We start from the raw sequence: 72089 nt of genomic DNA on the forward strand, positions 1-72089 counted from the left end.
TCCCTTTAGACAGGCAGTGATCATTCATGGGTTCTACTGATTTCAACTCAGCTACCAGGATAATCTGGGTTCATAATCTAAATCAATAAAGGGTAGTTTTCAAAATAAACCAATTACTTTCATTGATACCCTGTACTACAGATGTTTTTATCTTAACAACCCAGTACTTCTAAACCTTTTAAAATTATTCTGATGTAGTTTAAAGGACTAATCTCTTTTTTCTTATAAAGATTTAAATTTTAAATCCTGCAAGTTATTAATCATATAAATGCAACGTACAGTCATCATAAAGAACAATCTTAAAATCAAGTTATCTAGGTTGAAACTAAAAAAATTTCTCAGAGCAGCAAGATTGACTCTGCCAGTCAACCTGGGAGAAGCCTGCAGATCATGGTGGGTAGATTTCAGGTCATGTTACAAAGTCACCATTGCTAGAATTAAAATGAGAGTTTATACATAAGTGGAAGAGGCAAAAGCATCTGAAGCCAAAGATTTTCCTTTAGTTTTAAATAAATTTCTGGTAGGGGGACTATGAATTTTTTTGTGTGTTGGACCATTGCTTTATATGAAACAACAGCTATGCTGACTTCCACAATGTGTGACCAGTTTATATCAGTAGAAAACCTGGTCTTTTATGTATTTCCTTACGGTTAAAGTGGTGTATTTTTCATATTGATAATTGCATCTTGAAGTGAGCTTTTCTGCAGCCTTAGTAAGTAGCCTTTCAGTGTTTTATTTGACACTAAATAACTATTTAACAGATTTAAATGAGGTATCTGTTAACAATATGAAATATCCTTCTAATTATTTTCCATGGAGCAGCTACAAGAATAAGTTCTTTACTACTTCAGAATTTATAACAGATTTTAACTGCTACCCTAATGAGCAGGACTTTAAAAGATGTAGTTAATTTAACCTGTTGGGAACACCATAGTTGTAGAATATTCATAAGCAGAATAACAGAAAAAAAAAATATATATATATATATATAGTGCTGTCTAGACCTATCAGTGCTGCAGCTTGCCATCATCAGATGCTGATACATGGTGAATTGAAATGAAAACTACTAGCAGTCATATTGCAAACATAAACTTACCACAAAATTCTTCTGCCATGATCTTTAAAGGAGTTATATGGTTTTCCTCAGTAGGTACCATAATTTTTTCTCTTTTTATATTATGGGTTAAAAATTGTAAATTTTCCCTATCTCTAACTTGCCAGAACTTGTAAATTAGAAAAAAATAAAGAAGAAAAACAAACAAACAAATACGGAAAAAATAAAAAAGAGGTAAAATAAACACCAACAAGTCACCATGCTGCACTGCCAAAGCAACTTTTTAGTAAAGCTCTGTTTTCTTAAATGTAAGGGTGCATTAATTTATTATTTTTTTTAATATAAATGTTACTGTAAAATGGTTTTAAGTAAAACTAAACCCAGTAGTTTTCTGAGTCTCACAGTGGGTGTTATCCAAAATTTGCTTGACATGAGGTAGAAAAAAGATTAAAATAAGGATAACGACAAAGGTGGAACAGAAACTTTCTAAATGGTACTTTTGGTTATGTTACAATAGCACAAATACACTGATCTTTGGGCATTTGGCAAGGACTCACACCCTGTGGTGATAACTTGGCCATCTGCCAGACACCTCTCTCACTCCTGTTCCTCAAGAAGGCAGGGGAAAAAGTCTGAAGGAAAAGCTTGTGGGATACAGACAGGGAGATCACTCAGCAAAATATCTCGACTTGGAGGAACTTACTTTAATTTATTGCCTATTAAAACAAATGTGGGTAGTAAGAAACAACAACAAAAAATAAAATACCTTCTCCCACATGTTCTTTTTTTTATTTTCCCAGGCTCAAATTCATAACTTTATTGCCAACTTTTCTACCTCCCCACCCCAAGAACTGCAGAGGGATGGGGAATAGGGAGGTTGCAATTAGTCCATAAAAGTTCACCTCTGCCACTCCTTGCTCCTCACACTTTTCACCTGCTACATGTGGCATCTTCCATTGGCTGCAGTGTGAATACCTGCTCTGATGTGGTCCTGGTCTCTCCAACGGCTGCAGGGAAGTCTCTGCTATGGAGCCTGGAGAACCTCCTTAACCTCCTTCCTCGGTCCTTTGTGTTCACAGTTGTGTTATTTTTTCTCACATTTTTTTCCTCACCGCAGTTCAACATTTTCCCTTTTTGTAAATAGTTTTCCACTGAGGTGCCCTCATCTTGGCTGCTGAGCTCAACCACGCCCAGTTGGAGCTGGCCAGAACTGGCTATGTCTGGCACCTGGCTGCCCCAACTTCTCCTTACAGAGGCCACCTCTACAGCCCCACCACTGCCAACACTTTGACATATACATCCAATACACACCCGGATCTCTCAGTCGTGGTCTCTTACCACTTTAATCTCATGGTTTATACACTTTTGGACACTGACTATGCTTAAGACATAATGAGCATAATCTATCAGATATGGAGCCATAACAAAAAGAGGTGCTTAAGTTATTTTTCCCACCTCCCCCATTTCTTATCTGTTAACAGACACAACCAAGATCTCTGATTCACATGACAGGAACGATTTCCAAAAAAAATCTATTCCTCATAGTTTCCAAAAAAAACCCTATTCCTTGGCAAAGCATACAGATGAAGAGCTATGATTGAGTTATACTTGAGATAAATATTTTTAATATCACACATTTTGATGCTAAAACTAAAAACCTAGACAGCAAAACCATGATTTATTAGCCTCTCTTTTGATATCATTATGAACTTTGTAAGATACTATTTTTTAGAACGGCCAAAAGAGAAAAAAAATTCACTCCCTTTAAATAAACCAGAAAGCAATTAGAGATGTAGCAAATGAAACAGTACCTAAGCAGTAGGAACCATGATCTAATTAAGGCTTATAATTAGAAATAAATTGAGATTGAAAATGGGAAAAACATCAGGATGCTTAATGTCTGAAGGAAATAGTTGTCAGATTGGTTAATATATGTTTAGGGGTTAACATGCTACCAAGCAATGAAAATAAGGTAATATATAGACAATGTAAATTAATGTAAAATTGAAACAAAGGGGTAGAAGAAAGGACTGCCTTGCAGTTGTATAATATCACATATGAAAATAAATAATTATAGCAAAAGAAATAAAGACCATACAAAATAATGAGTGAAAAAGAAAGAGTGAAGGAAAATGAATCAGAAACTAGCAGTTGAGGAGAAAAACAGAAATTTCATAGAATCATAGAATGGCTTGAGTTGGAAGAGACCATGCAGTTACAACATAGGCAGGGGCACCACCCACTAAATTAGGATGTTCAGGGCCTCATTCAACCTGGTCTTGAACACCTCCAGGGATGGGGCATTCTCAGCCTCTCTGGACAGCCTGTTCCAGTGCCTCACCACTCTCTGAGTGAAGAATTTCTCCTTGAACTCTATCTAAATCTCCCCTCTTTTAGTTTAAAACCACTCCGCCTTGTCCTGCTATTATCTGATTGAGCAGATTGTCACTCTCCATCTTTTTATAAGTCCCCTTTTATGTACTGAACAGCTGCAGTGAGGCCATCCCGGAACCTTCTCTTCTGTAGGCTGAATATCCCCAGCTTTCTCAGCCTTTCTTCATAGGAGAGGTACTCCAGCCCTTTGATCATTTTTGTGGTCTTCCTCTGGACCCATTCTATCAACATCCTTCTTGTGCTGAGAACCCCAGACCTTGATGCAGGACTCCTCATAAGGGCAGAGTAGAGGGGAACAATCCCCTCCCTCACCCTCTGTTGATGCAGCCCAGGATGCAGTTGGTCTTCTGGGCTGCAAGTGCACACTGCTTGCCTGTGTAAAGTTCAGTATAACACAAGACACATAATGAAGAAATTCTAGTGATGAGTAACAGTAGAAAATCCAAACAACTTTCTCTAAGAACTTTGCTGCATTCAATGATCAGTTTTTATACTAAATTCATACATTTGTCCTAATATACTAGAGTTTTATCTAATACTTATATTCAGGTAATGCTGAAGACAAGAATGTTCTTCTAAATTTTTAAACTTTTTATTTTGCTTTAGAGTAAATTTCCCATACTGTAATCTCTTTTAAACTTTATCTTGACATTTAAAGTATTTACCAATGAAAAGGATTTAAAGAAAAATACAGTACAAAAAGCCTACTGTGCACACACTGCTACTTAAGGCTGGATGAGGTTTTTAAAAACACGTTTTTGCCTTCTGAATTGCCAAATGCTGAGAATCAATGTTCTGTGGAAATGTAGCAATTTCACTGAAATGATCAGGAAACCAAACAGGTAGGCAGGTTGAGCATTTTGACCAGTCTTGTTCTTTGTAGACCCATGGGGACTTACTTTCCTATCCTGCAGAATTCTATTTCCTGCACATGTAGCTTTGTTTATATTTCTTTATTATTTGTTTATCTAGTACGCCTGTGATCCACCTATGGATCAGAAAAAAATGTGGATAGTTATAAGAGAAACAAGTTATGTTTTGTAGTGATTGCAATGAAAGACAAAACTGATAACTCAATGGGAACTGCCTGAGAAAGACAACAAACACGATTGTAACAAGATCTATGAAGGCACAATACGTTTGGAAGAACATATTTCAAGTGGCTAATACTAGACAACAGTGAATACAAAATTTGACCCTAAATGTAAATGTGAAAAGTGTACTGCAGAAATGCCCTGTAAGACAGCAGACAAGGCAATAATTAAGTGGTCTGGGACACAAGGCTCAAGGTAAGATCTTAAAATTCTGCAAGAGGAGTAAATGTTTAAAATTTTTATGAGTTTGTGAATGGTTAGTCTCTTAGCCTCTTGTAGAAAAGTGACCAAAAATAATAGCTGAAAGTATTTTTAGCAGTTCTTCTGTACTGTATTAAAAATGTATATCTTTCCTTTGATTTCTTTTGCACATACTATTCTATATGCGGAAGTTGCAGTTGAAGGACTAAACTTCTAGTTATCACAAACTGAGTGGAAGTTCAGAAAACAGACAACCTGAGCAACGTTCACGGTCATCTTATCTAATAGGAGTGGTATTTGGAGTTTGACCAAGACCCTGAAACTATGGCTGAGACATATTCTTAGGAATAGTGTTGCTGTCATTGCTTAACCTCTTATCTCTCATATCTCTTAAGGAAATCAAATCCTGTGTAAAGTTTTCCTTAAAGTGGTATTATATTGCAGGTTTAATTCATGACTTGGAAATTCTCCAGAGAGATATCTTCATAAACACAGAATTTAAGACAAGGCAAGATCATGTTAATAATTTAATTTGACCTTCTGTGTACCCCAAGCCATAAACTCTCCATGAAGCCTATAACAAGCATTATTTCTGGTCACCTTAGAGTATATGTGTTTAAAACATCAAAATTTGATTTGAAAATGTAAGCAAATGCAAGCAAATCTTTAAAAAGCTAGGTACAAAAATATGCATCTTATTCCAGATTTTTTTTTTCTTTCTTCTTCCAGTTTCTGTCTCCTGGTTTTCATTATGTTTTTTCTCCATTTAACTGTCTCTGTGGACAGAAATCTTGTCCTCATGCAGATTCCTTTAAACAGTCTTTTTATATAAAGAGTGCTGGGAATGCCTCTTATTATTAAGGCAATTTGATCCTCTCACTCAAAAGAGTCTGGTTATGCTTACATCTGTCTTTGCCAAGTTACTCTCTTTCAGAGCATAAGTCTGACACAGGCTCAGAAGTTTAAGGAAATGTTCAGGCTTTTCTGAAAAGGAACATAGATAAGAAAACGAATGATAATTCACTGTGTAAATAGTTTATCTTCTTGCTTCACACTTTAGGAGCTCAGTCAAGCTGTATCGCTGGACGATGTAAGGCTTTAAGGAATAGAAGAAACTCATGGCTGAGACGAATAGTATCACTAAATAGTTAGGGTTGACAAGGACCTCTGGGGATCAGCTAGTCCAACCTCCCTTCTCAAGTCATCTACAGCAGGTTGGCAGGGCCCGTGTCCATTATTCAAAGGTGCATTTTTTTCAATGTGTTTACTAATTTTATAGTTCTGAACCTCTGAGGCCCAAATGCAGAAATGTTCAATACTTCCAAATTCAGCCTAAGACAGTGAATTCACAGAATCACAGAATTTTCTGCATTGGAAGAGACCTCCAAGATCACCTAGTTCAACCTCTGACCTAACACTAACTACTCCTCCACTAAACCTTATCACTAAGTTCTACATCTAAATGTCTTTTAAAGACCTCCAGGGATGGTGACTCAAACACTTCCCTGGGCAGCCCATTCCAATGCCTAACAACCCTTTCGGTAAAGAAGTTTTTCCTAATATCCAACCTAAACCTCCCTTGGCGCAACTTTAGCCCATTCCCCCTCATCCTGTTGCCAAGCACATGAGAGAATAGACCAATCCCCACCTCTCTACAGCTTCCTTTAATGTACCTATAGAGAGCAATAAGGTTGCCCTGAGCCTCCTTTTCTCCAGGCTGAACAACCCCAGCTCATATTATTCAAATAATAAACAGCAACATCCTAAAAATATGAGGAAAATGTGCAACTTGAATCACTATATTTCTTTGGAGCTTCATTCATGTCTTTAAAATGTATCATTCACTTATTTTTTTACAGGATTTTTGAATTAAAATAATTTTTAAGCACTTATGCACTACTGTGATGAGTTACATGGAAGCGCCTCGCATTAATGATTATTAATTTTACTTGGAGTGTAGGGTTTGAATAGTATGCAATAATCAGTTTGTTAAGCCACAATGTGAAAAAAAGAAAAAAAAAAAGAAAAAAAAAAAGAAAAATATTTCTGTGTGCATGGAGTAAGTATTAATTAGCCTTTGCAACAAACCAGGCAATTCTGATGGGGAAAAAATGGCATGTAATTGTCCAATTTAAACCATGACTGAATGAGTCTGTAGATAGGGACTGATCTAAATTAGCACAGATGGAAAAAAAAAAAAAAATCTTTATGTCTGTATTTCCCATTAACTGCTTTTGTGGAAGGGGTTGCAAGTTTCTCTGAGTTTTAATGTTAGGCAGCTTTATAGAAGACAAATATTTCTTCTACATATTTTCTAAAAAGTTTTCAATTTTGCAACAGCTTTTTGAAGTCTGGACACTAGAACTCAACAAAACATTATATAAATATGGTTCTTCTAAATCTGTACTATTTTCTATGCTATTTTCTCTGTATGAGTAATAAAATAATTTCCAAGAAAAGTTTACTTTCTAAGTTCTGTGTTAAAACACAAGTACCCTGACATTCAGTTCATTCATTGTAACTTTTTCTGTTTATAAATCATAAAAGGCAAGTTCAACAAACAAAACATCAAACACATCATTAAATACGTCTGCTTAATAAAAAGCTTAAGTAATAGAATCTCTAAAGGAAGCTTTTTAGTAATATCTATGGCTTTTGGGAATACAGTAAATTATTCTTTCATATTACATTGAAGAAATGAAGAATTTCAGGTGAGAGACTCAGGCTTTCAAGGTTTGTTTTGCTTTGTTTTGTTTTAAATTTCAGAAGCTATAGAGCAATTAAGGGGGAAAGTTCATGAAAAAAAAAAAAGACATTTTCCTAAAATGTCAGCTCTTTCTGGGAACCCTAATGAGTCCTAAAATGACTTCTGTGTTTTATATTTGCACAGAGGATATTTTCCCTTCCTCTGCATTAGCCCTCTAGAATATTTAATTTCAATAAAATCTGTTATTTTTCAATCTTTTTTCTGCCCTCTTCAGTGATGACCTTAGAAGAAGGTGAAAGAGGTGGTCACCATCAGCTAGGAGAAATGACTGAGTTTATAAACATGAAAAAATAATTATTCACCAAAGATAAATTTCATCAACAGGGATGAGTCTCAGATTTTAATGAAGAGGTAAGAAGTTAATAGAAGAGCCTCTCTATCTTTTCATGACTTCTTTTCCAATCTCATCTATTCTTTATATGAATCTTAACATATTTTCTCTCTTATAAAGATTCTTATTCTTACTTGGCTCTTCCCACCTCATAACCATGTATTCATCTTTTACCAGTTTCTTTCACAGTTCTGTTCATAAAAGTTCCACTGTATTTACTTACACATTTTATCTCTCTGTAAGAAAAAAACAGATCTGACCAACATCTTAGTTTTTGACCCTTTTCATAGGTATCTCATTGAGAATTTGCTCAGAATGCATGCTCGTCCTGGTAGTAAATAAAATAAATAATGAGCCACAACCCCAGCAGGGTCAATCCCATCCAATCCCATCCTGGTCACAGACATTTCTAGTGAAGGACCTCAGAATAGGAGCTGAGTCACCAGAAGTAGGTGTTGAAGCAAAAGCTTCCTGATGATATAACTCCTGGATGGGAGATGCTGCACTGTGATTTAATGAAACACTATGTTAACATGTCTGAGTGATAAGCTTTTACTGGCAGAAGTACATAAAAAGAGATTCTCATCAAGACTGTATAAACAAGTAGTCTACACTAGAGTACTGAATTCATCAGATCAATTTTTTAATACTTGAGAACACTTCCATGGTACAAAAGATATGTAGGATATTTGGCTAATCTGCCTGTCTGGAAATATATATATATTTCCCAGACAAATTTTGATTCCTTCACTGTATCTGAATATAATCCAGATTGGTGGTAAACTAAGGGAAAAAAAAAAAAAAAAAAAAAAAAAAAAAAAAAAGAGAGAGAGAGAGAAAAAAAAAACTTTATCCAGCCGTGTTCATTTTATTGTAGGATGGTCTTGTGTGATGCATCTAAAATATTTAAATTTTTCAAAAAATTGAGCTAATTGTAAGCCTAGATTTTTTTATTCGCATAGCATATCACATTGCTCCCATTTATGGATTTATTGGACTACCCTAAATGGTTCTTTTTTATCTTTGATTCTTACACTCTTCAATAGCCCCAAATGATTGTTATAGTGCCTCTTAGATGCTCTTAGGCAAAGTGAGAACATAAGATGTGTTCAGAATATTGTGTTCCATCAAGCATCAGTGAAATAAATCATTAATAACATATGTAATGGCTTGGTTTCTTTCCATGAATTTTATCTAGCAGTGTTATTTTAATCATAGACTGAGTGACAAATCAATAGACTTTGAAGATCATTTTCCTGCATCCTTTTTTTTTTTTTTTTTTCTCATAAAGCTTAATAGGGAACTAATAGCAGCTTTCAAATACTTGTGAGGAGGTTACCGAGAAGACATAGACAGGACCTTCGCAGTGATGCCTGGTAGGAGGAACAAGTTGAAACAAGAGTTTTTGGCTAGATATCAGTAAAAACTGTTTCCCCATGAGGACAGTCTAGCCTATTATCAAATCCTGTTCCAGGAGTTGCAGTAACTGGCTATCAGCGTAAGTCTCCATTTTGCATGAACTTATTATTTTTAAGAATGCAGCATATATTTCTGGCTATGAGTTGAGCATTTTAAGCTAGTCTATGCTTGATCAGCTATTTAAATAATAATAATCATGACAGGAATTCAAGGAATGACACTTTCTTTCTGAAAAAGAACTGTTTTATTTCCTTCCAGATACATTTCACGTTTCTCTTATATTCCAGTGACAAACATGTTAGAGAAAATCCATAAAATCTTTAAAGATATAGACATTTATCTTACAGAAAGGTCCAATGTTTCACCAACAATATTTAAACTGAATAAAAATAAAGACAAATTATAAAATGTGCTATCATACTGTTTTAAACTTTAAAATTACTTGTAAGCCTAAAAAATGTATATATAAAAAATAGCCTTATATGATACTACACTCCATGTGAGTAGTGATAACAAAGATCAAACTGTTTTTTCTTTCTTATTCTGCTTTCAGACAGTCATATGAGAACCAGATTATTTTGGACTCTACTGTCTTGACAACATGGTTGAAACTGGGCTGTTACTTCTGTGATACAGGAGAAAGGACAGAATCTCCCAGTCCAGGCTCTGGGTCATAGCCAGGGAATACTAAGAACTGATTTTTTCACTAGTTAAATGTGACTCTGAATAAACCTATGCAGTAGACTCATGGATCAAGTATCTCTAGAGGGTAGAAGATGTGCTTTCTGCAAATACATGCATGCCTATAAAGTTCAACAATAGTTCTTCTGAGAACTCCTGGTTCAATAGTTTCCAAGAGGCCTTGCCTGTCAAATGTATTAACTGATCTCACAGAAAAAAAAAAATATACAATATAGTACATCTTTCATTATAGCACATACTTCCTTAGTTCACTAATAAACTGAGAGTCAAACTGAGAAACAGTCACACTGATTGATGGCTCACTTAAAGCTGTCTGCCGCTAATCAGTCTGCCATGGCACCAAAAGAGTGAATGCCAGGAATGTGCAAGAACTTTTGCCAGTGTCATATTGTGTTATGAAAATGCTTCTTAAGGAAGTTGATCCTTGCAAGGTGCAGAGGAAAACATTCTGGAGCGCCCGCTTTCTACAACTTGCATTCACTCATAAGGGAATTAAGGGCACTATGTCCTCAGAAGGCAAGCTTCCACTCACTGATATTGAAGCTTTAGGACCTAATGTGTTCATGAAATGTATTGCTTCTAACCTGTTATGAATTAATGAATTCATAATTTTATGAATTAATATTTAATAAATGTTTTTACCTTGGAACTGATGTTATGATTATTTTTAAGGCAAAGAATAGACATTGAGATTATGTTATACTTCTAAAAACATTAATTCACCAGGGGAAAAATGTTGGTGTTCTCCTCCAATTTGAAACTAAAAATATATTGTTAAAAAGAGGTATAAAATTTTTTTACTATCTTCAGTAGGGAGTCTTCTACTTTTCTCTCATGAAAAGATGTATACGCTTTGATGGTGCAATTATCCACTATGAAGGATCTGTGCTAGTATTTGTTCCATTTGCTGTTTGGGTTTGGACTTGAGACATAAATATGGTAAAGTCCAAGGATCTCTCCACTAAGCTTCCCCAGTCCTCTTGACAGTGTCATAAACCTATACATTTCATCTCATTTATTACAAATTTATGATTTGCTGCCATGAATACCAATGAGTGTAGTGCAAAAATGTTTGATTGCTGAACTGCAATTTAATAACCATGTTATAAAAGCTATTATAGAATATGACCTACTGGCCATACCCACATAAATATTTAATTAGGAGTCAAGGCTTCCTTACACTTGCTCTTAACAGAACAGCTTCTTAAAGCAAGGGAAATGGAGATTTTCAAAATGTGCATTATAAAATACCTCTTATGTGCAGTTCCCCTAAATAATTGATTTATTTTTTTATTTTATTTTAAAATATTTGTGCATGTACACATATATATTATTATATATAATAATATATTATATGCAAACCTAAAACAATGTTTCAAATAATTTGAAAAAACTCCATTTAGATTTAAACTGTAAAGTTAATCATCTCATTAAATAATAAATATGTTGTAGTAAGGGAACTAGAAGTACATCAGCCAATACTTTCATTATATTTCTTTAAGAAAAAGTCAGTGTAATCCTAGAGATAGTGTGTTGTCTCATGCTCTCTATACCCTGCTGTTAAGCAATATAAATGCTCAGCTCCGAGGTTCCTTGGGGACATGGAGTTATAAAACTGGAACAGTTTTCATGCTGTCACAGACTGCAAAAGAGAAATCACCTCTCTAATTTACTTTCAGTAAATAGGAATTGAAAATTTATAAGAAAAGGGTAAAAAATGGAACCTCAGTAAAATGTTTTTTGAAGGAAAATATACAGACTTTGTCACAGCCTCTGATTTTGTTTAGTGACATTTGTTTTTTTGTTCTTAACTGAAGTGCTATACCAACCTCAGGACACACCAGGCAGAAAGAACTAGCTTTGGTCTTTCAACACCCCTTTCTTTTTATTATGGAATGTGAGTTAGAGTAGTTAGGCAGTAGAAACAAGCTCTAAATCTCATTAATCTTGCTGCCTTTTCTGTTCCCAGTTGTTCAGTCTTCAATATGGAAATCATATTTTGTATTTAGGCAGCCACCATTTACTCAGAAAGAAGAGTGCTGTCTAATTTAAAGAACATTCACTGAAACAGTACCAAGCACATTACTGTCTTTACCTTTCTAGGATCTATAAATTACCATCGTTAGGCTTATGCTTCCTTTCTTTCTCTCTCTCTCTCTCTTTTTTTTTTCCACATACATTTCTCTTTTCCTGGGTAGGACAGAATAATGAAGGGGTGGAGGTGGAGTGGGGGGGAATATATGGTAAACCATTTTTTTCTTTTTCTAGAGATCATGTACATTTTCAATTAGTTTCATTTAACCTGTTAGAGATGGGACTAATTGAACCTCCCACCTAACTGTTCCAAATGCCAGCAAGGGGCTGTTGAGCTCACGTTTCCATGTGACTTTGACTGGAAGGAATATGTGTTTTCCTTCTTTAAGCATGACAGCAATCATGTAAGAATCACTCTAACAGGATTTCATACCAAACAGTCAGTCATTTCATAAGAAAAACTAATTTCAAGAGATTTCCCACCATTTATGGCCAAGAAACAGTGAGAAATGTTTACAAGCTTCTAGCTAGCATCTGTAAGTCTAAATCTGAACCCTGACCTGAGTAAGAGCACTTCCTTGTCCAGTTTCCATGGGTACAAACAAATCTCATGGCTGTTTCCTGGCACCAAGAAGATAATAAAGCAAAACACAGAGAAGTAATAAAAACTCCACTGAAGGTTAAAACAATCCATATTAGTTATGTTTGGCACTTCAGAACAGTTTCTAACATTATTATGGAAAATTGATATTGAATAAATAAGTAACAGTATGTGCTAAAACATTGAAAAAGAATGAATATATCAATTATATAGTATGTCTGAAAATACTGTCTGTCTTTAATATACTTTTAGGTAAGTTGAACATTAATAATAAATTGTTTTTTAATTCTTCTTAAATAGTTATCTTTTAAATTCATGTCATCTGCAATTTGTGCAGTGATGTACAGTCAAAGAAATAGCACACATTCTTACTTTCAGAAAGCAAATTATCATGAATTATGGGATAGAGATATGTGGCTAAGAATCATAATTACAATCTGGCTTAATTCCACAAAAGTAGAGAAAAATAAGAGGAAATTTGTTCCTAGGAAAGGTCTTTTGTTCTCCAGGCTCAGATTTCCAAGGTAGCTGTCACAGGTGTCCTGATCTTTCTTGCCATGTACACTGATCTTGAGTCTGTCAGGTCTTAAGTACAGTCTTTCTCCTCTGTAATCCTTGAGCTTTTTCTGTTTGACTTGCCTAATAGTCAGTATCAAGTGGGTTAAAGGTTTTATTTTGTTTTAAAGAAGAAACAACAAAGAAGAGCAACCAACAGCATATGAAGGGTTATCTGAGTACTATTTGACCTAATTGGGTCCTCTTCATTTTCCAAGATGGTTATGGGAAATCAAGCTTAACTGATGTTCAAATGACTTCTAGCTTAGGTGTGATACAAAACCCACTAAGAGTGTTTATTCCCAAGCAGTAGGTCAACAGAGAAGTTATTTTTTTCTCTGGAAAAGTACGTTTGAGAGGAATGACACTATGGATATTGTAAAGTTAAGCATTTGCCAGAAGAAATGACTGGATCATTTTTCCATGTTTTGAAAGAAGTGGATGCATACACTCAGATTGCAAAAACACAACTGCAGTAACGTTGGTTGGGCACCATCCAGATACTGCATCATTGACAGCTGCTCCATAATTTTTCTTCTCCACCAGGTAATTATAAAAATTCAATATCAGTATTGTTAAACTTACATAGACTGAATGACTGAGCTTGACTGAGCTGTCTGGCTCTGTCCAGACTGTTTTTTTTTTGGTTTGTTTGTTTGTTTGTTTGTTTTTGGGTTTTTTGGCTTTTTTTTTTTTTCCTGATGCACAAATTAATTTCCAATATGTAAAATTAGGTCTATTAAATTAGGTGTACTAAGACATTTGTACAGGTTTCAGCAGTTAATAATCATTTGAATTATATCATCCCTTGCTTCTTAACCTCCCCCTTCTATGCAATTAATGCCACAGTTACAAACAGGAGATGTGGTCTCATCAGCAGAGGATTGTGAGAAACAATCTGTTGTGACACTGGTGCAACAAGCAGAGAAGTGACTAAACTGTGAGGAGAGTATTGGCTCAATTAGCCATTGACTCTCTAGTAATATAAAAAGAGCACAGGAAAAAAGAAAAAAGAAAAAAAAAACTACTATCTGTGTTTTTATTTCTTATAGTTACTTTGTTGGTGTGGGGGAGGTGGAGAGGGGAGAAATACAAACTTCTTTGGGAAAAAAAATGTGAATCGTTCAAGATAATCCTTTCATAATTTCCTTCATCAAGGAAACTTTATAATTTGTAACAAAAGTATGGCAAAACCAGATAGTAATTCTGAAGTAACAACTTATTTTGCTGTGCTGCAGCAAGAGAATTTCAGATGTACACTCAGCAGCTACAGTAGTATATATATGGTATACACCTGAGTTTCAGAAAAATGAACATGTAGAGCCCGTTGCACATCAACTATCTAAAAAGCATAAAGCAGCCAAAAGCAGTTGTTTTTCTTAGTGTATATAAAGATAAGAATTATAGTCTTCTACAATTTCTAGAAGATTTCTACAATTTTCTTGAAGCTCACAATTGCTCCAACATATAATCTCTGCCTCATTATAAAAAAAAGGCACCCATTAGACTGATAATGTTGCCATTTTCCAGTTCTAGTACTACCTTTAACTATCTACATTTAAGCTGATTTTTTTTTTCCCAACAGTTGTCAAAGGAATCATTGTCTGCTTCATATTCAAAGAGATCTGGTAGAGTATTTAAAATGCACAATATCTAATACTATATACCTTGCAATAAAGCATTAACCATAATTTTCCAGATCCCATATACATCACAGATAAATATTTGGACAGTTTAGAGAGTGAGATAAGATTTGGGTCTTCTCAAAACAAACAAAAAAACTACCAACACTCTCAATAGGGAACGCTTTTAGTCACTTAGGCCCATAGAACATCCTGAGAGAGAAGGGACCAATATGAATCAGCAAGTCCAACTCCTGGTTCTGCAGAGAACCAACCAAAAGGATACAGTAGGCCCCCCTGGCTGCCAGGGCAATCTGTTGACTCATATTTAACTTTACATCAACCAGAATTTAAGCATTTGCTCTTATTAAATTTCATATGGTTGGCGATTGTCCAGCCTTCTAGTTTGTGAAGGCATCTCTGCAAGGCTTCTCCACCCTCGAGGGAGTCAACAGCACCTCTTAATTTAGTATGGTCTGCAAACTTACTTAGTATGCATTTGAGTCCTTCATCCAGACCATTTATAAAAACTTTGAAGGGAGCTGGGCCTAAAATGTAGTTATGTAAATTACACAGATGCCAAAAACTAATAGATGAATGAGGAAAATGAGGTTAATGACTTAACATTATGTCCCAGGTACCTTCTGGTCTAAAGATCAGCATCTGCGTTTTCCAAAGGACATCATGCAGTCCTGATCTTCCAATTGACCAATGCAAGCAACCTGCTAGAATACCTTCTTGTCATTTCTGAATCACTTCCTTGTGTTCTTTCCCTTGAAACCAGGACCCAGTACACACAGAGCATGCTTGAGTCTTTTGCTAACTCACAGTCATGATAAAAACAGGGGCTTTTGTGTTCATGGTGCTCACACTTCCATTGCCTGCTGATCTGTCTGTAAACAATTGTGCTCCTATAAGGTTTCAATGTCTGGATCTCACCCTTAATGAAAAAAAAATTTTCCAGGTTTGTACCCTTACTGTCAAAACAGAGGTGTTAATGAACATGCATGTAAAGAAAACTTTATGGTTGAACCTGCAGCTCTATAAAGAAAAAAAACTACAGAATCTAGGAGACCTGGGCAATCCCAGCATTAGGTGACAGCAGAGAAGAGGCTTCCAGAAAAACAAGCTTGGTCTTCAGCATCTAACAGTTGCCTGCATATCCTTCTGCATTTGTTCCATAGGTTTGTCAAGGAAACTCATATAGTCTTGACTGGAGTTTTTATTTGAAGAAAATCCTGGGAGGCACCTCAAGTTCTTAAGTAAATTCTAACCTTTTCCTGTGTAAGCAAAAGTGACTCATTCTTAAACATGTGTTTCTGTACATTTGCTGTGTGAATCTCTTACTGCAGAGTATTAATGTCAACAAAAGGTTAATAAAAAATAAGTTTTCCAGGCTTTTTTTCATACTCTTCAGCTCCCACTTGATTTATTTTATTACTGAAGCTGATGGTTTTCAATAGCGCTTACAGAAGCAGCGGCAGCAGAGTTTAACTCTCACTTCTTATTGAAATAACCCAAATTAAGAGCTAAGTAATGTCTGTTACTTATATTTTCTTTTAAAAATAAAAAAGTGAAAGTTAAAAGCTGACAGGGTCATGGGTAAGTGTTATTGGAAGTCACAGCCAGCAAGAAGTTTGCAGCTGGGAGGAAGAAAAAAAAAAAAAAAAAAAAAGTTCTTTCCCTTCCTTTTCTATAGTCAGTCATGCCTTTGCTATTCAGTGTTTCTTCTTTTCTTCTCATGCTCTTTAACCAGCACTGATGGCCTATCTTGAAATAAAGTTTGCTTCTCTTATTTTTAGGAGAAAGGAACCACAATGCAATATGTGTTCTTAGACCAAAGAATTCTGCATCTGGATGCTAATCCTCATATTTCTACCGAATTGGAGTGCCACTCATTTTCTTTTTAATTTCTCTTTAAGTTCCTAGTTTTAGAACCTGAAATAATGGGTAACAAATCTACGGTAAAGTTTTTAGAGAACTACAAAGAGAAAGGGTTAAATATTATTTCTTCAAGGAATATACTAGCACAGTCCATAGGGAAGGAGAAGACAAGCTGTGTGGAACATTTGGGAGTTCAGAGATAATTAAAAAATTGTACCTTCCTTCATAATAAGGAAAATCTGCCAAATATAAAACATGAAAGAAGAGCTCTGAGGAAGATGCCCTCCCTCTCTCTTACTCTTAGTGGTTTGTCAATGATAACACACCTAGACATCACATTATATATATCTAGTAAAGTACTGATGGTTGTTTTCACAAATGAAATAAATAAATTGGAATCTTCCAAAAAGGGGGTGGGGGGGGGGAGGAGGGGCGGGGGGGAGGAAATCCAAATACGAAGAAAACAATATGAATATTTTCTTTTTACTAAATTTGAATGTTTTATTGAAACACTGTGCTAATGATGTATTGTGACAGTAAATAAATTTTTGACTACTACATAAAATTTTGTTTCCAATCTTTATTTTTAGCTAATCTCCAAAGGTCATTGGTGAAAAATCTATAAACTGAATATTGTACAAGATTCTAAATTTTAGACCTGTACACAACTTTGACAAACCAATACTGCATTGGTAAATGTCAGTTCACCATGTCCAATGTTTTATATGGAAATACATACTTCAGGGAAAAAAGAAAAGAAAAGAACGAAACAAACAAACAAACAAAAATGTGCCTGGGAAAAAATCAGGTTCCTAATGACATGTATGTTCAAAATGAAAAGTGACCTCCAAATAGTCATCTGATAATAATGAAATCTAAACAGTAAGGTAAGACACTTTGTGAGATAAAAGAAATCAAGTTTCAGAGAAATGGATGTTGAACATGGCTTTCCTTCATTCTAGGTGACTAGTTTGGCCAAATAGCAATATGGTAAAAGCTATTCTTATATTTTGTATTCTTATATCTGGTTTCACTGAAGAAACTTGTTTTACCTTGTTTTGTTGTTAAAAGAGCTTGTTTTCATTGTACAATGGAACAGGATTTTTTTTTTTTTCTGATAACCAAAAAATCACTTCCCATCTTTCTTCCCTAAGTTTATACATTGCTAACTATATCATTGTTGTTTGTCTTTCTTCATTTATTTTTTCTCAGACCGAGCCTGACAATATGCAAAATCCTTCCTACTGGCATGACATGAAAATGGAATATTGGTATTTTATTCACAATTATTTTTAGATTTTCAGTGACATGTGTTTAGCAACCTTCTCTTTGATAGTAAAGTACAGATCTTTTAAAAAGAACTGTGTTGTTTCCTTCACAACTTTCTGCTTAACAAGGTTGCAAAGCATAATGTTACAGTTTGTTACCCTCTTGACAAATAGAACTGCCAAAAAAACATTCTCTCTTTTATAAGATTCATTGGAGTGTCAGTTTTTATCCTCAGCTGTTCTTTTTCTCCATTTACATCACAAAGTGAAATGATATGTACAGAAGAGAAATTATTTTTCACATTACAATTTAATTAATGTTGAATTAACATGTAATTTTATTAGCAAGCCTTGAATAAACATGTTTGTTGTGCCCTGGTGGAAATCCTTCAGAATTGATTAAAGCAAGCCTGTTGCTAAGGATTAAGCTAGTGATTTATTGACAAGAAGAATGTCACCTTTATCTACAGGCAGGGATGTTTGTCTCAGTTGTAGATTTCCTGGTGTATTTCATTTCTCTTTCCCCCATTAACTTTCTGCCCATTTACCTCATTTTCAAACCATAAATAAATAAATAATCTTATAATTGGGGGGAGGGGGAGAGGTTGTTTAGGGTAACAGTAGGACTGAGAACTGCATTTACCTGTAGGGTCTCACATTCTCCTGGCTGATGGAAGCAATGATTAAAATAAGAACAAAAAGCAACATAACAGGAAACCGTTGATGTCATCTGGTTTTATTCAGCTAAAGCACATTCCTTTGTTTTATATAGCTGTGGTGGACCATTGCTCCTGAAAGATGCACTTTAATATGATGTGTTGGTACATCACTTAATACACAGCAGAGGTGATTCATCAAAATGCAAATCAGACAGGAAGAAGTCTGTAATAACAGCATAGAGAAAAGTGATCATAAGCTCCTTTGAATAACAGCCCCTTGTATCTTACATTTGGTATTTCTTACAATAATCAGTTTGAGTGCATTTTGCACTGCACAACCTGATTTCCCATTGGCTATGTTTCAAGGCAATATTCAAAATAACCTGAACAAAAAGAAAACAGACACGAAGGTCATTTTAAGCAGAGCAGGGAAAAACTTGCAAAAATCTGCCAGCTGAGCAAGCTGACATCCCTACATGTCACAAAATTAAGCTTCCTCAGTTGAAGAGGATACTTTACTTAAACTTTAAAATTTTCATATGGTGATGTATGCACAAATTGTTGCACATGAAAACCTACTTTTACATTCTTTCCTTATTCACAATAAGCAAATAAATGAAACTTGCTACAGTCAAAACAGTGAAAATATATGGACAGAATTTTAAAAAGTCCTTTTCCAACCCATTTTTCAGCCACAGATTTACTTAAAAAGCAGATTTCATGCTTATTTAAAGAAAACCCCAATATGGAAATAACCAAAAGGTCTAGCTAAAAATCTTAAATACTATCTTCTGTACCAATTTCTAATTATCAGCATAATTCTGGAACAGACAAAAAAATATAAATAGTTATGGACCTCTCATATTAGTCAACTTGAATGTTACTGATTCTCTACTTCAAACAGAAACAGGGCCAAATCTATTATTTGGGGCAATGATCCACTTGCACAACCTGGATCTATATAGCAAGAATCAACAGATTCTGGTCTCCACAGTGTAATACCTTAAAAATTAGATTCTTATTTCAGCTGTGTATGTGGGACCAAGCAATGCCATTGATTTCATATATCATATCTTTCCTCAGAAAAATCCTGTCCCCACTCTACAGTGTAGTCTGCCATTAAACTTAACATTTCTAAGTGTTTTGTTGTTGTTGTTGTTGTTGTTCAATTTATTTGAAATATTTGATGATCAAATTCTAACATATCTGATTTCTGAAATCCAGAGATATTTCAGAGGGGCACCAGACAGCATCTCGGAATAATACAAACCCTGAGGCCTGCAATCAGGAACTGCTCATGAGCATAACACATGAGTAGTGATAAAATATGACAACAGGGAAGAAGGACTCTAAATGGCTTCACACTTCCCCTCTTTACTATCATGCTTTGGAAACAAGACTACAACAGTTTTTTCCTCAGAGAATGTTTAAAGCGCTCAGTCAGGAAAATCAGATGGACAAGCAGACTCTCACTCCAGGGAGCTGTAACATTGAATTACTTCTGAAATCTTTTGACAGATAGAGAAATGTAGGCTTATACTAGGTTTTAGACCATTGAGTCCCCTACATGGTTCATTTCTGCAATGAAGAGTGTGAAATGTTTGACCGTTGCTGCTTGTAAATCCAAACTGTGCAGCAATGGCAATAGTCACCACCCATGGATGATCCAAATTAATTGTCCCTTTTCCAAAACAACACTGTTTGCAGTAACTCAGCCTTCAAATGATGTATCCAGGATTTTAACTATTGTCAGGATGGGCTGTATTTGATCTAGTCTAGTCAATACATAAGTTAGGTTTTGTGATTTTTTTTTGAGGGATATTTATTCAAAACAGAGGAAAAAGAAGGGGAAGGGGAAGGGGAAGGGGAAGGGGAAGGGGAAGGGGAAGGGGAAGGGGAAGGGGAAGGGGAAGGGGAAGGGGAAGGGGAAGGGGAAGGGGAAGGGGAAGGGGAAGGGGAAGGGGAAGGGGAAGGGGAAGGGGAAGGGGAAGGGGAAAAAAAATCTGATTGTTTTATAAGTCTCTGAATAAGATTCCAAATTCTATAGATTTTACTTCTGATCTATGACTTAAAAGAAATGTCACCAGTTATGATATTTAAAAATTAATAATATTAAAGGCCTTAGTCACACATTCTCCTGGGCCTTCTAAAGCAACTGTACAGTGCTTTCTGTGCTCCTGTTTATATAATAAGGAATTTTTTTCTTCCTGAAAATCAGAACTGAGTTTTCATTTGCTTAATCTGTTTGGAAATTGATGGTTTGTGCTTTATGGAAGCTGAAGAGGAAAAAGTTACACCTCAAGAAAATAACTTTAAAATACTGTAAAAGCTATAGAAATTCAGGTCTCTCTAATAGCTAGCAAAGGAATAGAAAGTTTTATTACAGCTTGCTTACTCCCTTGGATTTCTGGGCACTTTCATTCATTTCCCTCACAGTTTTTGCCTACATTGTAACAACAATGACAACAACAAATATACAGCATGTCAGGGGTACTTTATTTTACAGTTCTCTGCATTGGACTGACAGTCCTGGTACTGAAGATGACTTCTGCTAGGCACACCAGGGCCTTATCCACATCCTGCCATCAGTAAATTTTACATGTATGGGACTGACCAAGCAGCAGCCACAGACAAATAAAGAGTAGTTTTATGTGGGAAGAGAATGGCAGAGTGGTCAGAAGTGTATGATCATCCCATATTCTGGTCAGATACAAAATCCTTAATTTGACTTTTTACATAAGAAATGTAAGAACACAAGTACATGCTTGTACTTCTCAACTACTCTATGAAGTGTCTTTCTATTTTCATTACCTTTAAAACTGCTGATAAACTCAAGGGCAAAACATAAAGTTTGGAATTGTGAAACAGAAGGCAATGTGGTCATGGTTGTAATGTAGATAATGCACAAGTTCTTTGTTTTCTAAGTTAGCTACTTAAAGTATTTGAATTCTTTCTGAAGAGTCGCGACATGTAAGAACAGAAAAGAAAATACTGGAAGCATTTAGTCAGGTAGACAAGCAGGAGTCAGCACCATTATTGTCCTTAGAGTTATATGCCTTAAAGGAACATTCCATATATTCTAATTCAAAATTGGAGCGAAACATATTGGAAAACTGAGAACTCTTTGACTACAAAAGCTGGGGATCTGCAAAGCATAGGTTTGCTATAGCACTAAAATATTTCATTACTCTCTAACTTTCCACAGAATAAGCTATGTTTGATTTCTTTCTCTATAGTTACATGTGCATATGCTTGAAACATATTTTCCATGCATCTCCTAAAAAAAAAAAAAAAGAAAAAGAAAAAAAAAAAAAAAAGCATTTTATAGAGTAAGGGATTTAAATTTGAACATAAAACTACACTCAAAAAGGCTTGCAAGTTTTCCTGATTGCAACTCCCTTCATATATTTTCTGCCAACACAGTATGTTGAAATAAAAATATTCTTTGCCTTTTTATGGATTTCTAAAAAAAATGTATGTCAGACACACACTTCAGCAAAGGTGACCAAATATAGTATAATTACTGTGCTAATACTCTACAGTTTTACTCTGCTAATTAAAACTGGAATAATTGAATAATTAAATTAAGGTCTCAATTAAAATTGAATCAATATACCGATAGTTTGAATGATTAAATCACCAAATTAATACAGGAGCTAATCAGATCAAATTAGCATATTGATAACACAGTGAATTGTTATGCATTGGTCTTTTCTGGGGAGATTTTAAGGAAAACATACCTCCACAGTGAGTATCAGTATTTTATTATTTTTTTTTCCTGTTCACAGGAGCTGAAAAAAAAAAATTTTTGAGGGAGTGTTATAGAGGGATTTTTGCCCTCAAAAATGACCTCGACCTCTTAGCAGAGGTAAGAACTATAAGAACAAGAGTCATCAAAAAAACTCTCTTATAAGATATTTAATGATGAAATGATCACATTTTTTCCATACTTGCATTCTTAAGGACAATTACTTCAGAGCTTTCAGCACTTTGAAAATATCTTGGGCTTTTTAATATCGATGAATTGGAGAGCCAATATAAGCTCGTATCTCATTCTAATGTCTGTTGACAAAACTCATGCTGCTTTTGCATTTATCAGAATTCTACTCATAATTAAGCAATTGTCCCAGCTGTATTCAAATTTATGCTTAAATTCTTCACGTGATTAAGCACCTCAGTTCTTCAAATGTTGTATTTTTTGTTAATTCTAGGCAAATATTCCCTGGAGTCACAGTTTGTGGTAAAAAGTAGTTTAGATTTCTAATTCAGAGGCATTGTTTATTCCAAAGCACTTCCTCTTCAAGTAGTTATTTTCTTCAGTTAAATCATGAGATGAGAAGCCCTACTGCTCTCACTGCCTGAAGGTCAAAGGGTTGTGTGGGAGAGAATTTACCATGGAAGAAACAATCCAGCTTTACCTGGGTGACAGCAATTATGCAGAATAACAAAAGAAGTTAAATTACAAGATGAGAACTCTAATACATTCTCCCCAGGGTCTGCCACTCACTCAACCATGAGAAAAACAATGCCAGACTTCATTTTAGCAGTTACATCTCTATAATGCTGAAATAGGGAAGTCTATCATACAAACAGAATACTTTGTTGTTTTTCTTCCTGGATGTTTGCTCTTCGGGTTGCCTACTCTTAGGTTGTCATTCCTTGGAAGAAAACAAAGAACTGAAGTAGCCAACTGAATTTTTAATTTTGCTATCCACATGAATATATAGGGAAGTCATAACTTTCTCCAAGAGACCATGCCTTTAACCTTTAGCAAACAAGAAATGTGGGAAAAGATATGGAACAATATTCACAGGATATTAATATCCAAATGAAGAAAGAGAAATGTCACTGTGGAGAGGACTGTGGAGGGCTTTCCAAGCCCCAAAATAGGTGAGGTGTAGCAATGGGGACAACAGTATGTTGTCTTGATTTGGGTTGGTGTTTCAGGAAGAAATGCTTCAGGAAGAGGTACTCACCCATGTACATTCCCTACAGACATTTCCAGTACGTCCTGAATGTAACTGAAAAATAAACTGCAAATGAAAAATCAAACCACCTTTACCTCTTTTGTGTTATGTATTAAAGATATGCAAAGGTAGAATTTATTTTCTTAATTCACTGTTCCATTATTTTTTCTCACACTCAGGCATTTTTGTGCATTTAAAATGTAGGTAATTTTTGCTACTTATCCAGTCACTCCCTCCTGCCATCAAGAGTGTATTCTATACATTCTAGAAATATTAGTTAACATTGCATGTAAGAATATTAACATATTTAACATTGTCATTATTTCCAAGCCTGAAGAAATGAGACTCAGAAAAATCAACACACGGACCACAAAATACATCAGTTTTGTGAAATAATTTTCAGTGGCCCATGAAAGTAACTGAATCTTTCTGTTGCCAAAACTTTTCTCTAAACAAAAACAAGGCCCAATCATTCTCTGAAGATCACATTACACAATTACTCAGACAATTACTTTATCCCTTTATTTTTGACCGAAGTGAAGACTAAAGGCAATGGGAACCTAAGATAAAGAAATTTCAGCCATTTATGTGTCAGTTCTTTATCAATTCAATTGCTAAAATAATTGTTGCAACTGTCAAATAAGAATATTCAAATATGGATATAAACTCCCTATTTACAGCAAATATTTAGATGATTAAACATCTTATAGAACTCTTCTATAAAACACACCACTGTCAGTAACATTTTCTCTTAGTAAGATATTCAAGAATACAACATAGCAGATAAAGTTAATACTTGAAAATAATTTAGAGTACCTATCTTTATAAAAAGCCTTGCTATGTATAGAAATTTGAATATTAGTATTTTAGACCCAGAAGAATCATAATGGGTTAACACTCCGGTACTGAGCAATCTATTTTAGTTTCACTATTTGTATTGTTTGTTTGTTTTTTGCTGTTGTTGTTCTAAGTTGCATATTATATTTATGTTTTAAGAAGGAGTGTACTACAAATCTCAACCTTTGTTCCAATTTTTTATTTACATTTTTTGAATCTTCTTCTAATGAATATTGTTAATGTTCAGGTTTGACCTATTAATTGTGAAACTGGAAAGCTTGTTGTTTTTTGTTTGTTTGTTTGTTTATTTCCTAAGGGACACTTGCTCTTTCTTGTTATAAGCCAAAGTCAAAGGCAGCCCAGTGGCTTAAATGTTGCATAAATGTGTGGTTTCTTTTGTGTCTGATCAAAAGACAATGGTTCAGTTGGTTTCCTTCAGGCTTAGAAGGAAGATCTTGGAAAAGCACATCCTTTCTGTAATGATAATGTATTCTGTATGAAGAAAACCTCTTCTATAACATTTTATGTCTTAGTTAAATTTCTATCATTCAGTTAAATTTTACTTTCTTATTTTTGTAACATCGTGTACATTTTACAAAGCTAAAAAATACTTCTAGTTCGTTATTATTTTTTCATGGTTCCAGCACTTATTTCAGCAAATTGAATAGTGTATTTTATGAGGAGGTGTTTGTTTTATTTATTTTCCCTCTCTTTGTCCTTAGGTGGTTAAATGTGGAGACTGAAAACTTTTTATGCTCTCATTCTCAACTAGAAACTTTTCCTAATGACATTTGCACCTGTGTCATGAGCCATTAGAGAAGTCCTGACCACAAACATCAATAATCTGCAAGATAAGCAGAAAACACCTGAAGTAAAGCTACATTCGTAGCTTTCATTAAAAACTTCTGCTTAGATCTTCCAGTGAGTGCTTCAAAGGAAATGAAAAAATGTGTTCTTTGTGTTTTACAATGCATGTTGCATTTAAGAAACTCACTTATGCATGTGAAGTATGTATATACTTCATTGTATATGAATACCACATTGTATTCATATATTAAAGCTTGCTAGACACAAAATGCTCTGGGGCATTGATGCCAGCACCTGGCAGAAACACTGTAAAATTCATTTCCTGACATCAGGTTGCACCCTCAAGTCCAAGCTTGCTGATGGAATTAAATACAATTAAGAGTAAACAATTCCTGCTAGCATGGCATCTTAGTAGCTACTAACACTGGAAATCATAAAAAGGGACTTGTTACTACATAGTTAATTTGGTGTTTTCAGGAGTGGGATAAATGAGATGGATCTCAAATCATGTCATTAAGATCTTACGTTACCTGTGAGGTAACTTAATCATGTGCACAGTAGAAACATGCTTTCTGGAACCCCCCTATGGTTCTGGTAAACACAAAAATGCAATAAAGTTATTGGGCTTTTCCTATCACAGCTACACTGCATTACTAATCTTTATCCCATTCTACCCTCTGAGAAGTTTAAGGAAATGGGTCATTTCTTCAGCAGATATAAACTGATATTTACCTTTGATTATATGAACTTGGAGTAAACCAGTGGACCTAAACAGACATAAACCAATGGTCTGGTGTATGCCTTTTTCTAAATCATCTTACCACAGAAACAGCCTCCCCTGCTGAGAAATACTCTCAAAAAAAAAAAAAAAAAAAAAAAAAAAAAAAGGATTTTCTTCAAAGATACCCTGTTCTGCTATGCAAAATGTATGAATGTTATAGCTCAGAAACAATCTCTCAAGATTTCCCATGTCTGGGAGAAAACCTTTTCCTGTGGAAAAAGGATTTCCACAGAGCAAATTTGATATAATGAACTGTAAGGATCCAGCATAGGACATCTTTCCCTCTGTTTTCCTTAAACATTTGATTGTGCAGAAGAGAGATTTCTCCAAGGGACGAATAGTAACACCTGAAATTAACTGCTGTTTTAAAACATCCTTTGGAGAACACACAAGCACACAAATATTATTTTTGCCCGGTGATTTTCCCTTCTCCACTTAAAGCATTTGAAATCTAGGGGCATACTCTCTTAACTAGTACACCTGAGTTGGGTGTATAAAGAGTAAGGTAGTCAGGATACCCTATAATGTTTCTACATCAATATTGGAAGATCCCAAAATTTTGCACACTAGTTAGGGTTTAAAAATATTAGGTAAATAATTTCAAGCCTTTTTTTTTTCTTTTTTTTTTTTTCTTTGTGGAAATTTTTAAGGATTTTGTGTTCTTAATTGAGTGAGAAAGAGGTTAGAAGTCAAAAGCTGTGACCTGGAAAATGAGGGAGAGAATATTTTAATCTGTAGGTAATAGCAAAAATTGTGTGATTTTTTCTAAGATAGCATTCTAAACCATCCTTTTCCTTGAAGACGCATTTATATAATTATTATGTTCACAATAAAGCTATGCACAGCAAGCATTTTCAATGATATATTGAATAGAAGAAAATTATCTACGCAAGGATATTTGCTTTCCTTGAAACAGCTAAGACTGTGTAAATATTTAACTATAATTATGCTAAAGCACTATTCTTTTATGCCACAGTCACTCACAAAATACAATCCTATAAATGCCTTTCCTGAGATTTGTTACATGCTGGCTTTTGGTCTTATGGGAACAAATCTCTCTCACTGCTATTGATCTGTTCTTTAAATTATTCTCCCATGAGGCTTTCAGCTAAGAGCATCTTTTCCTTGAATCTCTTTGTATTTTTAATTGGCTTATGTTTGTTTAAACAAAATCACACCAGTGCCTTAGGCTGCAGCCATTGACTCATTGCATTCAAAACCAGACACACTGTACTCCAGCAGCCTTCACTTCTGTCCTCTACTGGACTCATCTCTTTGGGGATGAAATCTGTCACAGGAAAAAAAAAAAAAAAAGGCATACAAAATTGCCTTTGGACAGGGTTGCTAGGGACGTAGCTGGGATTTGCATAATGCTGTTAGAGTCCTAAAGATGAAAGGAAGAGTAGATTGTGCCATTTATCTGCAAGTTCTGGCTAGCGGGTGGTGAGGAGACACAGCCCCAGGAGGAGTGCTGGAGAGACAGTGCCTTGGGCAGGCCCAGTCACCCCGTCCCACACTGTCCCCCAGGTGTGGGGAGAGGCCCTGAGCATTTTGCACTTGTCTCTCTGATGGCATTGGGAGCTTTCTGCTGGTCCCACTTCCCCAGTGAAGTGGGGCTGTAAGTGCTGTGGGCTCAGCTTTCCCTGAACCTCGTTCATCAATGAATACAGGGATGATTGGTTTCCAAGCTCCCCACACTGAAAGGAGCCCAAGCACTGCTATTGTGTGCTGCCCTTGTGCCACTGTACAAAGAGGAAAAGGTCCTTATTTCCCCTCTACCCCTGCTTGCCGGGGCGAAGAGGGTTCAGAGCCAGAACCCAAAATAAGGTAGACAGTATGGGTGGTGAAAGCAACAGATAAAAGCATTTCTTGTAATTCAATTTTTTTTTCTCATGCACTTTGATCCCAGATTATTTTTGAATAGTGTGAAATGAAGCATATTCAGGGATTTTTAACTTTATCCTATTCTCTTAACTATTTCCAGTCAATTACCAGCTGGTGAGGCACTTTTCTTCTTTCATGGCATAAATGGAAGAGGAAAGAAATAAAGTTCTTTTCATATTTTGTTTCAGTTTATTTCAGTATGAAACCAAGTCTTTGGAGGCTATATGGGCATTCTAAACACAGTTAGGTTTCGGTTGTGTAGCCTACCTCCATGCAATGCAGCCTGACACAGCATTTCCTTCATGTTACTCAATCTCTGGAAGGAATAAGTCCCTAAAACCCCTTGGTCCTGAATTTTAGGCTCTAGCACGGATGCTCTTATTCTGACTCCTGATCCAAGCCACACCCTGCATTATGGATACTTCATAGTGAGGAAGGTATGCTACTGTAATTTCCAACCACAGCATCATAATGTCATTAGCCACTAAATGACTGGTGAATATGGCAAATGTGAAACTGCTTTTCACTGAAGTCTGTAGTACTAGAAGTGAAGGGCACTCACTTAAACTAACAGATTGACTAAAGTAGAGGAAAGTACTTCCCTGTGCAGCCAGAGGTGAACATGCAGAAGTTACTTCCACTGCAGGTTGTGGAAAGAGTTCAAATTTCACAGAATTTCACAGAATTCCTAGGTTGGAAGAGACCTCAAGATCATCGAGTCCAACCTCTGACCTAACACTAACAGTCCCCACTAAACCATATCCCTAAGCTCTACATCTAAACCTCTTTTAAAGACTTCCAGGGATGGTGAATCAACCACTTCCCTGGGCAGCCTGTTCCAATGTCTAACAACCCTTTCGGTAAAGAAGTTCTTCCTAACATCCGGCCTAAAACTACCCTGGCGCAATTTAAGCCCATTCCCCCTCATCCTGTCACCAGGCACGTGGGAGAACAGACCAACCCCCACCTCGCTACAGCCTCCTTTAAGGTATCTGTAGAGAGCGATAAGGTCGCCCCTGAGCCTCCTTTTCTCCAGGCTGAACAAGCCCAGCTCCCTCAGCCGCTCCTCGTAGGACTTGTTCTCCAGGCCCCTCACCAGCTTTGTCACCCTTCTCTGGACCCGCTCAAGCACCTCGATGTCCTTCTTGTAGCGAGGGGCCCAAAACTGAACAAAGTACTCGGGGTGTGGCCTCACCAGAGCCGAGTACAGGGGGACGATCACCTCCCTAGCCCTGCTGGCCACACTGTTTCTTATGCAAGCCAGGATGCTGTTGGCCTTCTTGGCCACCTGAGCACACTGCTGGCTCATATTCAGCCGACTATCAACCATCACTCCCAGGTCCTTCTCTGCCTGGCAGCTCTCCAACCACTCATCTCCCAGCCTGTAGCTCTGCTTGGGGTTATTGCGCCCCAGGTGCAGGACCTGGCACTTGGCCTTGTTAAACTTCATACAGTTGACCTCAGCCCATCGGTGCAGCCTATCCAGATCCTCCTGCAGAGCCTTCCTACCCTCAAGCAGATCGACACATGCACCTAACTTGGTGTCATCTGCAAACTTACTGAGGGTGCACTCGATGCCTTCATCCAGATCATCGATGAAGATATTAAAGAGGACCGGCCCCAGTACTGAGTCCTGGGGAATGCCACTAGTGACTGGCCTCCAACTGGACTTGACTCCATTTACCACGACTCTTTGGGCCCGGCTATCCAGCCAGTTTCTAACCCAACGAAGCGTGCACCTGTCCAAGCCACGAGCAGCCAGTTTCTTGTGGAGAATGCTGTGGGAGACGGTGCCAAAAGCCTTGCTGAAGTCAAGGTAGACTACATCCACAGCCTTTCCCTCACCCATCCAGCGTGTCACTTTGTCATAGAAGGAGATCAGGTTTGTCAAGCAGGACCTGCCTTTCATAAACCCATGCTGACTGGGCCTGATCGCCTGCTTGCCCTGCAAGTGCTGTGTGATGACTCTCAAGAGAATCTGCTCCATGAGCTTCCCTGGCACTGAGGTCAAACTGACAGGCCTGTAGTTTCCCGGGTCAGTCCTCCGGCCCTTCTTGTAGATGGGTGTCATGTTTGCTAGCCGCCAGTCCACTGGGACCTCCCCTGATAGCCAGGACTGCTGATAAATGATGGATAATGGCTTGGCCAGCTCCTCTGCCAGTTCTCTCAGTACCCTTGGGTGGATCCCATCCGGCCCCATCGACTTGCACACATCCAAGTGCTGTATCAGGTCACCAACCAGTTCTTCATGGATAGTGAGGGCCACATCCTGCTCCCCATCCCCTTCCACCAACTCAGGGTACTGGGTATCCAGAGAAAAACCGGTATTGCTGCTAAAGACTGAGGCGAAGAAGGCATTAAGCACCTCCACCTTTTCCTCATCTTTTGTAACTAAGTTTCCCCCTGCATCCAGTAAAGGATGGAGATTCTCCTTAGTCCTCCTTTTAGTGTTTATGTATTTATAAAAACATTTTTTGTTATCTTTAACGGCAGTAGCCAGATTGAGCTCCAGATGAGCTTTGGCCTTTCTAATTCTGTCCCTGCACAGCCTCGCAAAATCATCATGTTCAAATCAAATCAACAACAAAGGGAGACACTGAAACAAACTGCAAGTATTCTCTATGTTCCAGCATGGCTTTTAAACCAATGGGTGCTGGAGAAGGAGGGGAACAGTGACCCACAGAGAGCATCCAGGCTCATGCTCTTCCCAACTAGAGCTGCCTACTGCTATGACTAGAGACAGAGCATTGAGATAGACGAATCTCTGCTCTAGGCCAGAAGGATATTTTAAATATTCTTGTACCCAAAGGTATTGCCTACAAGCAGCAAATAGTATTCATATTCTCATTGTAATCATATCTAAGATATCCATGTATCTTAGGGTCAGCTTTAGTTACACCCTACACAAGTGTGATACCCAGACAAGTAAGAGGAAATACTAAAACTCTGGAATGTTTGCAGATTAGCTGGGATTGCAGGAGGGAATGCCTGTAGAGAAGAAAAGGAAGGATGGAAAAATACTTTTCACAAATTATACAAATCCCAAACAGTGATACAAATTCACCAACAAAACTGAAATTAATTGTAACAGACTTTTAAATATGAGGGAAAAATAACTGGAATTGCATTGATAAGCTGTTTGGTAAATAATGAAATTTTTAATTAAATCACACTAATCAACAGTATTCTTGGAGAATTATATTCATAGATGCTACATGTTTTTCATAAGCTCAGCTGACATGAAAAATAGGTCATTTTGTATTTCTCATTATTCATTCCAGATTCAAAAGCAGGATAAAGAGATCACTAATACTTTCCAATTAACTATACAAGCAGTATTTTTTTTTTTTTTTTTGTCAAAGTGATAGACATAAAAATAAGTGACACAGAACCCTGCTCATAATTATCTTGATCTCAAAATCTTCTTTTGCTATCCATCTACAGGCTCTAAACAAAATCATTCCAAGCTTTTGTGCTGACAATAAGGTTGATAAAAACATTCAGTTAGTGTCAGGTGTCAAAACACAAAAGTTTAATTGAAAGATTTAATTGAATGAAACAGATTTAATTGAACTTTGCCTCTTAAATTACAGACTTGTACTGTTTTCCCAGTGCTACTGGTGGTAATTTCCAAGATGCAAAAATCACATATGATATTTGAAAGGAGTCATGAGGTGACCATTACATACTTTAATTTACAAAGGAAGTGATGAATATGGCTGCATTCAATATAAAGTCTGAATTCAGCTACTTCTAGATTACTAATTTAAATGTGATTTCTTCCCTTAAAGAAAAGTAACGAGCCTGGTGACACAAAGGTTTAAAATATTACTACTGCGAAAGATGATGGAAGATATTTAGTGATGTCATCTTGAGACGTGTACAGATGGCACTGAAAAAAACAACAACAAAAAAAAAAGTTGGATTATTATTGTTGGATTATTATTGTCTGAAAAAAGTTGGATTATTATTGCTTCAGTCATATTTTCTTATTCCCTAGTAAAACAGTTTCTAATGCACCTATGAAAAAACAAAATTCAATTCCCAAGGATACCATTTATATATAGTAATATTAATTTTATATGCAGAAAAGTACTTTACAGAAGTGTGGACTCTGAAGGACTCTGAAAGTGTTTTAAGGTAGTCTTAAAAAACTTTACTGCTTATCACTTGATGACTATGGAGCTGGATGCCAACACTTACAGTGACAAGAAGCTGCCCAGGGCTATGGATGCCTTCCAGCCAAGTGACACAGAAGACATACTACAACAAGCAGAAATAATGCAAAAGGAAGAAAAAGAACACCCTCTGGTAAATTTGTCCCTGACCATTGACATGTCCCATACATGTTAGTCTCCTCTATCCAATTTTATTTCCTTCTCCAATTTCCATTCTTACGAACATTGATGTTTATCCTTGGAATTTTGCTCTGTCAAATCAATGGGAATAGATGTAGGAGTATCAATATGACGAGAATGTGCTTTAGCACTTCTGGTGGACCTAAAAAGCAAAGGGCTGATATCATAGGTGATACTGGAAGTTGAGTGGGCTAACCAGCTCAGCTGTGAGGTGGTATATGCAAAGAAACTATAGTTTTGAACTGACTTCTTCATGACTGTGTGCTTATATTTGTCATTATCTTAAACAACTGACTGAATCAAGACAGGACACATTTAACAAACTGAGCTCCAGAGAACACAAGATCTGACTGAAACAAAGGCAAAGGATTAAGAAATTAAGCTAAGGGATCAGACCAGCAAATTACTATCACACACCACCGCTATTCAGTGTCATCTAATGCAAACCATGTGTTGCGGCTTTTATACTGCTTTCTTTTACATCACTTTTTGTACATCCTCCTTTACTAGTTTATGTATCCCTCTTGCATATGCCGAGTGGATTTTTGGTGTAATACTTGGTTGCTAAAAGTGCACGTGTGTCACAACATGGCTGAAAGCAATTGATTGCTGAATGGTGCCTGCAGCAAAGCAGTCCTGGTCAAGGTTTTCATGTACCAAATTTAGAGAAGAATCTTTCTGTCCCTTGGATCCAATGCTTTCTCTTTTCTATTCACAACTGACGCTTTTAAATAAACACTACCAAAGTACTGTTAATGAAGATCACCAATGCAGCCAGAATCACATTCAGAAATTTACTGTCACAGAACATAAACACAAGCTAGACAAAGTCCTCATGGAAAAATTAGGTGTAATAAGCACTGGGCAAAATTTAGACTAATGATAAAGTCACTTCTGGAGGAAAGGAAATAAATATATCCCCTATTGAAGCTTATTCAGAAAGAATTGCTAGTCCTTGGCTCAAAGTACTGTTATGTTGGAAGTACATTCAATGTTTTTCCTCCCAATCAAATATTTTTCTTCTGTGGATCAATGCTTTTATTTTCCTTGACAGGTATAAAATAGGTAAGTAGCAACAATCCACAGTACCGAAGTCTTATGCCTGCAAATGTTATAGACATTTAGAAAATCAACCTCACATATTTCGTTCTTGTGAAAATTATCGCCTTGTAAACCAAAGCATCTGTGGAAACCACGGAATGTCTGATAAGAGTGAAAAAAAAAAAAAAAAAAAAAAAAAAAAGGAGTTAGATGTTAGGGTTGAATACTGTCCATTTAACATGTATAACAAGTCTCTCAATTCAAAGGAAATTATAGTCAATAGTCAACATCTAGTTTATATTTTCCTGACTCTTGCTTTGAAGTGGTTTCAGTTACATACTCTTAATAAAAGGAAGTTTTAAGAGCCTTCTTGTTATGTCTGCTGTAAAAGAAAAGCAGATGGAAACTGAATGTTCAAAGATAACTGAATAGGAATATTTTTATATATTTGTATAAGAAAATTATAGGGAATTATTTATTCTCAGTAGTTAATAAAACCAACTGAAAGTGCTAATGAAGATAAATGTCACTCTTGGGTTAGTATCCACACCTCTTTGTTACTTGGGTTTGCAGAATATCTGGTCACTGGATTCAGCCCAGTGATTCAAAAGCAGAATTCAGCAGTGGTATTGAAGGAGGCTGCACACTCAAATTTTGCAGAGGTTTTCCACAAGAAGGTGAGATGATCACAGAAATGACCACCCTCTTCTCTTCACATAATTCAAATGAACTCCTCTTTTGTCCAATGTAGTTTGCATGGTGATCTGGGGGTGTGGTGACATCCTGCCTTCTGGAGGATGCTCTGCAACTGTCATAAAGGGGAAAAAAGTGTCAGGCAGCTCAGTCATGGGTCCTCAAGTTAAAGATCAAATGTGGCCACATACAGCAGAGGATGGTGCAGTGGCTGAGGGACGAGGTGGGAAAATTGTAGGAGGGAGTTTTGGAAGGAGACAGAGGTGCCAATGGCAGAAGTTTTGAGGGTGAACTGTAAGGTAGAGAGAAGCAATAGGCAATTTGCAGCCTAAGTTTTCATTCCAGAGGAGAAATAAAAATCTTCATATGATCTCAGATAAAAGAATTATCTTTAAGCAGAGGAAGTGAGTTTATTCCAGATGTGTTTGACAGCATGAGAACAGAAGTGGAAGTAGTGTTTTTGGTCAGGAGCCAGTACTGGGGATTAGTCAGGTGGAGAGCACTGAGAGGGGAGAGAGCACAAGGGTGGGAAGAATTGAAAATACAGGCTCTGGCATCAAGCAAAGGGAATGAAAACAAAGAGGAAAGGAAAGGAATTAGAGAAGCAGAGAAATCAAAGGGAGGTTTAAGAGCAAAGCCAGCTTCGGTAGAGATCACAAGGAAAGAATAAAACCAAGAAGGAAAGGAGAATAAGAGCTACTGAGGGAGGGATATTGGTGGTTATGGGGAGGAAATAAAGGGACTGGAGATAATTTGAAGCTAGTTTTCAACCAGTGAAGATGAATCATTCAAACTTTCCCACGTTATGCCCTACAGAAAAGGTTTTACGATTACCATTGATCTGTGCATACATACTGTCAGTTCTGTCGGTCTTTCTGATTTCAGATTCTTTTTTCTTCCTTTTTCTCTCTCAAAGCTACCAACTAAGGTCTTTATTTTTATAAGTGTCATTCCCTTGCATACAGTCTTCCTTGTTCCTACTTTTCAGCACATAGTCAACACACTCTATTGTTTGCATTTTTGCTATGCCAGACTACTTCTAGACAGGAATCTCTGAGAGGGATTTAGAGGAGCAACAAGCTTTCTGCCATGGAAGGACACCATGGTCAGAACTATTTTTTTGTGTGGAGGCGGTTGATCTGGTCAGTAATTTACATACACAGTTCATAAAAGGGGACATGTTGTATAATCTGAATACCTCTTTTAATAAGGTTATTTAGTTTAGGCAACTCGTGCACCTATATCCATATCCTTCTCTGAATAGATTACAGGAATATATTCTAAGTAGGTGCCCACCAACTTGTATGCATGCACATATGGCTTATGGGCTATAATTGTGTGTTAAGTGTATTAAACTTCAAACACATCTAGACTGAAGGCTGCAATTGCCTTTCAACAGAAAAGTAAACTCTCTGAGCTGTCTGCAAACAGTTTTACTCAGCAGAAGAATGACAGTAATACTGAAATGAGATTCTGATGTAAAAAGAAGGGATAATACATCCTCACCTTGATATCTGGACACCCTGATGCCTCCACAGAAAGATTAAAAACACTGGAGACTAGATCCCAGGAAAGGTGTAATTCTCAGCACTCATTGGTTTAGACAGCTGTTGACATCAAAAATAAAGTAGCTTGTGAGCCCTCTGCTGGTATTTTTTTTGGTTTCTCAGATATTAGTAATATCCTGCCATAGCAACAACAAGCAAATATACTTGGATATATGTGCAGTGGTATATAGGGATTGCTGTGCATATTTACATATACATACATATATGCATACATATACATATGTATGTATATACATATACATCAATATAAATATAAAGAATTGTTAATGGCAGAAATGCATACCCAGGTATATTATGAAAGTCACTGCCAGAGCAAGCAAACTGAAATGTGTAAATGTGTAAAAAATCATTTTCCTATATTGTAAAATTTCATATTATCACCACGCTGCAGACATCCAGACATTGTAACCTTAAAAAATAGATGAACTTAATGGACTGGCATGTTGCACTGAAATTGGTCTCCAGCAAATGTCAGTTAGTAAAACTCTATACTTACTACAACAATTCATTATTAGATTGACTTTATAATATCTCATTTGTGAGGTAAAATTTACATTTTAGATGTTACTTTTTGACAAGTATAATAATCAGATTTCATTTTCAAGGCATTCATTGTTGTATTTGGGGATTTCTGTTTTAAACTTAAACATTGAACAGTTCAACCATTCAACCATTACTATTGGGAGTAGATACAGAAATTCTGGTGTAAGAAAATTTTCATAATTACTCTTTTAGATGTATATGTGTCATTTTTCTTTAGGAAGAACTCTAAGTGGTGAGAGTTTTCAAATTCTGTCATATTTTCACCTCATTAAAACCAATAAATCAATCAATCAAACAAACAAACAAAAAAAACACATTCATGGGAAAAAGAAAAAAAAAAAAAAAAAAAAACAGACTGTTAACATATGTTGACTAGTATAACTAAGTCATACATACACTTAGGGTTTAGGGAGATTCTCCCTGCAATAGTCTTTCATTTACACCTTAGTGAACTTCATTTGTAGGCTCTGGAGTAAAATGACTTACTTAAAAATTGATAAATCTGCTTGAGTCTAATCACCCATTTCCTATTGTCCAGTGCAGGTGTTCCATTTTCTGGCACAAAAAAAGTTTGAAATGTCAGTGCTGTGCATTTCATTCAGCAATCCAGTATGTTTCATGTCTGCTCAGAGTCAAGAGTGGTGAGTAGCTACACCTCCCCAGAGAGGGCTAGGAAAGAGCAACATCTCAGGAGGAAGCCCCTGAACTTCTGGTGTGCTTCATGCTGCGGTGCAGCTGTGCTTTTTCTGTTTCTTCAGGTGGGAATAAAATAAATGAATTCCTGGAATTGCAGTGCCTTTAGAGCTCCTGTTCTGTTTCAGGAGGGAATATTTTGTATCAGCTCATCACTAGAGTCAGCCCCCTTTTCCCAACTGTGTTCAGCACTCTTTAAAGTATGTCATTGCTCCTGAATACAGTGGATTGCTATTGCAAAGTTAATCCAAATAGTTTTACTGATAGAATATGGGATACTGAAAGTAGCATTCTTGGATGTCATTTTCAGACTTGTCAGTGTGCTGATAGATGCCTTTAGGAGATCATGAGTGGCTAATTTAAAGATTTCAATGAATTTTGTTTCATGCTTTTAACTCTCTATGCATTAGTCCATGTATCTACAAAATTAGTTTTGAAATATCTGGATTATCTCCCAGAAAAGGCTGTGAAGTTTAGATTACTATTCTTTACCAAGTCCTTTGTTAGTCAACTATTAACCAAAAAGGTAAAATGTGACTGTGATCATGACAACTCACACAGGACACATCTATATTGAACAATAAAGTTAGAAGAATGCTAGAACCACAGTGATATTTCTGACCTTTGAAACTGAACTTCTGATAAGTGATTTCAATGACCTTATGTCTCCACAAGTCTTTGTGCAAGGATAATTCTGTCGGCTTTAGTTTGTCTTTTTTTTTTTTTTTTAGGTATCTCCTCAGCCTCATACCACCTAAAAGCTATAGAGTTAAAATATGTTAGAACTTAAGACCCATACTGAAAGCACTGAGCAATTTTTCATTGAAAATATACAAATAACCAGCACACTGTATCTGACTCTCTCACATATGATTTAGAGTTATTTTGGAATACCATTTGTGAAATAAATAGACATGGGCTTAATTTAGTAAAGCAGTCATTTGTCTTCCACGACTCCAAATTGGAAATCAAAATACAATAAAATTTAAAATGGTTATTAAATCCAGATGGATTTTCAAATGAAAGCAGGACCTATGGTAATGAAAGCCTGTAAAGGGCACTGTCAACTTAAAAAATGTAAACGAACTTAAAATGTTTTATCATCTTTTGTTGTCACGATAATATTTAACTTTAAAACCACAAAACAAATGACTTTTCTTCATTTTCTTTCATTTTCTGTTTTGTAAATTTCTTAATAGTATTTTTTTTCTGTATAGTAACTTAACATAATTTAATTTTATTTTCCTAATTTCAAATTCTATCTACTGAGGTCCGGTGCTTAGGTAAACATTTTAGTATATGTACAGAAATGCCTGTAATTATCTTGTCTATACAGTTTGCTGCAGAAGTTCTCCCTCTGTGCTTACAGAGCTGCAGCAATGTTCTTTGCAACAACCTTGACAGGTAAATATTGCAGGTACTAGTTCATTCTTAGGATACGCAAGATACCTTAATCTACCATTAAGTTCTACCAAAATTGCTCTCCAATAACTTGTTTTTAAGAGATAACCTCATTAGACTTGTGTATTGCAGTGACCTGTATGCTGCTGGAAGAGTCAGGAAACAGCATAGCATTTTGTTTGCATATCACATCATATTTGTGTCCATAACACACAGTGACAGAAATCACTGCAAATCAGGGAGAGTGTCATGGCCTGATACAGCACAACATAAACAGATTTTGAAAATATATAGTGTATATAGTTTCTAGTGTATATAGTTTCATTACATCCTCAATGGAAATGTTCAGGTGTGGAATGGACCAGTATAAAGTCTTCACAGACATCCAGAGGTAAGTCCTCCATAGCAAATGAGTTAGCACAAGTGAAGATCAGGTGACAGAGAAATCAGCACACAGAGAAACATCAGTCAAAATCTTCCTTTTGATGTTTTAACGTAGAACCTTCTAGGTTTCTCCTGAGTTAAAGCACTGGGTTTTAGCTGTTTCTGGAACTGTAGAAAGTGGGAAAGATTATCACAAACAGATAGCAACAAGTCAGCCGCATCACATCGGTCCTTCCTGTTCATTTGTTGGGATAGTACTCCAGAAAGAAGCCACAAATCCACTTTTTAAATGATATATATTATCCTCATATGAAATTTCAGAAGCTAAAAAAGAGAGACACATAAAGATCAGGAAGACTGAACTTTCCCCCTGCCATGTCACTCATCAAAATTCTTTCTCTCTTTGTGTAAGGATTTATATTGCTAGCAACAGAGGAACAGATTAGTTACCCAGAACATCCATTTTGGTTCCTACCTTGTCTAGATGAGGAAGTGTTTGAGCCACATGTGGTAGACCACATCCTTTCTCTTATGCTAGCAGAATGACGAAGGAGCACATCTGGATTCAAAATTTCATTTTCACCCTCAACATTTTTGTATTAACACACTGTCATACTTGATATAAATTGGAAAACACTTAGTCCCGTAGCACTTGATTTTCTGGAAGAAGACAAAGCATGACATTGTGGAGTCCATAAACAGCAGGGGGTATAATTCATAGTAAAGCTATATAATATGTTCCATATACATTGCAGCTGTTGATAGATTTTATTACATTTCAGTTAAAAGCCTTATTACATTTGCAGGCAAGATTTATTATATTTGGTTGTATTACTTCTAAAGTTCAGGATATTTTCACATTTGTAGCTGGCTTATTTCATCTATGATCACTGAGTTTACATCATAAGCTTGTTATAACTGTAGGTTATGAATAATGTCACCTGTTGTTATGACGCTTGCAGTCAGTTTTCATTACAACTGTTCCTAATACTTCACAATATTTTGCAGGTGCTGGATATTACATTGTGGTTTTTAAAGACATATTTTGAAGTCAATGGAACATAACAGAATAATGTCTGAAGTAAAGATTCCTCCAACACAGAATGAAGCAAGCTGGCCAGCAGCATGAAAACAGAAGTGGGGGATTCCTGCCTACTCTCATGTAGGTTACCTAGTTACATATTTATAAACTGGAATGAACTTCTAATTTCTGAGATTTTAGGTGTAACAATTTAACATACAGAATAGTATTCTCTTCTAAAAATAATCACCACTTTCTTTCTCTCAATCCTTTTTGTTCCCGGAAGTCAAAGTTCATCCATACCTCAGTGTCCCAGGGCAATGGTGTAGTTAAGATGTGTTGGTTTGTTTGGAACATCACATGAAAGAAGCTGATGCTGTAACTGCTTTTTATGTCCATCATATTGTCCATTACTTATCAGATCCCATCATTTTTGGCCAGTAAAAACTATGCCCTGAAATAGTAAATTGCTGTGTTATTCTGAAATCCTTTATTCTATCCTGTGTCACAGACCTCTTTCACCTCTTAAATTCACAAATTTAATGGGAAAAAAAAAAATCATGAACCAAAGTTATAATTCAACTTATCTTGACCAATGAAAAACATTGAACTATCTGCCCTACATCTAACTTTTATCTCATTATTTTTTCAAAATTCCACTTCACACATGTAGAATGTATTTGCATTTTTGAAGTATACAATAAGGATCCAGAAGATACAAGCCCATTTCTTCTTGCTACTTATTTATATTCTTATTATATTATATATATAATATAGTATATATAATATAGTATATATTATATACTTATTTATATTCTAAGACAGCTTCTCTAGCCTTTTTAATTTCTTTTATGAAAAAATGGTGACATAGTTACCCCTAAAGGAGGAAAGAAAAAGTCATGTTAATTTCATGAATAATCATCATTGGTTTTACAGGATAGTAATTGTATAGTGTTCATAATAATAATAATAATAATAAATAATAATAATAATAATAATAATAATAATAATAATAATAATAATAATTCAAACTAATTAAATCACTCAGCCATCAGTTGTTTTACTGTTTATAAGGAACCATATTAAACCATGTCAGAAGAGATTCAGTTGTGCATTCATGAGTTTTACATTGTTAGTCCTGTGTGTGTAGGCATCTACTACAAGTCAATACATATATATATATATGTATTATATATATATATATATATATATATATATATATATATATATATATATATATATATAATAACAGCCTTATTTCTTTGTTAATTACACCTTTCTTTTCCATAATGGATCAGGTGTGTCCTTAGTGTAGGATCAGATCCTGATCACTGAGGCAGAATTTGCTCATCACAATGTTCTCAAAAGAAATTTTCACGTGATCAAAAAGAACTCCTCCTGCATGTGTTTAAGTTATGTTTAATGTGGTACAGAGAAGCAGAATAGACACCATATGTGTCAGATTATTTAAACTGTACAATTCATACAGCATTTGAATTCTGTCCAGAGGATTGTCTCTACAAATTTGTACTGTGAAAGAACAAATTTTTGTACTATTAATCCTACATACAACCTTGGCAAAAAGTGTTTGAGCACAGCATTTGTGTGTCTGCCTGGTATTAAAGACCATCATCATGTGATTAGACTTCAACTGAGAAGTGAGAAATTAAACTTTTAAGATAAATCATTTTTGAATTTTCTTTTTAGTTACCGAAACATGGTCAAAAACCTAGTCGTAACTGTACTCTAGGTAGACTTTCTTTGCAGTAGACTTTACTTGGAAGAAACTATATAAAAGAAATGGAATGTCCGTGATCACAAAGACAAAAGACATTCAAAAAGGAGAGAATCAGAGGCATAGAAAAGCTGGGATTCAGAAAAGATGATGTTGAATTCAGAAATGGCTCTGACCCAAATGCTGTAGGATACTCAGATGCAAGGAAACTGAGGAAGGAAATCACATAAATTTGTTTTACTCCTTTAGCTAGGTTATCTTTATTTCTTGTGCCATCTAAGGAAAAAAAAATAGTAGTTTTGTTGATTTTCTTGAAATATGTTTCATTTAGCACTTATCTTTTCAGACATTTACTAGCAACTAAAATGTCCCTGTTGTGGCTTTACACCAAGATTCCATATCCAGAATGTGATGGAGAAGTCAGAAAACAGGAACTACATTGGACTCTGAAAGCTTAAAAACTCTTGGGTCTAATGTGATACAATCCACACAAAAAAAAAAACATAATGCATCTGTCCAGAATTGAAAGTTCAACAAATGCCATGACAATATATTTTTTCAACATATTGCAGCTTTAAATGCAAATAATTACTGCTTTACTCTGCCCCAAAACAAATCAAAACAAAATGAAGAACAAAACAAACCAACCAAAAAAAAAAAAAAAAAAAGAGATGAGGCCATAGAAACCAACTGCTATAGAATATGTTAAAGTTGTACTTGCTATTTTTCATTGACAAAGCTTTTTCTTCCTTTTTTCTTTGTTTTCCTTTCATAAAATCAAAATAATCCTGATTGTGAACAGGAATTGCAATTCCTGTACTTAGAAAAACATCATTCACTGAGAACCACTGAGTAGAAGCTCTTCAGCATGTTACAAGCAAAGTAACTTTGTAGATCAGGCCCTTGCTGATTAATTTCACTCACCTAATTAGTGATGCTTCTTGAAAGAATCATTCTTTTTTGTCCTTTTGCATTGATGGTTTAGGTTAAACCATGCTTATGTTTTCCAGTTACATGTTCTCCAACAAGCGTAACAACAGAATTTACATCTGAAAAGTTCACAAAGCACTGTGTTGCAGAGTGAATTAATCAGTGACCTTTCACTACAAGAAGTGTGCATGTTCTGATAATGTAGCTGAAAGCCCTTCTGGAGGCAGGAGGGAAAAAAAAAATAAAAAATAAATTATAAATTAAAGGAGATTGGGACTGGGAGTCTCATTTTCTGTCTTCTCAGTTCAGGGATGACTATTTCTCACCTTAAAGACTGGTCTTAGCAGGCAATTATTCACCATGCTCAACATATTTAAATGACATAATTGACAACATTTTTTCAAAGGACTGAAGAAACTGGCATGATAAAAGACTTTCTTGCATGACTAGTGTTTGGTCATTCTAGGTCAGGGTTCAGGTGACATGACAGAAAGTCTGGCACCCAAACTTTGAATAAATATAACATAATTCAGCTACAGTGTCTGGTCTTTGAAGAAGAGGTTGCACTCTTTATCATTCTCAGTATTTTGTATATGATAGCCTATATATTATATAGCCTATATTATATTATTATATTATAGCCTGTATTATAAGCATAGAACCACAATTCCAAAAAGTGAGGAAAGAAATTGAGTTTAATTATAAGAATTCAAGATTAAATTATCCTATATAGTCTACATAGACTGGATGGATACTGATAGTCCAAAGTATTATGAAATAAATTCTACCGAGTGCTGGAGTTTTATTGACTTTCTGTGCCTGTTCCTTTGAAACTGTAAAGGTACATATTTATTGTGTGTCAGTGCTTAAACTTTTCATAGACACAGGCCTATAGATTTTAATTCACACACACACCCCTCTTTTGAAAAGGAAAAAAAAATCTTTTTGGTCCTCTCCTTCTTCATCTTTTCAATTTGAATTTACTTAGAAAGAAACAACTAATAAAAGACTCTCAGCAGTTCCTAAGTCTGTTTCTCAGCTGTGATGACACAATTCAGAAGTTGTTACAGCAAACCCAAAGATCACACTGTACAGAATTCAAGAATGCCAGATAAAATCTACTCCTATATTCCTTCCATGTTCACTTTCATAAAATATCTGAGAAAAAAATAAACAAATAAATACAAGTAGATCTTCCTCTACCTGTAAGGCCACTCTACGATATCATAATTGTATAATCCCAATTGACCTGTTTGGGTTACCTTCCACGGTGTACGTAACAAACTACATAGGCCTTTCTTACACTCATATCATGATTCGTACTAATATCATATGTATAAAGAGGTACTTTTCATGTATCCTATTCCACTGATAGATTCCCTAATCATAGGTGCAGCTTTCCATTTTAGTCTTTAACAGTACTATTCTCACTAAAATTGGTTGCCTTGAAGAATATGATTCCAGAATCCAGTTTCCCTTCAGAAGGATGTGGAACACCAGTGGCCAAGTCAAAACCTAAATTAATTATTCATTTGTATTTTGTATTTTATTTTATTTATTCCTACTGTTCTAATCTTCAGACACAACCAACTCATCTCAAATTCTTTTCTATATCAATTCCACAAAACTTGTCAGACTGTATTTTAGTTGAATTCTGCTGCTTTTTCTGTCAAGGTAATCTGTGAAAATAGGTTGTCCCAAAATTTCTTGTACTTGTTTTATATGTCAAGTACACTAGTGATTTAACTCTGAATTTCCTGTGTAGCACCATAGCAAATGCTTCATGGAAATACATACAGCTTAGTAATACTATACTTCCTCTTTCTAGAACATCACTAAGTTATCCAAGAATGATAGTGGCACAGTCTGTCCTTTCTATTACATATCCTTTTTTTTTTTTTTTTCTCTTTTTTCTCTCATGCATGTGACTAAAAAACCTCTTAGCAGTACTTTAAATATCTTTTGGATGGTCTAAATATCTTGAATCCTTGAATTTTTTCCTCTCCAAGCCCCTAAAGTATATCTCTCCCTGATATTCATTCCCATTCTCTTCAGCCTTTCTGAGAGCATTATTCATCCAAGTACTTCTGGATTTCATAGTCTTTTTTCCCCCTTTCCTTGGACACGACTGAGATAGTTTCTTTAATTTTCCATTATGAACATGCCAAGGTTTTCACTCAATTTTTGCTCCAAGCTGAATGAAATTAAGCGATTTCAGGAACTTTCTAACATTGTCTTTTATTTTTTTTTTTTTTCCCTATGAAATGGGAATGCACTACCACAGGGACTACTTTTAGTTTTCCATTTAATTTCAGCTGAATGATACCTTAGATGCCTTAATCCATGTCCAATGGGGGAGGGGGCTATTTACAAAGAATTTTATAATTTTCTTCAGAATTCAGATACATTGTGAATTCTTGCTGGCTTAACAGTTATTTCATAATTAATATGTCAGCAATCATACCTACAAATAAGTAGGAATTTACATTCTTCCTACCAATTTTCTAACAGATATAAACGAACTTTTGAAATATTACAATAAATACTGTATGAGAGTTACACCTCTTCAGTAACATTACTTCTAATGTGATCCAAAACCAAAAAGTCCATAACTTAAGATCAGTGGCTGTACCCTAGTAGATATTTAATACAAAGATGAAAGTTCTAATTTCTCCAAACATAACCCAAACATTTTCCCAAACAAATTTCCCTCCAAGGGAACTAGAATTTGCTGATCTACACAATTTCCTCAAATGCTGAGCTGTCTTAGTAATTTTAGGATGAAGACCTTACTACTTTAAAGAAGCTTTGTTTTTCTTGTACTTTTAATATTCAATCCACAAAGCATCTCCTGACTTTTGTTTGACACAATGTTTTTCTTAGTCACAGTACCTAAAATTCCTCAGCAATGTAAACTCTAAGGAAAAAAGTCTTTTTCATTGTAAAGGCCAATCACTCCATAGAATTTTCCTTCTCCTAGCATGAACTCCATACTTTTCACCTCACAGATCATTAGACTTAGAAAAGAAATAATCTAGATAATCATTATGGGCTATATCCATACTTAATGACCCACAGAAAGTTACTGAGCTCAGTTACATGGCTGACTGACCTACTCACGAAAAGGGTCATCCACAAAAGGGAAAATATTTTAATTCTCTAGGTGGATCAGAGCTCTGATGATCCTCAAGGGAAAGCGGAGTACAAGCTACGCTCCTCATATGTGTATCTAGGTTAACTTTAAAACAAATACTAGTAGAAGGTACAAAGCAGCTTCTACTTCCATCTTCTGTTTTCTCTTGGTTTTCTTAAAGAAATATCTTCAAATTCTCTGAGGATACTTATAAGGATTTTAAGCTTATTACTTTTATTGCACAGAATCATTATTAATCGGAGGATGTGAACACCAAGTTCTAAATGTCAGAAAATATTACTGAGAGCAGAAAAATACTTTATCTACCCAGCCACTTAGGCAGAGGTTTCAGATCTCTTAAAGTAACATATTGCACAACTGTTGAAAAAATTCAGGTTAGGATGCCAGTGATTATAAGGGATGATTCCTTTTCTGGTCCTAAAATATCTTCCTGCTCTATTCATGCTTGTTAAATAGATAAACAATAGCTGGGTCCCTCATATGCTAGTTTTAACATCAGTATTGAATACAATGTTTTTATGGAGAGCTCTTCTGCTGTTTAAAAATGGTTCTGCCAGTAGTCTTTCTGCTTTGGGTACAAAGAAATTGGTTTCACTTTTCTCTAGTGACAGATTTTTTTTCATGGATAGGCTTGAAACCAGTAGTTTCTAATATTCAGAATGAAACATTATTTTGCTCATTGATCATAATACATCTTCTATTCAGTATTCAATTAGTGATAGACTGGGAAGATAGTAGCATGGCAATTTTGGCCTGACAGGAAGTCATAACGCTTCTGTTGTTTTAAAGGTAGCTTTAGCTTCTCCCTTAACATCTAAAGAGGAAAGTGTGTTTTGATACTTACCCTTTATGGGCTTCTGTCACCTTACCTGCTATATCTACTTCAGTTAAATTATAATATTCTAAATTGTTTTTACTTTGAACTCCAAGACATCATAAATAAGAAGCTTTGTGAAAATTCTAATCTAGAAGGAATGCATTTTCAAGCTATATGCATGCAAGAGTATAGGAGGAGATAGGAGACAAGATTCAGTATAAATATATTTTTTTAATTTTAATATGGATATAGATAGTTATTAACTTACTTCATCATCAATTTTTTGGTGTGAATCCCTCATAACCTTTAAGTTATATAGGAGTAGTAGCTCTGTTTCTTTCTTCTTAGTCAGTCCCTGTAAGAAATTACAACTTAACTGCCTTCATAAATAGCAAAAGTTAAAATTAAAGAATTAATTTCTTTTTTGAGAAACATGACACTAGAAATGTAAAATTGGGCTTAGTGAAAGTGCTTATATGCCTTAAAAACTTTGAAAGCACCAGACACTTCCCACTGAACCAATAGCCTATCAGTTTCTGGGGCATATATGTATACACACATACACCCATGCACATGCATATACATATGTATGATACACACAGGCACCAAAAGCTGTATGTGTGTATATATTATATGTATATATGTATGTTCATTATTACTATATTTTTTACTTCAGAACATCAAATATTTGAGGAAATGATTTACAACAGTTTAGAATTAGTATAAATATATAATTCATTTCAACTTGTTCCTAACAGTAATAGATGGTGATAAACATCTTGCAGTCAAGGTAAATCACTGAAAGAGTTGTTGAGTGGAGAGCTGCTGCAATGATTTCATTCTAGTCCAAAAAATGACATCAAGACAATCATTAATCTAAATTTTCTCATTCTTTTTTTCTTTTTTTTTAATTATTTTTTTTTGTCCATTATAGTATAATATTATATACTATATTATATAAAATATATAACATAATATGATAATATAAATCATATTATATATAAATATAAATTATAATATATTATAATAAAATAAATATTATATATTTATATACATTATATTATATATAACGAATTATAAATATGAATATGAATTATATATAAATATTAATTATAATATAATGATACTATATTATATAAAATATGTAATATAATATAAGGATACAAAACTACCAAAAACCTCTTTCCACTGTACTTTTAAATTTTTATTTACCTGTTTTTGAAAAATATGCTCCTAGAGTAATCTCGAGACACACACATAATAGGGAGAAAAAGACTATAGGTATCTACAGTAATCAAGTTAAAATTCCAGTTTGATGTTTGATTTGTCTGTCTCTCATCACATTAAACTATATCAAGAAATAATAATAAAGATGTTTACTTACTTAACTAAGCCTTTTCTTTAGTTTTAAGCACTAGATATTAATATAATAAAATTGTTCTTTATTCCTGTCAAAAAAGCTTGGAGTCCTGTGGGCAAACTTCATTGCAAGCAGGAGTGAGCGAGTTCTATTTCAGATGGCAGGCAAGATTTTAGACTTCTAAAGACTAGAAAATTTCATTACAACCACTGTGCCCACATTACTATGTAAATGAAAACATTTCAGAGAGGTTCAGAAAGACGTGGTAAGGGCTGTAAAGTTCAGAAGGCAATTTCATTGCTAACCTTTAAGGTCATGGTAGTCCATTACTGAAGTATTAGGTAACACTTGTATTTGATAAGTGGATTGGACACATATTATTTTATTGTTACATGAACAGACATCAGCCTTATCTAAATAACTTTTACATGAATTACATTTTCCTTTATTTTGCTAATGATTTTTTCCTTGAAATTGATCAAGAACACTAGAGAGAGATTTTTGCTGTTGTTTCATGAACTACTAAAAACATTTAGTCTATTCCTCCTTTTGTGTAGGCCACAGCATCAAAATTATTTTTTTTATTCTAATACAATGGAAAGCAATGAAACAGCATTGTATATTTATTGAGTTTAATCTAGGATTAAATTACTACTACATTAAAAATAAATAAAAATTAATATATATATATCCTGCTATAAATTATAGATATCTTCTAGATACCCTTCCATTTCCTTTTATTCCATCTACCAGGTGAAATATAAAACATGTCCTTGAAAACACAGGACTGTATATGCTGCAATGGTAAATGTTCAAAACAGTATGTTCAAATCAGTTGTCTGGATTCTGGAATCATCAAAGGACTTGTTCTCCTAATTCACAATAAATTGCACAACAATAAATTATTACTATTTGTAGCAAATGCTCAGAATTTCATCTCCTTTGCAATTATTTCTGCTAAGTGTTATGATTTATTTATTTATTTATTTAAGGGTAGGATTAAGCACACTAAGTGAACATTTAGTTGTGATGCATCTGTGCTATACCAGGTTTATGAGGCAAGGTTTTGGAAGAGGCAGGTCTCTGTGAGCAGAGCCCAGCAGCTGCCCCATAGAAGAGCAGAGTCATCTCCAGCCAGCTGTGAAAGGGACACACCGCTGGCCAGAGCCAAGCCTGTTGCTAGTTGGGCCTCTGGGAGAGCAGACTGAAGAAAAGGAATACAGCTGTGAAACAGCAGTAAGTTCCCCTGTGGCCTGTGGAGAGGCCCCCAGTGGAACAGGCTGTCCCCCTGCAACCCATGGGTCGCATATGGAGCAGATCTCCAGGCTGCAGCCCATGGAGGAGCCCCTGGTGGAGCAGGTGGATGTGGCCTGGAGGAGGCTGCAGCCCATGGAGAGCCTGCCCAGGAGCAGACCCCAGGCCGGAGCTGCAGCTCATAGAGAGCAGGGGGCAGAGGGTCTGGGGGGAGCCGATGCCCGTGGGGGACCCATGCTGGAGCAGTTTGCTCCTGATGGATGAACCCTAGGGTACAGGCCCCATTTATGAGCAGCTGTTGAAGAGCTGCTGCCTATGGGAAGCCCATGCATTATCAGTTTGGGAAGGACAGCATCCTGTGGGAGGGACCCTACACTGGGACAGGGGCAGGTCCACTCACTGTGGACACAGAAACTGATGAAATGGAACCTTGTTCCACCCACCTGCCAAGGCAAACTACCCACCTAGACATAACAGGTTACCTGGTGCAGTGGGTTTACGTGGCAAGGTTTTGGTAGCAGGGGGCCACAGGGGTGGTTTCTGTGAGAAGGATCGAGAAGCTGCCCCATGTTTGGTAAGGGCCCCACTGCTGACCAGAGCCGAGACAATAAGCAAAGTTGTGTTGCGCCTCTGTGAGAGCATATTTAAGACAGGGAAAAAAAGCTGCGCCACACAGCAGCTGGGAGAGTGAGAGGAGTGAGGAACAGCCTTGCAGGCGCCAAGGCCAGTGAAGAAGGAGGGGGAGAGGTGCTCCAGGCACCGGAGCAGAAGTCCCCTGCGGCCTGTGGTGAGGACCAAGGTGAAGCAGGATGTCCCACTGCAGCCCATGGAGTACCACGGTGGAGCAGGGTTCCATGCTGCAGCCTGTGGAGGAGACCACGGTGGAGCAGGTGGACCTGCACCAACGGTGGCTGCTGCCTGTGGAAGACCCCTGCCGGAGCAGACTCCGGGCCGGACCTGTAGCCCATGGAGAGGAGATCACGGAGGAGCAGGTGACCTGGCAGGAGCTGCTGCCCATGGGGGACCCAGGTTGGAGCAGTTTTCTCCTGAGGGATGGACCCCGTGGTATGGACCCATACCTGGAACAGTTCTGGAAGAGCTGCTGCCTGTGGGAAGCCCACGCCGGATCAGTTCATCAAGGACTGTATCCTGTGGGAGGGACCCCACTGCACAGGGGACGAGAGTGACCAAGAAGGAGCGGCAGAGAAGAAGCGCTGTAGACTGACCATAACCCCCATTCCCCCATTCCCCTGCGCCACTCGGGGGGAGGAGGTGGAAGAGGGTGGATGGCGGGGGGAAGGTGCTTTTGGTTTCTTTCCTTTGTTTCTCGCTTCTCTAGCTTGTTAGTAATAAGCAATAAATCTTACTATCTCCCTATGCAGAGTCTGTTTTGCCCGTTACAATAATTACTGCGTGATCTTCTTGTCCTTATCTCAACCTTTGAGCCCTTTTCATCGTATTTTCTCCCTGTTCCTCTTTGAGGAGGGGGAGTGAGAGAGTGGCTGTGGGGGAGCTTGGCTGCCCACTCGAGTGGAACCACGACACCTGGTCACCACTTAAGAACTGTTATAGATGATACTAGTCATAACACATGTGTTGTTTATTCTGGAAAATAGGGTGCACTAAGTACCTTTTCTCAATTAGTCAACTAGGTTCAGGAAGGTATCTTTGCCTTATTTCCCAGCAGCAGAGGACAAAATTGTGTCTTTCTTCATATCTAAGATTTTACCACATTTAAACACTTTGCAATGTTTTCTACTATGCTTCCATATTTTTAACCTAGTTTCAAGAATCATGCCTTACTGTCTCCCCCCGCCTGACTGACCCAAAAAGAAACATCTTTCTTCTCATGTTACCTCTGCCTCTATGGTTCTATAAAAGGGGCTTGATGAATGCAGGAAGGCAGACACACAGAACAAAAGCTCTTATAGAATACCTCCTTTTCCATTTTAGTGAAGACTGAACTTCAGAAAACCCAAGCTGAAATATAAGAAGCTTAACTTCCAATTATTCCTATGTTTGACCTAGAGCTGAAAAGTAGAAACCATTATATTTTACAGATCCTTGCCTTACTCACATTCAAGTCAGATTACAGTTGCTTGAACTTATATTTTAGTTCCTGGGGCCTCTTATGGGTCCTGAACAGTAGGCAATAACTGGAATGCAATGTAGTCCACCCCACTCCACCTACCAAACATTCCCATTTTCTCCAGTCACTCTGGGGAGGAGAAATTTTCCAATTAGAAGCATTTGTCAAGTCCATACTCCCATTCAGTCAGGGAGTACCCTTGTGCACAAAGAATTCAGTTGGCATTTTCTCATTTTATAAAGGTCTCTTTTATTCCCACTAGAGAACTCAATAAGCAAGATTAATACACACACAATTATGAAGTTTTCAGACTTAAATCCAATGGGTTTTATTTTATTAGTTGTACAAATCTGTATGTATTTAATGAGTCATTTCCTGGGAAGGTGGTAGAAGGAAGAATGCTTGGGGAAAATACTGTAATATCTAACAAATATTTAGGTTAACTTCTATTTTAATTCTCTGTTATGATTGATTATTTTTTTTTAATCTACATAGAATATGTACTCTTTTCTAAATAGATTAAGGTCCTAAAGGTAACCCATTTATTTACTTATTTTACTTCTGTTGAAAATGTTTTTTTCTCAAATTCCCTCATAGCTCTGATGTAACATGTAACAAAGAGGGGTCCTTTTCTCCTTTATTACTGGGAAGTGTATCCTGCTGCTTCCTCTGCTGAGTCTGACTTAAAACTTTTCTTTGAAACTAGTCTCTGGCTTAAGTCATAGTTGTAACTTTTGACCTATCAATCAACCAATGCTAAGGAAACCACAGTTCACACAGAAGCATGGGTTTTGCAAAATCAGACAACAAAAAAAGTACCTGCATTATTATGGGACATAATGTTATCAGGTATTTTTTGCTAAAATATTTTTTAAAATATATTTAAATCTGGTATTTAAAGGACACTTCCTTAATTCTGTACTTCCTACAGAAAAAAGCAAAATGTAACTGTACAAATTAGTCCAACAACTCTCCTAATTTCAGTAACCAGAAATAATATGCTTCTTCCGATATGTTTCTAAGGTTAAATCTGTTGTTTTGTTTTGTTTTTTTTCTCTCATACAGGCTGAGATTTCTGCAAATATGTCCCTGACTACTATGCTGGGAATATTAATCCCCAAACACAAAACCTCGTTAATAATAATAATAATAATAATAATAATAATAATAATAATAATAATAATAATAATTTTTTTTAATTTAGGACAACAACATAAATTAATACCTCATTAGGGTTAGGTCAAAAGCCTACCTATGTTTAATTTAATCTGAGATTGCTTCTGCTTTATCTATTGCTGTGCTAGTTCATAATCAAGAACAAGCACAGTCAAGGATCAGGAAAGAACAGACTGAAATCAAAGTCATTCAGGTGATTCAAAGACAATTAGAAGCTACACAGGGGAGGCTTCTAGCAGAAATTTCTAGTTGTGGAGGAACTCCCTGGCAGCATAACCATAACCAGATTTTCTAAAAAATTCAAAGTTATTTTCTGTTTTTCAAAAAGATATTAATAGACATTAATGCAAAGCACACATAATACACAGAATAATGAACTAACTTAATAAATAAAAAAATAAGTAAGAGAAGTATTGTGAACCGTCGTATAGTACTTTTGTCCCAAATCCATAAAGTATAAGGTCTACTTCCTTGAAAAGAATATTCTCTACAAAGACTACTTCTGGATGAACCACAAGCATCTTATATGACAATAAAAAAGCTGCTGTGTTCTTTCCCTCAATGAACAGAGGCTTCACTTCATTGGAAAAAGCCTAGCTTTGAATAGCTGTGGAGGAACTAGAGTGAAGGCATACAACAAGGGGTGCTGATCTCAGGCCTTATTTGTTTCATGTGACCTGTTGCACTATGTGAAAGTCATGAGAATGTTCCGAGCACTCACAGAAATTATTTAGTACAGTGTCATAGTGAATATACACTGAGAAAACGTTAGTAATATGAAGTCTCTTTACTCCAACAGTTAAGATAGAGCAGATTGTAACTTTAGCAAACTTTACTGCTAGGAAGAAAGAAAAGTAAAGCAACGCTTATCGTCATAACTTTTTTCAATTAATGAAATCTGTCTGGAGTCAAATTTCATTTTGTGAGCTATAGGTCTTAAATGCACACATTTCAGTTCTCAAGGGTCCTTTTCAAGGCATGAAAGTATGAATTTAGTCAAGCCTTTCAAAGTTTTCAGATCAAGGTTTTCCATGTCGGTATTTCCTGTCTGGGGTTGTGGTGCAAAGGAATTGATAAAGGAGTTTAATTTTAGGACATTTTCCAAATATTGGTACTTGGGAGGAGACATATTTCTAGTCTAGACTACAGAGGAATGTAGTAAGAGGCAAGACATAAGTACAGCACCAAGTTTTTCCCTTCTAATCCAGGAAACGTAAATCTAAGACAATCTCATCATTTTAGCAATACCATTCTTGTCACTTTTTTATTAATTGCCTTAACAGAGATGTATATATTCCCTTTACTCATCTGATGGAAAAAGAACTAAAATCTGATGCACTGCACCAAACAAAATCCATCCTATTGCAATCATAATCCTAAACATTGTTGTTTTCCAGCTACATTTATAGTACAAAACCACTAAAAAAGTCAATGAGCATTAGTCAACAGCTGCATAAAAATCCCTGAAGATGCAGACATGTTAGAAAGTCATGCATGTCACTGTTTAAACCACTTGTTACCTGAGAATACTAAGGTTGTTTGCAAATGTTGATTTATTCCCACCATGATTTCTTGAAAAAGAAATAATTTCTTGTTAACCTGCTTTTATAGTCAGGAACTGAAGCACAGATGAAGGATTTCACTAGAGGTTCTTTGGCAACAGTCAGAACAGAATCTCATTATAAAACTAGTGGGCTGTAGCATATGTGGCGCAGATAAAATCTTAGAATGATCATACAATGGCTCAGGTTGGAAGGGACCTTAAGGATCATCTAAATCCAACCTGCCTGCATAGGCAGAGATGCCACCCACTAGATCAGGTTGGCCAAGGCTAGATGAAAGGGAAAGCAATCATGTCATTATGAGAAGTTCAAATCACATAGTTCTGTAATCACAACACAGTCTGACTTTCCCCCAAAATCAAACGTGTTTGGACTCCAGTGTTTACTGAACTATGAGAGGCAGACTTAATCTGGTTTTGTACAAAGACAAGAAAATCAAGGAGAAAAAAAAAAAAAAAAACAAAACAAAAAAAAAAACCATTAATTATACCATCTTCTGTACATAACTTTATTTGTCATTTGTGTTAGTACTTGTTCTTATTCTAGTTGTGCTTTTCCAGTTTTGTCTTGCCTTTTTGGTATATTAATTAGATTAGATAGAACAGCTATATTTTGTAATTCTCATATTTATGAACAGTTATTTCATAGTAATAAGTGGTTCCAGCTGATACTGGAGCCCAATAGTGTAGGCACTGTATTTTTAGAAGAAGACAATCCAGTTCTTGGTAAAATTTAGAAGAACAAGACATGGAAGGAGTAAAAGTGGAAACAGTACGTGGAAGTTAAGTAATTTGCTCAGTTGTGCCAAATTGCCAAATTCAATGCCTTCTAAAGCAGACAGCATGACAACTCTGGGACTATATTTCAGAATTGTTGCAGTCCAAGTTTGGGCTTACAGATTTCTTGTCTCATTTCTAAAGGCCAGTTCCTGAAATGTGTGGAAAACTTTCTGTGGGTTGAGGTCATTCAGCACCTTGCAAGACTGACCCTGATTTTCAGAGTTGCTGAGCACACACAGCTCTTGTTGACTACACTAGGATTTCACAGTACCTCTGAAAATCAATTCATGTCTAATGGCCTTTTCACCTGTCAGAAATAATTGCTGTTTCACAGGAGCATACTTATTCAGTCACTGTTTTGTTTTTAAAGGAGCCTACTTATTTTTACTATCCTCGGAAACTGATCTGCTAGGGAGAAAGATCAGCAACAAATTGTGTCCCAAAAGGAAAATAGATTTTATATGAAACACTCATTCCGCTGATTGTCAGTCATAAAAAATGCATATTTTAAGAGTTCTTTCTCTTGCACAAAAATCTGTTTAACTAATTTCATCATATTAAAAAAATATATATCTTTCTTCTAACATTAGATAGTTAGCTGTGTGTTCTCTGATGGGATATATATTTTATGGTTTAGGAAAAGTCCTTAATACCAGCAGAAGCTGGCTAACATGTAACGAAGGATGCTCTTTCTTTAGCTGGAACTGTGCCCAGGATTTGGAGAACTTTTTCACTGAAAGATATTATATTCAGATATTTTTTTCTGATGTCTTCCTGGCTTTAGTGTTCCTAATGACAGCACCTAAACATAATTTTATACTGTTGTAAAACAGGTTTGGAAATTAAAGCAAAACTTTGGAATGAGTAAAATGTATACATTTGAAAAGATGAGGCAGTGGGTCCACATCCTAAAGTGCAAGCCTTTTCAGTAGAATTGAAAATCCACATTAAGATATAGTAATCTGCATTCCTTGGCTATAACATTTGACAGAACAACTCTACTGGGATAGCACAATGTGTACAAATGCAACCAGAACTTCTAGATTTTATGTCACTACATATCTTTCCTCATAAGGTTAATTTTTTGCATGGTTAAAGGCCTGCTTTTTCAAGTGCAGCACCAAGGAGACATTTGTCTTGTCACTAGAACAGATTTTCTTGTTCCCTTATTTGCTAAATCTATTTTTCAAGGACAAAGAGAAATTTGATTTTGAGAATTTAAGAAAGGAGAAGATCTATGAATGCTTGTGTCATTTTTTTTTTTCATTTAAAGATTTTTAGTCCAATGTATCTTTGTATTTATTCATACATATATATGTTTCTGTATCTGAGATCAAGTAGAATTATTTTGAAAAAATATACAATGCAACTCTAAATACATGGTTTTGAGGCATCAAAAACATTTCCATATGGACCTGCTTAACGTATCCCTGGGTAAATGTTATTGGTATTCAGATTTTAAAAGCTAGAATGGTAAATCAATACTGTCCATATATCATAAGACTTATTAGCCCCTAATGTCTCCTGGCTGTCCAGGGATGTATTATGGCTCAATCCAATTTGGGGGGAAGTCAATGACTAAATGGTATCAAGGACCAGAGCTCCCTCCCTCGTGCAGGTGTTGGAGATTGAAATTAAAAATTACTACTCTTCATACCCCAGAGATTGGATGCCCTGGTGCAATGGAGCTGTATCCCAGGGAAAACAGCTGGAAGCTACTGCGATGAACACTGCAGGGGAAGTGAGAAAAGAACCTCGTTTTTTAGTAAAATATTTTTTCCTCATGACTATCCTAACATTGTGCATCACCAGCATTCTGTAAAAGCATCTTTTTAAAGTAGAGAGTCTAGGTGTTTGTGGAGAAAATGTACTTATCCCTTTTAATTTTTTGTTTTGACAGAAGTAATAAATGATCATGTAATCCATGTAGTCTTCTTTGCTGCTGTTACAAAATGTGAAAAATACACTTGAAAGTCTGACCATGTGGTTAATATGAGATGTAAATGTGTATTTCCCATTGGCTACTCGTGATTTTTATTTATTTATTTATGGCTTGTTTGTTTAATTTCTTCCCCCCTACTTTATCACTATAATTCTTATTTGTTTCCCTCTGGAAAGGAAAACTATGCAGTCATACTGTCTATAAATATATATATATATATATATATATATATATATATACAAATTTTTCCTGCTTAGTGATCTTCAGGTCCCACTGCCTTAGGCACCCTACTTTAGCATAACTGTTCTTCAGCCAAATTAGGATATAAACTACTTCACTGTTTTTTTTCAGTCTGGATATGATGCTCATAGAAAATATTCATTTGTTTAGAAATTACATTTGTAAATGACAAAGACTGAGAAGTTCTGTGTTATGTAACAAACAATGTAAACAGATGCAATTGGGTCCTGATTTCAACAGATGAACTGATTGATATGGTAAAAAAATAAAATGTTCAGAAAGTTCTCTTCCACAGTACAGGCATGCACTGTATTGCTACTTTTACAGACATTTATTTCACAGATCTTATCTTGAATCAATGGTTTGGGTTGGAAGAGAATTTTAAGACCATCTAATTCCAACCGCCCTGCCATGGGCAGGGACACCTCCTACTAGACCAGGTTGTCCAACCCAACCTGGGCTAAGGCTAAATATTCCTTGGCAATACACCCTACGTTTTCTTTTTATTTTACTGAAGAGCTGGAATGCTGGTCCACAATAAAGTGCCATAAGCACACAAATTCCCAGTGTAGGGATGGAATATCTAGCACTGCAGTATACTTCAAATTTTCAATCAATGAAGAGAAGTTAGACTAAGGGAAAACAGAAACAAAAACAAAAACAAAAACACTTCAATACTTAGTCTGCTAGTCTTCCAATACTTTGCCTAAATCAAAGGCAAATATTTCTGTTATAACCTTTATCATAGCATTCCAACATCTTAATAACAGTTTTTCAAGTTAAATAATACTTCCAGACATTTCCTTATGTTATCCTCAACACCCATTTGCAACTCTATGGTAAAGAATAGTAACAGCAAGATGACTTCTGGTGAAGAGGTAGTGTATTTCAGTATTTCTGTATTTCAGGTCACTGGAAAGGCCATGTAGAAGAAGCATTACAGACATTTGCTGGATGAAGTGAAGCTGAGAGTGTCTCACTCTAGATCAGAATTTATTGCACTCCATCTGTCAACACAAATGACACATTACTGCAGCTGGAGAAGGTCTACTCTTCCCAGCAAACAATATATTGGAGAGGCTGGTTGATTAGTCATCCATCTTTATTTCAGCATTTCAATTTAATATAATTGTAATTAATTTTGTATCTGTGAAAATAAGATTTTGGAAAATTGATTTCTGATTTAAGAAAAATGTTTTCCATTTTTACAAATTTCACTAAGACTCTTTTTGACTGACCTGATATAAAATGAGACAATGCTATTCCCACTCAGCATCTGTTCTTATTTTGATAGTCATAGAAGTATTGACTTTACATGTATTCAGGTTTACACAGAATCCATGTCTGTAATGCAGCATGTATTAATGAAGAAGGGCTATAATTTGTCCTCAGATCAAAAGTATTTTATAATACTTAAATGAAATTAATATGGAGTTATAACAGTGTAAGTGACTTAGATTTTGATGAAGGTGAAATAGTGTAGACTTCAGTGCAAATTCATTTACCTGAACAAGAGTAAAAAGATGTGATGACTGCATTAGAAAATTCCAGAAGTAAATCCATCGAAGATAAACATCTGCAGATTTGGAGTAAATAATGTAAGGAATAATGTAAGGGGGGGGGGGGGGGGGGGGGGGAGAGGGCAGGGGGAAGAAAGGAGGAAAAAAAAAAAAGGACTAAATGCAAACTTTTGGTAAAAACAGCCTTGAGGAGCCTTGAGGAGATCATCACAAGTTGTGCTTGCCAGGGGGATTAAGGTGAGTTGGCTTTGTTTAAACTGTTTATAAGAAAGCAATCTACCCAGGAGGGGTTATGTGAGAAGAGGCCTTTTCTTAGCAAGACTTTTCAAAGGTGCAGGGTTCATTGAAGCTCAGCTCAGTGCACAAAGGGAGGTAGGGTGAAAGTGTCTGAGAGGCAGGGAGTCACTTCCCCATCTGTCCTAAGGGTATAGCATAGACAAGCAGAGCCAGGAGTCCTAGAAAGAAAAGAAGTTTCCTGATGGCATTGCTAATCTGTTTCAGTACAAGGAGAGGACATTTCATGGCTCTTCACCTTTGCAGTTCGAGTCTTATCCCCTGTGTATGAATGCCGTATCCTGTACTCAAATGTACAGCTGTAGTGTCACCTAATAACTAATAGACTTTTACAGAACCATATTGTCCTCCAGCAGAGAACTCCCCCACCCTGAAGGAGACATAGGTTCAAATTCCAGTCCTGAAAGTAACACAAGTTTATTTAGACTGCTCTCAGTCATGGTGAGTTGCACAGGACAGAACAAACCATATGCTCACTGGAGTCTCAAGTGCAGCTCAGCTTATCTCACTGCAGAAGGGTTTTATTTTGTTGTTGTTGTTTTTTTCAGAACATTCCCAGTGACTTTTCCGTGGAAGGAAGCACCAATTACCTAACCCCTAACCGTCACTATCAGTATATATGTGGCCAAGAGCACTCAGTGCCTCTGTGGGGGTGCTGTAAATGCCACAGAATTTGCATCTCCAATAACAAAATAGTAAATGGAGCTCTGCAGAGACCAAATCTTCATCTGAGCTGCTCACAAACTTTCAGTCGGTACTTGGAAGAAAAAGAGAAAAATGATCCCATGCTTAAACTGCACTTGTCATTTACCTTAGGATTTAAATCAGCAACATATGTAAAGGTTTCATGCAGGGAACGCAGCAACACAATGATGTCTAAAGTTCTCTTTATTCTACAATTAAGCTTTTCTATAAAAATCTGCAAAACCTATTGATGCAGAAGTGTTTATTTCTTTATAAAGCTCTGACTAATGTCAGTGACTAAAATCCTGTAGCAGAAAAATCAATGTAACTGGTGATTATCTGTCCCCAGGTGTTATTTACAAGGATTATACCTGTTCTTAATACTGCCTGTCTAGGCATGAATTTAGTGTGACATATATAATTTCATCTCTTCTTTTTTTATGATGCTGAAAAAGATTGAAAGACAAGAAATGAAATAAAGATTTCAGCATTTCATTTTCAGAACTATTTAGGAACATTTTAGTTATAGGTAGGACACGTTTGGATGCTGTGTGCTTATATAATCCTGATTACAGTATTTCATCATGGTGACTGGGCACAGATTTAGGAGCACATGATTATAGCAATTTGACTTTGGACAGGTTCCTTAACTTTTCCAAATTGATGGAATTCTGCACAATGGGATAAGAAATATTCATTCAATTTTTCTTGAGGGGACTTGCATAGTCCTTCTTTCACATTTGAAATATAAGAGCAGCCTTTCCCAGGGATATTTCAACTTTCACATTAATTAGAAACTACAAAATGCAGCAGTACAAAACATAGGAAATTACAAGCTAACAAGAAGTTTGGCATATCTTCAAACAGTGGTGTTTCAGACAAAAAGTGTTCAGATTTATTTAAATTATCCTACCTCATCATATGATGCATTCTTGATTTACATAACATTCAAAAACTTTGACACTTTTTAAAGCCAACGATAAATTGTTTTGTTGTTGCTCATCTTTTTGGTGAAATATATAGCAAGTGGACAATTCTTGTTAAAAATAAGGGGTTGTAGAATATGCCCAGGGCACAAGTTTTCTTGTCCTGGATCTCTGCATTCCTTTACTTGTACAACATTATTATTCAGATACAACAACTGTGTTATCAGAATATAAAAGATAGATCAATCTCCAAGTAGAAATTTAGTAACACTCAACAGTTACAGATCCCATTGAAATTAATGACACATGAGAATACCTTGCTCACATATAGACTAAGAAAACATTAATATTCTACTTAGGAAAACATTAAGCTGTACATATGTATTGTAGGCACAAATTCTTTCTTCTGAGAGAAATTAAAATATGGATAATACGGAAGAATACGGATAATACCGAAATTAAAATATGGATAATAATTTTGGTAGGGGTCATACTTCATTGACAATGTAGGGGCAATATAATCATACTTCTTGTTTTTCTATTGAAATAAACTCTTTAGTTTAAATAATAATTTTAAATAACAGCAATAAACATGAATAACTGTAAATAAACATAAAACAACAGTAAATAAACTAAGTAGTTTAGTTTAATATTAAATTATTAAACTATTTTCAAGGATATCTATCTCCCATTTCATTCTATACTATAAATACACATTTCACTAAGTCCTGAAATTTCATAGTCACTTTCGAATCCCCAGCAACATTTGCATGTGAAGATTTATCAGTTTGTTTGTAATCCATTTAATGCCTGCCAAACTGATTTTAATTGTGCCTGTTGGACTACACCAAGCACTTTATGGAGGATTTTAGGGACAAGTTCTTCCTTCTTAGAGTTATTCCCATAGATCTTACTAATGAAGAAAAGTGTTTTGTTGTTGTTGTTGTTGTTGTTGTTGTTTTCTTCTGTTTCCTGCAGGGTTTTAATGATTGATCCTAATTTTGGCACATGTACTCTCACAACAGAGCTTTGTAACCTGCAAAGAACCCATAAAACTCTGATTCTTCTAGGGATATATATGATATACAGATAAAATTAGAGAAAAGACATTACAGAGTGAGTAAAGGGTGGTCATGTGGTTGGTATGCATGCTGATGACCCTCAGAGAAAAACAGTGAAAATGAAAATATATGGCTCTCTGGACTCTAGTTAGAGCTAACGTCCAACGTGGTTTTAAACATGGAGAAAATTTTAATAATTTCATTTTGTTTCAATGATTCCATAAATGTATAACTCAAATCCAATGTAAAAAATAAAGAGCTTTGGCTTGAAAACAGAGGAACAGAGTTTCTGCATGACATTTGTATCGTAAATCCAGCCAACAATCAGAGTGCACTAGCCCACTGAAAGCTGGAGAACTCTAATGATAAACAAGCACACTGGGAGGCACAGCATTATCGCTAAATGGATTATTTATGCTAGTTCTCGAAACAAGGAAGGGAGGTGAATAATCCTCTTCAAATCTCAAAGCTGCTGATCAAATAAAAATTTCCAAGTACAATAAAAATTTGGCTCCTAGAAATATATTGGAGCTCCTTGAGCTTTTCTTCCCTTAATTCAGGAAAGAAAAAGTTGTTCCACAGCTGCAAAGAATCAATTTTTGGTACTCCTGAATTAGGATTTAAGTTCCCTGTGGGACTGCTTATGTTTTCCATCCCCTTCAGCTCTCTGTGGGAGGCACCCATGGTTCTGAGGAAAAACACTTCTGAGGCCAGACCAAGTTTGTAGCTAGACAGTGTGGCCAGGTGTTGAAGCCAAGTCTGTGAATCTCCATGGCACAGGGGTCCTCCAAACTATGAACTGGGGTGGGGTAAGGGAAAGATTCACGTCCAGAAATTCCTGCTTTTCTTCCTCCTTTGTGCTGTACTTGGCAGGATTGTACATCGGGTACACAGGAGGAAGCCTGCTTTTCACTCGGCCTACAGTTATGCACAACCTTGAAAAATTAGGACACTCACAAACCTGGTTGGTCTGCACAAGATTTAAAGGTGAAATTAACACCACATGTATGTGCCATGATCAAAAGCCCAGTGGACTCAGTGGGCAGTTTTCCATTCAGATCAGTGGGATCTGGATTACACCCATAAAGCCTGAGTAACGAGGCGTTAGGTGGATTAAAGGCACAGGTTAAAATAGGAAATACAGTACTTCTGTGCCAATGGGATTCTGGATCTCTCTGGCTTTCCATAGACTTAGCAGTGAAGAGCATAAAGGGAACAGAAAACCCCTTGCAAAGCTGTTGCGTGCAGTGAGACCCCTGTTGTATGGAGTCAGGCCCACAGGCTTGTGGGCTTCAGGCCTGCAGGAACAAGAACTCAGCTTCCAAGCCCACCGAGAAAGGCTCAGTGTCACATCTCCAGTATTTCATCAAGTACAATAATTACTGCATGAACCTCTTTTTTTTTTTTTTTTTTTTTCTTTTCTTCTCTCAGGTATTTGTATCTGTTATGCAAGGAAAGGTGCAGTCATAGCCATCTAAAAATATCCATACATGTCTAAGGCACGCAGAGAAAAAGTAGTTAGACATTTTGAAGAGATGAGTCAATACCTAGAAGTCTTGCATGACAAATTTATGATGTTAATGAAATAGAGTTAAATTTCAAATTTATGAAATTAACATGTGGTGTTAATTTCACCTTTAAATCTTGTGCAAACCAGCCAGGTTTGTGAGTGGCCTAATTTTTCAAGGTTGTGCATAACTGTAGGCCAAGTTTCCTCAATCATATATCTTGCAAAAAGCACATTATGAAATGTGATAAACTATGGTACAAAGATTCCTACTGCTTTATATTCAAATATAATGATGAATTTCATTGGTCAAAAAAGAATGACACACTATTTTACTACACTTTTGCTATCACCATTATTGCTAAGAGATACTAGATAGTGGCCAAACCATTGATATACTTCTCTTTCTCACTGTGTGTACGTGATTTGGACTAATTAGGGAACAAAATACATTTTATGAAGTCTGAGACCTGTGAGCTCAATACCTGCATCAAGAAGAAGATATTAGTCATGTAAGTGGCCAGTGGTAACAATAGTTAGGCATCCAAAAGTGTCCTAATTTATAGAAATGATGAACACTACTTGAAACAGAGGCCAAGAAGAGGGTGGTGAACACTCTTGCCATCCACGTACACAAAGTAATGCCTTTCAGCTGTTCCCACCAAAGTTACAAACACTCAGCAGGAATCATGACCTCACATGAAGATAATTTTCTCCTCCTCTGCAGGAGGCCATAGATTCCACACAGTCCCACAGGGACTCAGAATCTTTTTCATTTTAAACAGTGTCATTAAGATGCTGTTCTATATACTGCCCAATACAAATTGCTGGTGCTGAGTCAGTTATCGTTCTTGTCTTCCTGCTTTTCATAACAACAAGCAGCTCAGAGAATAGTACAAATGGAAACCAGGCTACTTTACTTAAATGGTTATTTTGTCTATTTGAGTTGCATTTCTGCTGTAAACAATATGAAATTTGTTTACATTTGGTACTCTCGTTCATCTAATTTTTCTTAATAACATTGACTTTATGCAATAATAAAACTTCCAACTGTGCAGAATATAACACAATGTGAGGAACAGAACATAAGATAAGGCTATTGTGTAGAGAAGACAGTCAAAACTGCTGTTCTGCAGACAGCAACTTAAATATCTCAGAGTGGACTACATAGTTTGCATTTTCAAATCTGGATAAAACTATTAAAATCTTATTGTCTTCAATTATTCAAATAACATTTGCAAATACAGCAGCATGTATTCTGTGAAGGAATTTACAAGGGAGAGATCATTTATTTATAATACTGAATAACTTAGTTTTCCTAATCACATGTAATTAATACCATAACCTGCAGAGAAAAGTATTACTTGCATTGTTGCTTAGCCTATTGAACCATTTGCTCTACACCACCTTCACCATGGAGCACAGGAGAGCATGGGTGTACAATTCAGCACTGAGCTCAGGAGTTCCTGCTCAACTTGACAGGGATTGGGACCCAGCAGCAGCTGCTTCTCAGGAAGGTCAAGCAGACCTACCTGTGACTGGCAAGGCAGCCTGCTGTTTCACTCCCACTGGGTTATTGCTGCAGCAGAACCCAAAAGATGCTAGCATGTACAGAAAGAAAGTCTCATGTCCCTGGCTGGGTAGGTCTCTGTCCTCTTGCTGAGGTCAGAGCTCACTTGGAGCTGAATGCAGGTCCCACTGCTCCTCTGATTAGGCAGTGCCACAGACCAGCTGTGCATCACCATACAGGGGCCAGTGCCAGTTTCTCCTACTGGAAATGATGGAGTGACTCAGGTAAACAAATGGCTCTTAATGGTTTCCCTGTAGATATGGATAATTCTCACACTGGGAACAGAGGGATTAGTCCCCACCAGAGCTTTATCTCACTGAATCTTTCCGTGTGTTGTTCTGTCTTAAGAGTAACCTGCAGTAGCAGCATAACGCAACAGAGACAAAAGAGAAAAAGAAACAGTAAAGATTATTCATTGTAAAGACAAAGTGAACAAGAGGAGAATATTTAGTTTTTAAACATTGAAGAGCAGGGGAACAAAAAGTTATTACATGTAACTTTCACCTAGACATTTATTTTTACATGTGCTTAATGACATTACAGAATTACTGCACCTGCACAATAGCCTTCAGCAGAGATTTCCTTGTTTGAACCCTAGTTTGCAAAAGTAGGCATGTGGATACTCGGAGGGAGTGTAAAAAGGAAAAATCAGAAGTTATATTCAACCAAGTATGAGGATTTGATCTGCTTGAGGGCAGAAAGACTCTGCAGAAGGATCTGAATAGACTAGATAATATACAATCAAAATCAAAAACAATGGGCCACATCCAATCTCATGACATTCAACAGGGCTAAGTGCTGGGTCCTGCACTTGGCTCATAACAACCCCATGCATCACTATAGGTTTGGGGATGTGTGGCTGGAAAGTTGCCAGACAGAGAAGGACCTGTAGCTGCTGGTCGGCAGCCGGCTGAACATGAGCCAGCCATGTACCCAGGTGGCCAAGTAGGATGATGGAATCTTGGCCTGCAGCAGAAATTGTGTGGCCAGCAGGACTAGGGAAGTGATCGTCCCCTGGTACACCACACTGGTGAAACCACACCATGAGTACTGTGTTCGGTTTTGGTCCCCTCACTACAAGAAAGATATGAGTTGCTTGATTATGTGCAGAGAACAGCAATGAAGCTATCCTCTGAGAGAAAATGTCATCACCGTCTACAACTACATGAAAGTAGGTTGCAACAAGGAGGGTGTCAGTCTTTTCTCAGATTACACATGACAAGACACAAATAAATTGTATCAAGTTGCAGCAAAGGAGGTTTAGATTGGGTATTAGGAAGAATTACTTCACAGAGATGGCAGTCAAACATAGGAACAAGTTGCTGAGGGAAGCATTAAGTTGCCATACCTATAGTTATTTAAAAACATATGGACTTGGCACAAAGAGAAATCATTAAGTGATGAGGCTTAGTAAGTCATGTTGATGGTTGGACTTGGAGATCTTGAAAGTCTTCACCAACCAGTTCAAAATAGAACAGTGAGAAGAGGGAAGTGTGTCTACTGCCTTGTTTAGATCAGACACAGCACCCGGGTAAGCACCAGTTCAAAGCTTAGTTCTGAGTAAACTTGTTCCAGATTCTTGCATGCTCTAACCCAGAATACAGCTGCAGGCTCATGCCAACCTATAGTTTTTCCTAACTCTGTGCTCACTCGTATTAACGTTCAGTATTCTGTAGACTTTTGCATTAAATTACCATCTTCTACAACCTATTACTATTTCTGGGGAACTGAAAATAAAAATAGCAGATGTCTCTGCTCAAGCACATTGCAATTCCTGTTCTGAAAGTATATAATTCATTTTTTCTTATTTAAACAACCTCCATGCATTTAGTAAGAAAAACAGACTTAAGCTGTTTCTTTAAAAAAGAAATTAGAAAGCTTTGATGTGATGGATGCATTGAACATGTCAGGAAGAGTATTATCAAAAGGAGAAGTTTAAAGCCATTCCCTGGGGTATATATGTTTTGATGTCCTACTGTCCTTGTCATACATGAAAGTATTTGGTCTATCTAGAAACTCATTTGACCCATAAAAAAAAATAATAAATAAAAATAAAAAAATTGTTTAGAGTTAACAGTGGGGAAAAAAAAGAAAAAAAAAAAAAGAAAATCACAGAATAACTGGGACTGTGATTACACTTCACTCTCTGAAGTAGATTAAGAAAAAATAGCAACAAGTAATTAAAATGTGTCCTATTGGTCTCATATTACTATCCAAACAATTCTGTAATTAAAATTAAAAAAAATAATAATAACATTTAATAAAATTAAAATTAAAAGGAGTCTAATTCCCAGAAGTCTTGAATGGGCTTCAGGTTTCTATCTGGGGGTTCATTCATATGGTTCAAGCTTCTTAGGTGACAATATACCTACAAAATGACCTGTGAAAACGTGGTCTAAGGGCAGAATCAGACTATATTTCTTCTACATTAAAATATGGCCATTAATGCTTGACTCAGAAACAAAAAAAATAAAAAAAAAAAAAAATCATCAAATGTGATAGCAACCTTCCTGAGATTATCTGATATGATTTACTATTACTCTGATATTGAATAAAAATTACAACTGTTACTTTAAAAATATTAATAATCTGATTTAAAATTACTCTTAAGCCTTTATCAATTTAAAGTGCCTTACAAAAGGTGAGCTCAGAAATTCTCCCCTCAGCTTCAGAGAATTTGCTGAAAAGCAGGCAGCTCAACAGTAAAAATTCAGTGCATCTATCAGGACACCTTCTGTGTCCTAACATTGAGTGAGGAGAGGAATTATTTGCCACACATTTTTGGATGACCTGATAGTTTCTGTTTCTGGAAGGTTGTTTGTAGTTAGCAGATGGACTTCCATAGACTTTTAACATCAATCAAGTCACAACTTCATTTGGAAGTGTCACTTGTTGAATACTTATTCTGCCATAAACATCTTCAAGAATCAGAACACTGGTGTTAGAACAAGGTGTAGCAAAACTCAATGACAAGTATAAAACCGATGGCAGCTATATTCACAGTAGAGAATTAGAAACGAACTTTTCAAAACACAGTTTGCCATGCAAGATTCAAAAGCATTTCTGGTAAGCCAACTGGTCACCACTGTTAAGAAGTATTACCAGTCCAGTAATCTGAGAAACGTTTTCTTAAATTAGCAGAACAGAAAAAGGAGAGCCTTCTTGCCTGGTGAGCTTCAAGCTTTCCTATTTTGTGTTCCAGAAGAATGATGGGGCAAGTGAAGAAGACTTAAGACAAGTAAATCATATAGATGCTCCTAGATCTGATACATCACACGTCTAAGGAATGATGAATTACAGTCTTTTAGAAAGGTCTACTGTAATGAAAAAAGTCACCTTGAATGTGAGTGATAACAGTCCACCAGGGAGTGACTACTCTGATCCAGCAGTGAGAGCCAGTCTGTTGTAACCTTATCATCCTGAAACTCATGGTTCACTGCTGGAAAGAATTTGAAATAGCCAGAGCTGCAAACTTTAAAGTAGTTCCAAATCCATCCTCTGGCTTACTGGGCTCCCTGAGCACTTGAATATTCTCACATGCTAAAACACAGTTTCAGAGAAGTGGAACCTAAGCACTTCAAATAAGTGGTGTTTTCAGGATTAACAGTATGAATGAATGAATATACATGGAAAATTCCTAAAGACTAACTGAAATGTGTCCTAGTTTGTACAAAATGCACCCTAGCATCTTAGACATACTGTTCTCCACACCATAAATCTTTTATTATGCAGAGAAATCCTATGTTATAAAGATTGATTAGCATATGTGTAAAAACAACATTCACATGAAAACATTTATTTTAAATGTGGTGATGCTTGACTTATTGAAGTAATTCATTCTTTTTAACACTTTTCCTTTACAGATAAATCACAGCTGAAGGACAGACTTGAACACAATGTACATGGTTAAAAAGTTGAGAATTGTGGTACTATGAGAGTATATTGCTGACTTTGTCTAATGATAAAATGTTCTGACACAGTATAAAATGTGAATTGTGTGTTATTACCTTAAATTGTTCCAGTTCATTTACCTTGCTATGAGCATTCATTACAGCTAATTATTGTAACAGATTTTTATTATTCATAATTACTTTTTCACATTGTAATGATCATAAATTTTGAAAATTCTGGTCATCATTTGTCACCATTCATGCTTGTTAGATCTTTCTTTGTACAAAACACTTTACATACTCATTATCATTAATATGTTTTGTAGGCTGTTATTACTCAAATCTAGTAAAGATCTTTTAAAGGAAATTCAATACAGTTTCTTAAATACATTCTTTTAGAATGTGAAATGACAGACTGATGCTGATCATAGATAGTACTTAGATAATGAAATATCTGTAATTAAATGTACGATTTACTCCTTGCACTGACTCTGTTAGGATCATGAATGTACCTACATCTAGACAGAAATTATTTCACTGTTATTATCAAACAGTGAGGCATTTAAAATACCAATTTGTAAAATGAAAAGGTTGAAAACAGAAAGCATTCCTTCTCAGCAAAAATGGTGAATGAGAATGAGAGAAATAGCAAAAGAGAGAAAGAAAACTGCCTACATTGCTGCAAGCAACAAAACATTTGCAGAACCAAGAAACAGTCAATACCTTAAGCTCATCATCCTGCTTTCGTTTTATGAGGTAGCTGTACATGTCAGATAGCTGTTTCATCAGATAGAGAACAAACACAGAAGTTTTACTGTTGGGGCTGCTGCTATTCTGCAGTTGCTTTTGGTTTGCTACTTCTGAACAAGCCAATACATAGAATCAGTACTTTCCTCGGAAGGGACTCTAATTTACGCTTTGCAGAACTGCAGATACCAGTGGATATTTTTACAATCCATCACAAAATGGTTTGGGTAATCTGATCTGGCAGATGAAGCAAGTGCACAGACATAAAAGAAATAAACCCACCCAACAACTGTACCATCTTGATTCACGGGGTCATTCACCATCATGAGAAGTACTGAATTTATTTTTATTCCTTGTTAACAGTGACACAAAGTGCAGTAATAATAGTGTGATGCTAACATATGCTATGGGCAACAAAGGGGAAAAAAAGCACACTCTATATATCAGAAGCTGGGCCTCCTATCAATATTTCTTATGTCTCTGAAGAAGTTACAATGGACTGAAACACATTAAATATGCTTACTATTCACAGTGTAGCTTCAAGGAGAGATGAAAAAGAGCAGTTACAATTTTCACTTTTTCACTGAGCTTGTGCATAAAATATGTTACATAAAAAAGTTACAGTCAATCTTTCAAAACCTACTGGACAGAACACAGGTTGGCAGATTTAAAATAAATAAATTAATAACCACACACAGTTGATAAAACTATTGTACCCCTGACACCAAAAGCAGAAGATAAGGAGGCTACCAGTCATGGTTGACTAAATAAAGCCTTCAACACAACTTGACATTCCATGATCCAACTTGAAAGGTTATGGAACACATTCCAGGCTGATTAAATGGGTCAGAGCTTTTCCTATGGACCATAGCCAGCAGTTTAAAGTCAATTGTGTCCCCTCCAATTGGCAAACGATTAATGGAGATGTCTCCCCAGGGCACTAAATTGGGACCTTTACTCTTTCTACTAATGATTAATGACCTGATATTATACAACATAGCAAAAAGGAACAAGCATGTGATGCTTTCCTCATGAAGTCTTTTATTTCTTATTTTCTTTAAGTCACTGCATTAAAAGTTTCAAATTTCAAGAAAAAAAAAAAAAAAACATTTGGGCATGATTTTAAGAGTTACTAGACAGTAAGAACAGTAACCTCTGTTCTTAGCTGAGTAACACAAATGCAGAATTATTCCACTTATTACATTAATTTATTTGCTTTACACAGTACAGTTGAGATCAGTAGCTGGACTTTTTAATCACATTCCCAGGAGCAATACAGTAGAAGAGTATGCAAATATTATTTGGAAGAGATTAATTTTTTTTTTTTAGTGCCTATTTATTTAAATACTAAATCTCTACCAGCATATATCTAAAGACTACTTTCAAAAGAAGCTCTGTTTTTCAAGGACACTGTTGTCCAGACACCAGAACCATTTTTTGAAAATTTATGATGCATCATTTGGTCACACTTCAGAAAGTGACATGATAGATAATTGAAAACTTTTTGCTACAGTTAAGAAAAGAGAGGTGGAGGCACACAGATTTAATATTACAAATGGAAACTAACAGCAGTGCTTTAGGAGAAAATTAAATATTAATTAGAATAAGGCAGGAAAATCTGATTGGCACAATTATGATGGTTTGTTAAGCTGGTTCTTTACTAATTTTGCTCAGAGCTGACTGTAGCTTCATTGGTCCTGATGAAAGTAAAACATCCATTTCCTTAAGTTCCCTTCAAATTTCTGCATGGCTTTTATAGCTTTTTTTCTGAATATTTTCAGAGTCATTTTATTACTAGAAACAAAATTTGAATGCTCTATTTTAGATAAAGCAAGATACATTAAGAAAAGCTTCAGACAAAATCAATCTGAGACTTGATGTGTGTTCAAAGAACATCAGATTTAACTACATTCATTGGTTTTGGAAGGGTGAGTTAGTGGCTAACCCTGATCTAATGTCCTGACTTTTTTGAGCAGATCAAAACGAAATCATTACAGACAAAATTTGTGGGAAACCTCATAAAAAAAAAAAAAAAAAAAAAAAAAAAGGAGGGAGGGGGAAGAGGGGGAAGAGAGAGATAGAAAAACTGATTGTAGGAAGATATTTTTTTTAAAAATGTGATACGACTTTACAAGGAAGCACTTAGCTAGGTTAAAAAAAATAAGAAAGCAAACATTAAGATTTGAAAAGATTAATGGATAGGTCTACACAGTGCTGTGAACAGGGAATCGTTATCAAAGGATTATGTTTCTAATGAGGAACCTATGGGATAGGATCTCAGACTTAAGTGATATTTTTGTCAATGAATGGTAAAAAGAAATATAACATCACTAGTAATAATGTCTGCAAAAATTTAAGGAGTGGGAAAATACATAGACTGAAAAGATGTGCACTTTTACCAGTCTTACATATTCCCTGGAAATGCCATGTGATATTTTATTTTATTTTATCCTAAATGCTGTGTCTAGCAATTTGAAAACTCCCTGCAATTAGGAGGTTAAGTTAGGTGATGGCAGTTGTTCTTTGCAACATGAAAATCTTTGTATCACTAAAGCTGTTGTAGAGCTGTACTTGAAAACAAATGAAATGTTTAGGTTCTATGTCATGAGATTATTATATGGAATATTGAAAAGACAGGAAACTTGTCATTAGTGGGTTAAAATTCAGCCATTACATACAGCTATTTGTATTAAATTAAAACATGTAATAATAAATTTGATATAGTGTATTTTCTCTTCTTAGAAGCATAGAAATGTTTGTTTAAAGGGACTCATGGAGGCTTTCTTGCTCAGAACAAGGCTATCAAAAACATGACATCAAGTCTGCAAGGGCTTTGAGTCTGGAGAATGTACAGGGAATGAGATTTTGCTTCTTTAGGCAATTTATCCCAGCTTAAATGTCTCAAAGTGCAGTCTGCAGCTCTTGCATGTCTGCTGCTGTGAAGAGTTTGACTCTGTAAAAAAAAAAAAAAAAAAAAAAAAAAAAGCAGAAAACACATAAAGAGATCCTCATCTGTTCCATCACCGTATGTTATTTGGGACTAAGATAACTCATTTGAGTGCACAGAGTTTTGCATCTAATATGCATATTCAACCTTGATGAATCACATAACCTATCTATCCAGAATGTCTATCTTGCAGGCATCTCTTAATTACTGTTGTTACAGACGACCCTATGCCTGGACTGTAGGTAAGAAGGTGTAATCTAAAATAAGTGTGGCCCAAAGATTTAAAATATTGTTGCCTAACATCTTAAATTGTTAGGTAATGAATTAAAAGTTAATGAAGTC

General features: G+C 36.0%; 1 long non-coding RNA gene across 1 annotated transcript; it reads right to left on the bottom strand.

Moving 5' to 3' along the window:
* Nucleotides 1-30911: 30911 nt before the first annotated feature.
* Nucleotides 30912-46553, bottom strand: LOC106014982 (uncharacterized). The gene is made up of 5 exons (XR_002399146.4): nt 46468-46553; nt 39867-40017; nt 39018-39202; nt 35460-35560; nt 30912-34068 (listed from the first exon to the last, which is right to left on the bottom strand). It is a non-coding gene; the product is annotated as an uncharacterized lncRNA (long non-coding RNA).
* Nucleotides 46554-72089: the final 25536 nt, after the last annotated feature.

This window comes from Anas platyrhynchos, chromosome 4 (assembly GCF_047663525.1).
Source record: "Anas platyrhynchos isolate ZD024472 breed Pekin duck chromosome 4, IASCAAS_PekinDuck_T2T, whole genome shotgun sequence".
In the NCBI taxonomy this organism is placed as follows: Eukaryota; Metazoa; Chordata; class Aves; order Anseriformes; family Anatidae; genus Anas; species Anas platyrhynchos.